The 60,886-nt window shown below is 33.8% G+C and overlaps 4 protein-coding genes across 7 annotated transcripts; 2 read left to right on the forward strand and 2 right to left on the reverse strand.

Moving 5' to 3' along the window:
• Positions 1-6,389: 6,389 nt before the first annotated feature.
• Positions 6,390-7,761, reverse strand: LOC124534794 (mitochondrial inner membrane protein OXA1L-like). Its single transcript, XM_047110809.1, has one exon. It carries the CDS (start codon positions 7,628-7,630, stop codon positions 6,449-6,451), a length of 1,182 nt encoding a protein of 393 aa, XP_046966765.1. The 5' UTR covers positions 7,631-7,761; the 3' UTR covers positions 6,390-6,448.
• Positions 7,762-9,123: 1,362 nt separating this feature from the next.
• LOC124534774 (U3 small nucleolar RNA-associated protein 15 homolog) lies at positions 9,124-11,120 on the forward strand. Its single transcript, XM_047110784.1, has 4 exons — positions 9,124-9,338; positions 9,418-9,516; positions 9,653-9,835; positions 9,916-11,120. The coding sequence occupies exons 1-4, from the start codon at positions 9,237-9,239 to the stop codon at positions 11,101-11,103; spliced, it is 1,572 nt and encodes a 523-aa protein (XP_046966740.1). The 5' UTR covers positions 9,124-9,236; the 3' UTR covers positions 11,104-11,120.
• A 1,989-nt stretch (positions 11,121-13,109) lies between these two features.
• Positions 13,110-56,363, forward strand: LOC124534831 (DENN domain-containing protein Crag). 4 transcript variants are annotated; one of them, XM_047110859.1, is made up of 35 exons: positions 13,110-13,324; positions 13,547-13,698; positions 20,437-20,601; positions 24,225-24,464; positions 25,187-25,274; positions 27,040-27,199; positions 28,518-28,709; positions 29,053-29,154; positions 29,694-29,866; positions 30,168-30,259; positions 30,470-30,591; positions 31,270-31,372; positions 31,767-31,855; positions 31,936-32,100; positions 33,130-33,343; positions 33,900-34,071; positions 34,232-34,418; positions 34,568-34,734; positions 40,138-40,238; positions 40,600-40,704; positions 41,967-42,095; positions 43,348-43,451; positions 43,904-44,018; positions 44,176-44,287; positions 44,790-44,981; positions 45,978-46,061; positions 46,961-47,038; positions 47,292-47,518; positions 48,201-48,322; positions 49,894-50,079; positions 51,274-51,364; positions 51,437-51,622; positions 53,257-53,395; positions 53,833-53,949; positions 54,299-56,363. In XM_047110859.1, exons 2-35 carry the CDS (start codon positions 13,572-13,574, stop codon positions 54,486-54,488), a joined length of 4,836 nt encoding a protein of 1,611 aa, XP_046966815.1. In that variant the 5' UTR covers positions 13,110-13,324; positions 13,547-13,571; the 3' UTR covers positions 54,489-56,363. The 4 variants fall into 4 exon arrangements, with proteins under 4 accessions (XP_046966815.1, XP_046966812.1, XP_046966813.1 ...); XM_047110856.1 differs by lacking the exons at positions 13,110-13,324; positions 13,547-13,698; positions 20,437-20,601; ... (1 more) ...; positions 25,187-25,274; positions 27,040-27,199 and having other exon boundaries at positions 28,573-28,709; positions 49,897-50,079; XM_047110857.1 differs by lacking the exons at positions 13,110-13,324; positions 13,547-13,698; positions 20,437-20,601; ... (1 more) ...; positions 25,187-25,274; positions 27,040-27,199 and having other exon boundaries at positions 28,573-28,709; positions 45,990-46,061.
• Positions 56,364-56,972: 609 nt separating this feature from the next.
• Positions 56,973-58,536, reverse strand: LOC124534833. The gene is made up of 3 exons (XM_047110860.1): positions 58,216-58,536; positions 57,824-58,042; positions 56,973-57,722 (listed from the first exon to the last, which is right to left on the reverse strand). Exons 1-3 carry the CDS (start codon positions 58,417-58,419, stop codon positions 57,033-57,035), a joined length of 1,113 nt encoding a protein of 370 aa, XP_046966816.1. The 5' UTR covers positions 58,420-58,536; the 3' UTR covers positions 56,973-57,032.
• Positions 58,537-60,886: the final 2,350 nt, after the last annotated feature.

A 60,886-nucleotide genomic window follows, 5' to 3' on the forward strand; every position in this document is an offset into this window, starting at 1 on the left:
ACTCAATCAATAAAAGCAATATTCATAATCGCTAAATTACAAAATATATTTGTATTCATTCTTGATCATAAGAATTGGTATTAATATTTCTTTAAAAAATATATTTATTGTTTATGAATACTGTAGACGCTGAAAACAGGAAATTGAATTATATTTTAAAACTGCGAGTCAGGCGGGCGAAATTGAAGTCCCTTCGGAATATTGGAAGCGCAACACTCGAATGATCATTTCAAAATGAAAAATTCCGAACGTTTCGACTATTGGGGAATGTTTAAACGTCACATCACTCCGCTATATTGCATCGTTCGCTTAATTTGTATTCAAGAACACTTCAAGACACATTTGTTCATAACTTGTACACGTTTTAAGGAACCATTCATTCAAATATATTAGCTTTTCAACACCATTACCATTCTTTCAAGAATTTCCTTTTAACTTGAAATATTTTTTTTTAGTCAAAATAAAACAGTATTTAAAAAGATAACATTCTAATTAACAGCATTTCTGTACAGATTAATTATTGCTAGATAAATTACATTGTGATAAAAATCATGTTTTTTTTTTAATATTTTCAAGACAAACATAGATATTTAAATTCATGATATTCATAATCACTGCTTTATCGTACTAACAATGGAATGTATGCTAGTTATTCGTCACTCAATGTACTATTACCTACCCACAGACAGCACTTTCGACTAACAACTCCCCTGAATATAATTTATTTCGACAAACGACTCTTTCAGACAAATTGAGTCGTTTGCGTGTCTCTCGCTGTATCCGACTCATTTCCCCGCCTGAACACCCCATCTACTTAGTTTGAAATGAAAATCAGACGATAATAAGTTCTAATATTAAATGATATATCACATATTGATAACAAAAATGAAACATTATATATTAATATATATAATAATTAGTAGTCTGACTAGTTCCGCGGTTTCGCTCGCTTTTTAGGTTGTTGTTTGTCATGTGTTCAAAAAGTAACCTATGTCCTTTCTTAGAGTTCAAGTTTGCTTCATACCAAATTTCATAAAATTCGATTCAGCGGTTTGTTCCTGAAAGAACCAGACAAGCAGACAGAGTTACTTTCACATTTATAACATTAATATAGATTTATTTAAACTCATAAGTATGTGAAATTAAATATGATCTTTAAAAGAAAATAAATCTCAACTGCTGTCATTCGATTAACGACCCCGAAACAAGTTATTAGCGCAATAAACTGCCAGTGTATCGGAACATCGTCCAATATTCAAGCACATGCCGATAATATCGGGGTTGAATCGTTATTAGAGGGACGAGAACAAATCATATCGTACGTGCCCACAAACCGCAATAGTTATGAAAATATACGCAATTATAACAATGAATGTAACCTTTTCATAGTTTTGGGATTTTTATTATGTTACTAGTGATATGAGAAGGCTTGATTCACTCTATGTAAATGATTTTTCAAAGCTTAGCTAAGTTCCGATAAAATTACTCAATCTGGAGCGCGTAAAAATACCGGGAAAGAAATCTCCACCTCTTAAAGAGAAGAAGTTTTAATTTTTTCCATGAAGCTTATTCAGTACGGGTTTGAGATACATGTAGGATACCTTACGATGTTACTACGATATCACGATATTACTTTCAGTTTCGAATGCGAAATGAACTCTAATCAATAAAACAATAAAAATTCGGAAGTGTATGCCCGAATTTACATTAAACAAAAAATGCCGTTTAGCCGTAAAATGATTTACTATAATGGGTGTAAAGATGGAAATAAAACCATTATATCTCCTTTACTGTCCCCAAGGGCGCTAGAGACGCGACATTTCGACAAATCCCCTGAAAACTTGCGACAATGATCCCTAGTATTAAAGCTGAATAATTAATATTTATTTAGTTGAGTACAAACGTTTATCATTTAATTATGAAGTGTTTATTAATAGGCAATTTGCTTATATTTCTGATTTAGTCTTTTAGAATTCATAAGTACATCGATCATCAAGTAAATTGAAACGGCTTTACAGTTACGACCTACACTCTATGCAATATAAGTTAGGTTTGTAAAAAAAGTAGAAACTTGAGATGCCTACGTCTTGTTTCTACGATTGTAACGTGATATTATGTTCAAAGGATTTCTTTGTGAGTTTAGTTATTTAAACCTCACTAAAGAATTTCTTGTCCAATTCTCCAAGGTACATGTCAGTCAGCAGGTGAAACATATATCACTTGGAGAACAGTAATATTCTTCCGTTCCGCAGATTTGTCGTATAAATCTTTGGGACACGGCAAGCGACCGGTGTCTGGGACGTACTTATCTTCTACTCTTTTATTTTATTCTCGTGAATTATTTGTAAGCAGTATTAAATGAATAAAAGCTGATAAGTTGGCAATCTTCAGATAACACAAAGCAAACACTTTAAAAGTTATCTGATTTTTTTTTAAGTAAAGTAAAACTGAATGTGATGAAACCATTGCCTTAATTCGTTGATAATAAATCTTCTTGGTATTTTTTTTTTCATTTACTTAAAAGACATTTGATTCAATTGAAATTAACTTGAAAAATATTAATAAAAATATTATAATTTTGTAAAACGACGATTCAACAAAACTTTGTAGAGCTCATAAGAACAATTTAATTAAACAACTTGTTCATATAGCTATCTGTGAAGTTCTGCAGAAATAATATAATTAAAACGAAATCAAATTATTATTGCTGTTTTTAAAATGACTTCAAACTCAAACGTCTCAATTAAACTCAAGAAATAAATAAATTATTCTGCTTTTATAATTATAATGTCGGTACTGCTTCATTTATTCTGAGAAAGGCGGATTAAGTTCGAATCCCCGACAGGGAAAGATATATTCCGTAACCTCCTTAAGTACCATTAACAACGCCGTGAAAACCGGCAGATTATATAAGTCAAAATATGGTTAATATATTAATTGCATAAATACCTATATCAGGTACCTGTTTAAATCAGGTAGCTACATCATATATTTAAAACATACAATACTATAACGTTTCCATATGATAAACTAATTCTAATTGTAATTTTAATCAATACCTAATTATAACTTGTTTGGTAATCGGGTAAAAAATATTTATTTCATCCTTTTTTCAACAATTAGGTATTGCTGTGGCCAAGAAAATGTTTAACACTTCAAAAGGAAAAACAGTATATTATTTCAACGGATATCTTTTACTGTCTTTTCACTGATTAGTCGAAAGCAGCTTGACTAATTAATACTTTATTTTATTTAAGTAGGTTTTATTATTCTATTTTTTTTCCACTGAAAACTTCTTTTAACGTACAAAAAAGAGTATTTATTAAACTCTTATATGTAAATATTTTAACGATTTGTTTGAATATTGATAATATTAAGATTATTTACATTACGTTATATTTATAAACTTATGGACGTAAATTATCTTGTTTGATAGCAAATAGTAACGTAGTTCCATAGTTGTATAATACCTAGAATTGCCAGCAGCTTACATTAACGCTTCTTTACCGATTTTCGCCCAGTTCTCGATATATTTAGTTCAGATTGCGGACATTTATAAATCTACTTTCATTCATTCAATTTACGTTAAAGATGAAATTGGTAATTCTGATAAAATTAATAATTTTCTCGTGCTTCTTCAACTTTTGTTTTCTCCCCGAGAGTTCCATTATTTGTATATAATTTTACTTATAGTAAGTTCTAAGACGCGGAAGGGTCGGGAGAGGTTCGACACCTTTTAGGAAAATACTTTATACTTTTACTACCTTCTACGCATTTGTGACTGTTTAATTTGATTATTATTTCATTTTATTGTATCAAATTGCTATCTTAGTTTCTGAAAAAGTCAGCTTTGTTATGAATCACCATTTATTCTATTTCGTGATATCAGCAGTAACATTTCAAAAAAGGTGATGTTGATAAATTTATTGAAGTTTTTACTATTTAAAAATATATCGAATAATTTTTTGGATACTGAAATTTTAATTATATATTTTACAAACAATAATTTTCATATTTTACGTCTCTTACGTCTCAGAAATATGTAATTGCGTCCTAAGCATTCATCCTTTGAGATCTTTGCTTTGTTCGAACAGCAATGGCTTCCCACTTTATTATTATTTCAGTCCAAAACATTCCAACAAACGTGCCGACTCCCAACGCTCCCAGTAACACAATACGTATTATTTTTGGAGCTTTTCCATTTGTATTTCAATATTAAGTAAATTGTTTTTCGCGATGCCATATACGTCGTAAATTAGTATTTGCTTTGTCCTGAAAACTTAAAGATGCCTGACGTATTTTATTGACGATTGAAAAGATTTTACAGTCATTTTATTTTTATCATGTTTTTGATACAATCATACATTTAATTTTCCTTCTTTCTTTCATTACAAACATTTTACAAAGATTTTAGCCCTTACCAAAATTGAAGCATTTTTATTAAAGATCGAATAAATTACTGCTTTTGCTGTAGGCGCTTGTTGCTATTGCCAATAGAAATCTCGATGTCGTGTTTAATATTTGTAGCAAATGGTATAGGATAAATAAACATCATTCATAGTCACTAAAATTTACACCTTTCTTGAATTGTAAGGGTGCGGACGGTGGAAAAATTCAGGAGCTTCGCTAATCATGCAGTCATGGCCATGGCTAGTACGATTAGCTACGTATCCACAGATAATACTCTTATACTACAACGTATCTCTTAAAATCATTTTTGGAGGTAAGAGAAAGATCTAAAATACTGCTTGCAGCCGGCCTCATGTTGTGTTAAAGACAAGGCTCACTCTTAACGAGATAAACTTGGAATAACGTTTACGATTTAAATATGCTTTGTCTTTATAAACGAATTATATTACGATAAAATAAAATCAATATATTTTACTACGTTTTATTGATAATTATATAAAATATATGACATAAAAAAATTACGCCTTTCTAATAAACTTTAAATTATTTTTATTGGGTAGGTATGTGTTGTTAAGTACATATTTATTTAAAGATTATTAGAATTAATGAAGGTTAACAATCAAAACTATACATGTTACTTTAATGTAATAATATAAGCAAATAACATTCATAGGAATAGGAGAATAATATTTAGATACAATCTATATGTATACGCAATATTAATAACTAATCACTTCATACTCGTATTTAGTTTACTGATTAAATTCTACATTTCACCACCGAATGTGCTCGCTCCCGCATTTAAAGATACAAAACGCTGTTTCCTTTAGTTGGCCAGTGATCTGATGCTGATCATCATATCACATCTTGAAAAAGATCATATAATTGATCAATGTCTTAAGAAAGTTTTGTTTCACTTGCTTGAAATTATTTGAAAATATTGAAGATACTACAACAGTTAGAATACAAAAATAGAGAAATCTGTAGCAACAGGCTATTTGACAATGCGAAAAAATAAAATGAATTATTGTAATCAGTGTATAGTATGAGTTTAAAAATGGTTATTTACTAATGAAAGTTGAAAATAATACTTAATTTATTCAAAAATCCATAAATAAAAATGCAAATTTTTCAAATGTTTGTCACGTGATACAAAACGCTCCTGATTGACCGGGCTTATGAGGAAGTCACTTTCTTGTAAACTTTGCTTTTCTACTATTTGTACCACCGATTAAAATACAGGAAAGTGACGTCACCGACCCCGTTGCAGCGCCATATTGTCCAAGTAGCGTTTTTGCGCGCTATTTAAATATGATATTTTTCGGCAAATATGTACTAGAAATAAAAAACACAACTTTTACTGGATTCCTTAACTTCTACTAAATAATATAAAATATATTTTAAAAACCAGTCAAATAGCCTATTATATCTATGATCAATCAGAATAACTTGTACAAAAAAGGCGCCCTAATTAATGTGACAGATCTTTTGACGTTTGAACAAATACACGCATTATTATTTAATATTTAACTACCGCTTCAAATGTTATGTACGATCCATTTCATATGCAATTTGTTTTCTTTCTTATCGTAACATTTAATTCCATGTAATGATATGCATAACAAGAGAGTAAACTTTTAGGAAATGCATATAAATTAACAAAATTAAAAAACAATTAACCTTAGGCCAAGAATCAAACCCGGAACCTCGGAGTGGTGCTCAACCACAGAGGTCAGTTTCTTTGTTTAATAAACTTAAAACAAGTGCACTAGAAATAAACTAACAAACATTTTTAAGACATCATATTTTGCAAGTTATACATAATTGATATTCATTGAATTATTCTTAGTTAATTACTAACAATGAATAATCAAACAATACCATTTCATCAACACAATTTTATTATGCTTTGTCACCTAATTAATTAAATATAGGTATGATTTCCTATAAAATTAAGGTTATAAAAAGAAATAACATGATATAATTAAAACAAGATTTATTACATAACTACAAACTAAAGTTACAATAAGTCTAATAATTATTTTGGTTTGGCTGCTATTTTCGTTGGATCATATTTATAAGTTTTTTGCAAAGGTCCTTTACCAGCTTTGGTAAATATCATTTCATCGATTCGCTGTCTGTCAGCCAGATCCCTTGATAACTTCATATTTGTCCATGAGTCCTTAGCTCCCTCTACAAATCCCTTTTTCTTAATTGGCAAAGTCTCAGGAGTATGTTTGATAAGTTTTGGTATTTTGAAATAATCCCTTATGGCTGGTATCTTCAAGAAAGATACTTGACACAGAGAAATGAAATTTGTTGAACACCAATATACTAAAATTGCCCCGGGAAAGTTAATAGTAAAAGGTATCATGACTACTGGAATTGCTCTGAGGAAGTACCTCATCATGTGCATATTTTGGGAATCAAGGCGTCCTCCGTCTACACCAACTTCAATTGTTGCCCACATTGTCACACTTGTTATAATAGGTAGAATAAAGAATTGATCAGGTACAGTAAGATCTGCAAACCACCATAATCCACCATGCATCATACTTTCGACTGGACAATTCGCCATACCTCTTAACCCCATGAAAAATGAAATAAAGAGTGGAGCTTGAGCTAGAGGAACAAGAAGATTTTTTAAAGGATTTAAACCTTTTTCTTTCATGAAAATCATCATTTCTTGTCCATAGCGAGCTGCTTCTAACTGATTTCCTGTTTGCCTAGCCTCTGTCATTTTCATTTGAAGTAATTGAATTTCTGGTAAATTGTTATTCATAACTGCAGTATTTCTTTGTGCTAGAATTACAAGAGGGAACATGATAACTCGCACAACTATAGTTCCAATCATGATAGCACCCCACCAAGGAACATCAAGTGAGATGTGTAGGAATTCTAAGCAATTTTGAACAATTCCTACTGGGCCCCATCCTCCAAGACCAAGACTGGCAAATGTCGGTTCACCATTAGCAGCCAAAGACTGAACTACTTCTGTGGCATCACTGATAGTTGAAGGATCAGGTATCGGTGGTGGCTCAGGAATATGTTCCACCAACGGCGTAGTTTTACCGACATCACTACCGGTAGAAGCGAAACGCACTGAACTAGCTGAGGAATAGAAGTAATATACTCTAGCTTTTCTAACCTCAATGTTCTTCTCACAGAATAAACTAATTATACCGCTTCGACGTCCATGTCTGCTAAGTAATTTAAACATTTTGTACCTATTTTAAATATACCTAAAGGATTAAAAATAGTTCTGCAATTACAAAATAACCAGAAAACACAAGTTTCTTAAAATGACATTTTTGACAACTAACTTTTTTTTTTCTCTAGTGTGAACAGGCGCAAGGAATGCATCATAAAGCAATGACAACATAAAATGATTGGACTAAATAAATAATCATAATACATTTGGTCAATATCTGGATACTAAGAGCACTACCAAAACGCCTGTGAAGATTTGATTGTACCTACAATATATATATACATATATATATATAATATAAATTTGTATGTACTTATTAACTAAAGTTATAATATTAGAATAATAATTTGGTTAACTTTAAATTGTATTAATAGTACTATGATTAATGCAACGTTTCCTTGAGTGACAAGCAACTTATACAAACTTGTTAGTAGCATATATCAAGAGCACGTCTTATAAATCCAATGCAGCAGTTACTGAAGCAAGTACTGAAAGGCCTCAAATTCTATTTTGAGACTAAAAAGCTATCTGTCGATGGTCTTCAACAACAACAACAACAGCCTGTAAATTTCCACTGCTGGGCTAAAGGCCTCCCTTTGAGGAGAAGGTTTGGAACATATTCCACCACGCTGTTCCAATGCAGGTTGGTAGATTACACATGTGGCAGAATTTCTATGAAATTTGTCACATGCAGGTTTCCTCACGATGTTTTCCTTCACCGCTGAGCACTAGATGAATTATAAAGACAAATTAAGCACATGAATCAGCGGTGCTTGCCTGGGTTTGAACCCGCAATCATCGGTTAAGATGCACGCGTTCTAACCACTGGGCCATCTCGACGATGGTCTTCAGATATGATAAAATAATTAAAGACAGCTACGATACCTACCTACGATGCATATGTATGTATACACGGTACTTATACCAAAATAACATTTTTTACAATTTTTGTCTATCTGTCTGTTTGTTATAGCTAATTTCTGGAATGGTTTAACGATTTTGACGGAACTTGAACTGGCAGATAACTGACAAAATAAGGAGTAACTTAGGCTACAATATATTTGTTTTTATTAAATTCAAACGTGTACAAGCTCGTGGGCACTGCTTGTTTTGTATATAGTTTGTACATTATAACTACTGAGTTAAATGTTATAGTTTTCGTCCAGCGCTTTAGCCTCATGTAAAAGAGGGTTGATAGGTGCTATGTACCTGACGTCCATTTTTGTATAGTTGACAAAAACAAACTCATTTACGCATTAATTATAATGTTAGTAAAGGTGACAACATTAAGTTATATTTAAACAAAAGTAATAAACGTAATAAAAACTTTTTTCATTTTATTTGGTTTCCTTTTAATATCCATAAAAATAAGGCAAATATTTATATACAACCCACCCTCGTAGATGCCTAAGATATGCATATCTGATTAATACTCTTGCCTTTAAAATAAAAATTTAAAACTATAAAAAACCACGTGCTTAGATTGTCAAAGATTTCAGATACCAAAATGTCTCATGTCAATGTCAAATTTTAATAACAATGTGATCGAGTTTGTACACCTAGAAGTTTTGTTGTTTCTTAATTCAAAAGTTCTGTAAAAACAGTGAATATCGAAATGGCGCATATATCATATCCATTTAAAAAAATAAACAAGGCTGTATACCAAAAGCCGGCATCAATTTTAACAGAAGATGCAATCTACTGGAAGAAACTGGGGGTAACAAATTATTTATACATTTCTCATCATAAATACTTGTTACGTTACCCTACCTAATATATATTGATTTATTTTACAGTTGCCTGTTTTGGTAAAAGAATTTGGAGCTATAGACTACATAGATTTTTGCCCAGTGGAACCATATTACTTTGCAGCGACCTGCTCTGTTAGAGTACAGGTAAATTGGAATAAGTCCATTTAATTAAATTAATGTTTTCATTACAATTACATATTTAAGTAAGCAATTACAATTGCTTTCAACTGTAATTATAATAATATTTATTTTTTAAATAATAACCTTATATATATTACAGATATATGATCCAATCACTAAAGTTGTAACTAAAAACATTTCGAAGTTTGCAAAAGCAGCTTATGGTGGTACTTTCAGAAGGGATGGAAGACTTCTAGTCGCTGGTAGTGAAGAATCAGCGGTCAAGTTATTTGATGTACAGTCTAAGAATGTTCTAAGAGTCTTTAATGGTCATACTGGGCCTGTAAGTTGAGTTAATATTATACATTGTATAAAATATCAAATCCATGTGTCCATACTAAATTATTTTTGTATCAATTTTAGGTTCATAGAACATTTTTCTCAAGAGATCAAGTTAAAGTTCTTAGTTTCTCCGATGACAAATCTGTTTGCATGTGGGACATTGCTACTGAAGAGAAGATAGCAAGTTTTTCTGAACATACAGATTATATTAGAACGGGTGCCCCAAGTCCAATTTCACCGGATATAATACTATCCGGTAGCTATGATCATACTGTAAAGCTATATGATTGTAGATCCAATGAAACAATATTAACTGTTAACCACGGTTGTCCTGTTGAGTCAACCCTATTTCTTCCATCTGGAGGAATATTTATTAGTGCCGGAGGTACCGACATTAAGGTGTGGGATATATTCAATGGTGGAAAATTATTGGCAAATATTTCTCAGCACCACAAGACGATAACAACTTTAAAATTAGCCAGTAACAATAGCAGACTTATGTCCGCATCTCTAGATAGACATGTAAAGATATATGATTTAACAACATTTAAAGTAGTACACAATATTGATTTTCCTAATGCAGTACTTAGCATGTCCATATCAGAAAATGATGATGTTTTAGCAGTTGGTATGATTGATGGAGTCATTTCTATAAGAAAAAGAGTACAGCCAGCTTCTCTATCGGAAGAGAAAAAAGGCTTATTTAAATTTAGACCAGATCATGTTGAAACAGCAACAGTGGATATGGTAGTAAATAAACAGAAACCTGTTAAAGGACCAGATTTTGAAAAGTCTTTAAGGAAAATGGATTTTACCAAATCTTTGTCATCTGTACTTAAGCCCTATGTAGCAGTTAAATTTCCAGAGAAAACAATTGCTTTAATACAAGAACTGCTCAGAAGGAAAGTTTTGCACATAGCTATAAGTGGATTGGAAGAAAAGGATATAGGCATGCTATTAAAATTCTTTAGGAGAAACCTTGGTGAAACAAGATTTACAAGGATTATTATTGATGCAGCCAATGTTTTTATTGATGTTTTTGAAGATAAAATAAAATTGTTCTCTGAGCAAAACTTGTGCCTTTACACATCATTACAAGAAGACATAAAAGAAGAAATTGAAGTTTGCAAAAGAGTTAGTGAATTAGAAGGTGCAATAGGACTGCTGTTTTCAGGTGCTCAAGTTTCTACACATTTAGACACTTTAGAAATAAATGATAATTTATTACCATCATCAAAGGCACTAAAAGATATTGTTATTGATGTGTAAATAAAAAATAAGCTTCACTGTGTACATTTTATTTATCCAAATCTTTCCAGCTTATAATGTTATTATAATCCTTTATTTATAACAAATGTTTTTAAATAAATCAATACTGCCAAAAGAATCTACTTCATAAAAAAACTTAGGTATATTAAAAATAAGTATTAACTCCATATATGTGTAATAATGAATGAAATGATCTGAGATGGCCCAGAGGTTAGACCGCGTACATCTTAACCGATGATAGCGTGTTCAAACCTAGGCAAGCACCATACATATTTGCTTAATATGTATTTATAATTCATCTCGAGCTCGACGGTGAAGGAGAACATCGTGAAACCTAGATGTGTCTAATTTCATCGAAATTCTGCCGCATGTGCATTCTATCAACCTGCATCTGAACAGCGTGGTGGAATATGTTCCAAGCCTTCTTCCTTAATGGAAGAGGAGACCTTATCCCAGCAGTGGGAAATTTACAGGTTGTTACATTACTTTATGTGTATTAAAAATTGTTCACATTAACTTATAATAGAACTAATATAATAGCAAGAAATCACCCGAAAACGCATATTTAGTGGTGTCTTGCCTTCGGAACGCATATGAGACGAAAGTAATAAGTCAACTTTCGATTTATCGAGTAAAGAGACAATTATTTTCGAGAATACCTGTGCAAGATTGGACACAGCGGCGACGGTGGGTTATCTCTGCAACTAGGACTGGGACACCTCCAGAATACAGAGAAAATCATGGACCGCGAGGTTGGACGAGGTATTGCCAACACGAATACATGCAGGGAGTTTTCGTGTCATAAAAAAAGGCTTCGACCAGATCCGTGTTGGCGACTGAGCTGGGGAACTCGCGTGCGCGTGCCCTTCATCAAAAAATCTTCAGTGAAAAAGGATAACAACGTGAGGCTAGCGCTGATGTACGCTGTAACGAGTAATAACTTTGGGACCCCAAAAGTATATGTGCTAAGCACATATGGCCGAAACGTGGACAGTAATGGTGGAAGGGTTCTGAACGTAATATTATTATAAAAACTAAAACCATGACACACGAATTATTTTAATAATAATAAAATATTGACTTAGCGTAGCCAAAAACATAAAGTTATAAGCTTACTTCTAATTCGTTTGTTCAATGTTTGTTCAATATATATTATTGATGATTTTTGATTCCATTAAAACTATCGATATTATTGTAAATGATCATTGTTGAAAATAAGCTGCTGTAAGTATTCCTATTTTGTTAAGAAAACGCGAAGGGAGTATTGATCTCTAAGATTATTGTTAAACCGGAAAGTTATCTTTGAAAATTAACATTGTTACATATTTTTGGGTTATATAATGAGCCGATATAATATTTCCTGCATTACTCCAAAGTAATATGCCGTAACTCACAATATTATGGAAATAAGCAAAATATACCAATGGAATTTTAAATCGGTTAGTTATTATGTAGGTAGTTATATAATTATAGTATTTCTATTATTAACAATATGTGAGGATTGCATGTTTGCACAGTTTGGCAGTAGGTTGAAAACTTATTTAGATTACTGTTAAAGCAGATGAGATTGGAAATCGCTATTCGGCAAACGCAGCGTAAACGCTTTGTTGGCCGGTGGACTAACGACTCGGACTAAAATCTGGGCATACACATTAAAGATTGCCCTTGCACCAAGTATAAGCATAAACAGCACAAGTATAATTAATCAAATTTTGGCACTTATGCTATTAGCTGCATTTTATTAAAAATAATAAATTTTGTAGAATACAAATATCTAAAAAATTTAAATCAAACTCATTAGCTAATTGTGTTTTAAAACACAAATAATACATCATACATAGTACTTACTACTACAGTACATTCAGATTCTTAAATATTTTTTTTTGGTTACTTTATTTTCTGTCCACAATATGTCCACCTGTTTTAATCTTTCTACACTCTACTTATTACATTTTATAAGCTGTGAGAGTTGTTTTGGCAGGTGACATTTTTGAATTATAATTTATAGTCTGTGGATAAGTAATGTGATTTGTGATTGTGGATGTGAAGTACGTAACTTGCATAAGATTTAAGTTGTATTTAAAACGTTCAAAGCAACAAAATGACTATTATGCTTTCAGTTTTGATATTTAAATTTGCTTAGACAAAGTGGAGTAACAAATGTAACAGTGATTATGCTCATTTTGTTGGTAATATAATTCGTTATCTGTACCAGTAATTTGTAAGTTGACTTTAAGGGTTTCATGTTTTTCGTTAATTTCTTGTTTATTTTGTAAAAAAAAATGTACATTTGTTCTTGCCAATATGGTGTTTCAATATAATTTTACGTTTTGTGGTAAAAATTGTTTTAAATTCAAATTCTATTAAGTGTTGTTAAAGTAATTCTAAAAGGTTAAATTAATCATATAAAAATTGTATTGTATATTTGGTTTTTATTTTGTAGATTTGCAAGAGTAATATTATTTGCAATGGATGAACGAAGAGTAGCTGATTATTTTGTAGTGGCTGGATTGCCTGAGCAACCAGAAGTACTAGATGATTCTGACTCTGGTCATCTAAAGGGATACAGTACAAAGCCTCCAATTACTGACATAGGTAAGATATTATGTATCTAGTTTGATGAGGATTTTCTTTTTTCTATAAAGCCTAAAGCAATCAACAATAATTAGAAAAAAAACTAAAGTGAATAAAAAAATAAAAAGAGATTACTATTATAAATAAGGAAGGAACTAATTAGCCTGATGGTACATGTTCATAATTTATTTACGAGGTCACAATTGGATGTTTGATTGTGGACCTAGACTGTTTAGTTATTCTGTTCGAGCCATCACATTGTTGTGCATAATAATTGATTAAGGTTGTATAGTACTTTTAACTACCATCATAATGTATTATGGTAATTCAACTTTTTAACAGTAAAATACTTAATAAAATTTTATATATGATATTACATGTATTATAAAATGTAGTGTTAATAGAAATAGTAATTAACGTCGAATTATTTTTGCTTTATATAAATAAAAATATTTTCTATCGAGTGAATAATGCGATGATAAATAATAAATAAAACAATGCTTAAAACAAAGAGTATATACATTACATATGTGTATTTATAAATTTACATATACAAAGTTAGTACTACAAAAGTGTGCATTAAAATGCAGCTAGTAAATAGCTATTTATTACTTATCAATTATTAAACTCTGCTAATCCATCAAAGAGTTTGTAAGTTACAAGTTCTCACTTATACTGGGCTCTATAACCAGTACCATTGACATATATACAATATGTGATGCTAAAAAATATATTTGTATCATTTACTAATGGCAATGGTAATATGATGCTTGACCACAGTCTATATTTCATATTCACTGTTACATGATCACTGGAAGCTGACCACATTCAATTTCATTTATATACATTAATTGAAATAAATTTCTGTTACTGTTTAATTGATTTAAACTTAAACAAAAATTAATACTTGTTCTTGTTTATGTTATATACATTTGTGTAATTTATATCTGGTTAAATTGAAACAACTATGGAAGTGCTGGTTAATTATTTATAAAATATATTAGTAATTTTATGATAGAAGAAATAGTTTTAAACAGTTACTAGTAGTACTAGTTTTATGTAGTTAATCTAATCAAAATATGAATCTATAAACAAATCCATTAACAGACAATACATTGCAACATATTATATACTAAACAACATATTAAATACCTTCTCCTTAGAAATGAAGATTTTACCAAGCAAGGCCATAGCTATTTCCTAAGTAAAAGACATAAAATACTAGCAAACCGCCCCTGTAGTACTGATGAATAGCTTTCTGCCAGTAATTTTAAAAATTATAGAATTGGGTTTGTTAGTTAATGTCAAGATATAACGCTTGACATGCTAACAAACAAAATTCACCCCTTTTTTAGTATTAGTAGAGACAAGGAATTGTCTTTTTAAGTTATTATTAGTCATTTTTAAACTCATATGTCAAAACATTCAACATATTATAGCAGAGAATGAAAATTTTATTTTTTCTTGTACTGTTACTTTGGTAACAAATTGTACCTTATAACTTACATTCAATTTTTATAATAGGAATTAAAAATACATATAAGATATATGACTTACAAACATACAAACTTTATGTACTAATAAATATACCAGCAATAGCATTAATGCTTTTAATATTTACTGTATAGTATAACTGGAACCCTATTCCGTGCGTCCCACTTACTCGTATTTTTATCATATAGACATAAAATTTCACGGTAATTGATAAGATTATTTTCGTTTGAAAATTCGATTAGTCAACATATCCAAAACCATAATCGATATAAATAACCATAATCGTAAGAAAATGATTGATCTCTTTAAATTGATCGCATTTTCATTTTATAACCATATGACCTATATAACTTTTTAAATCTTTTTTTAGGATAAATTTATACATTTTGTAACAACTTTAGATAGGTCTGAAAAATTGTGATCGTTATTTTAATAGCTAGCAGTGTAAAAAAAATAATATAAGGCGTGTACTTTATTGACTGACGGTGGATCTGAAATTTTCTATTAAAGAAACGTAATACAAACGAATAGACATGAAAGCTAAATTAAAGGTAGCGGGATGTCAATTATAAAGTTTTGGGAAAACTTTAAAATTTAATGCAAAAAAAAAACGACTAACACATAGACCGGCACATAAGCGAGAAAATAAAATCCAATATAATGTTCGACGACTTAAGCGATATTGTTGTCTTTAATTGTTTCATTTTCATAATATTACATACAGTTCTCGCCTACGTATTATGGATTGATGAGCTTCAACTGGCTGAACAAATTTCAGATCTGTAGTTCAGTTTGGACCGTAACAGTATAATTGACAGAAATACATTTATAATAGTATTACAGATTTATCTTCGGCCTCCTAATATTTGATTTATATGTATATTATTCGTATGATCGAGATAGTTAATATTGTAAGGTTTCTTAACCGTATACTGTCTGCTGATTTATGCTCAATTATGAAAGAAAAATTCAAAAGGCTGTTTTTATATATAAAAAAAACAAATATGGATTGTATATAAAACGAGGCTCTTTCTATTTTAATGATATAACGTTGAAATGTTAATTAGTAAATATAGCATTGCAGTTTTAGTAATTAACGTTATATTAATTAGATAACGTAAATTGCATTCTTATAATATTTATATTTATAGGTAGTTTGTAATTTATTGATTGATTTTAAGTAGCAAATATATTGTTTAAATGTTTAATGACACAGTGTGTCGTTCAAAATTAATGTATATAGACATCATAAAATTAAATTAAATACATTAAAATATATACTTAAAAGTGAAAAGTTTAGCGTAAATTTGTATCTGAATACTTAAACGAATATTAAAAAAAAACACGACCATTTTAGTGGGTGAAGGTGAAGGTCTCGTAAAACGAACGAAATGTTTTTGCGTCACACTTTAAGTTACTGTTTATTATTTTAGTGAATAAAATGAAATATATATAATTCCTATTTTTGTAATAACGAATTAATGATATTACGGTACCAGCGTCTTCTATGCAATTTATACTTTAAACTAAATTAATTCGCTGCAGTGCTATTCTATAAGTAGAACTTGAAAGAAGACAGAACTCACTTCGTATCTCACTCTAAATGTGTATATATATTTAATGTTTTGATTCGTCGATCATTTAAATGTTCTAATTACTGTATAGTAGTCAATGTCGCTTATCACTTCCGGTCATCGATCGTGTTCTGCGTCAGCTTTCGAGTTTTTTCCTAAAGAATATGTTTACAGCTCATAAAAATAATGTACACAGTGCGAGTATTATCGAAACGACGTCGAGTGGCATCGACTTTAGACTGAGTGTTTGAATTATCTTATATTTTTTTTCTTTATTGCAATTTAATGTAAACATTACGCTCTCTACTGCATTATTTTAGGTGTGATAATGTGAATAGGTTTTTATTTTTCTTCAATTCATTAATTATTAGTTATTGTTTAAAAGTTGGAAAGGTTACATGATAATAAATATAGTCTAGAGATTTATGTCCGGAATTATTAAAGTTTACATAAGGTTATACCTTCGAGACCTGTCTATACATCGGCATACATTACCTTATGAAGCAGAAGTCTAGGACGCGAGGGGACCTTGATTCGCGACAGATGAACCAGACTTGAAAAGATAAAAAAAAAAGTTGCAAGTCCAGTTTACAGTTGTCTGGTTAGACTTTTAGAGCCATTACGCACTATCGAACTTACCAACGTTAACGACCTCAAATCCAATACAGTGATCTCCCGTTCCAGTATAATATAATCTATACAAATATAAATTAATATTTATGTAGGTACTCTCCGCGTTTCTAAACCATTCATCCAAATGTGATCAAAAATTAGCCAGTGTATCCCAGGCCTTAAAAAATTAACAAAAAATTTCTACCCTTTATATTTTATAATTTGGAGGAAATACCAATATATTATAAATTATCGAAAACTTTTGTTTTGATGATGGAGCTTGTAGCAATGTTTACCAGTATACTGAATATAATATGTTATCCGACAGCCTCCGTTAGTCTTGTAGCTTGTTTAGGTTTTACTTTATGTTTCGATTATTAGCTAGTTATTTAAATTATCTGTTGCATATTATGTAGTTATGTTAGGATCTTTTGGAACTGTGGTACATTAATGTGATTATATTTAGTCCATCGACAACAATTCGATTAATTTGATCGGTTAATAAAAATAAAGAGAAATATATGAGATAAGAAATATATGCTAGTTTATTATGATAAAAAATCTGGCCTTAATAGTAGCTCTCTACAAGTCAAAAGATTCGTTTTTCTTTTTCAACTTCCTGCTACCTAAAATTGTGATGCAAATTTTATAATTATGTTCGAGTCGGGCTATTGTTTAAAACTTCGATATCTGCTGAGTTTCTGGAGACATACAAAATGAGAGACATAAGTTCAAATTACAATAACTTTCATAGAAGTTTAAATGTTATTCATCATTGAATATTAATGCAGCCAGGATTAATATTTACAAAAAAATTAACAATATTTATTCTTGAATATTTATATTTTTAATATGTGAAATGCAATTTCAATACCAACAAAAATAAAAATAATGTATGCTTTTTAATAATCTACATATTTTCAATACAATATCAGTATGTAAATGTATTCTAACGCGATAAGTTGGTCACCTAGCTCGTCTTCTATTTCTATTTAATAATCCTATCAACAATGTTACGCAATACATGTAACAGCATTATAAGTTCAACAAAATTACGTTCTATAAGAATTTCCAAGTTGTATAGTATATATCATTAAAATCGCACAACTATTTATAAGGCATAATAATAACAAATGGAAATAGATTATTTAAATACAACGACTACTCGATATCAAGGTTTTACCTGTATTATATTATGTTACTGCTTGTTTCAAAATTGGGTCGGTAGATTCTGAGATTCTCGTTCAAATAAATACATAAATTGGTACAGATTAATAAAGCCGTATGTGTAGTATATACTACAGAGTAAAACAGAGCCACCAAAGTATCTTATTGGCGGGGAATCCAACCTTTGGCAAAAACCTTTTAATAGAAGGGTCGACTTGATAGAAGTCGCTCGTAAAATTTTGTTAATTTTTTTTCTGTTTCGTGCATTTTACACAATGCGCCGACCCCAAATAAAAGGGCAAATGGCGAATGGCATTTCAAATAAGGGCAAGTTATTGACATAACGAGGTATACATTATTTTTAGTCTACGTCTGTGGGGTAAACGAATGATATGCAAGATTGTAAAGTAGAAATGTTGAAAGAACTTGATCTAAAAATAACATTCACAATTGTATATCAGTCAGTCCCAGTGATAAAGTTCAACAAAGGTCGCTATTGATTGACCCTCTCTGATTCATATTTATTATCTTTGATGGGCCTTGAATGAATCTTTGATAACGTAAAGTAACAGGAAACGACTTGTGTTCGATTTTATATTGATGTTTATTTAATAATATTGCACTCTATATAAACCAAATACTCATATATAATCCGGTGTAATGCTCAAAAAAGCAAACAGTTTTAGCGTTTACATATAAAAATTAGATATATTTAATATAATAGTAATTTATTGAAGTTTGACGAGAATGAAGTTTATTACATTCGTAGTTTCTTACGGATAAAAATAAATTTATTAATAATTATATGATATTGTAGTATAAAAATTAACAAGCACTGTCAATAAGAAAGCGACCTGAGGAGAGAGTATTAAATTATTTGTACGTGCCCAAACAAATCAAGACGGGACGAGAGATGCGCTTGCTTCGAGCCTTGTTTTTCTGTAGTTACGTCGTTGCCTCGTTACCTATAAAAAATACGTAAAGTAACAGCCTGTAAATTTCCCACTGATGGGATAAGGCCTCCTCTTCCATTAAGGAGAGAGTTTGGAACATATTCCACCACGCTGTTCCAATGCGGGTTGGTGGAATGCACATGTGGCAGAATTTCGATGAAATTAGACACATGCAGGTTTCCTCACGATGTTTTCCTTCACCACCGAGCCCGAGATGAATTATAAACACAAATTAAGCACATATATATAGTGGTGCTTGCCTGGGTTTGAACCCGCAATCATCGGTTACGATACACGCGTTCAGCCTCAGACCTAAAGCGTTGAATACAGGCAATTGTATCAGCAATAACAAAACCTACAGACTCGGAACACTTATGTAGAATGCATTATTTATTCAAGGTGTATTTCCAGCGACACATAGTACCCGCATGGATGCTATTACCGTCATGTCAATTTTTATATTCTCTTTGTATTTAGAATAGAATATCTGTAAAACGTAGTAATTGTTTTTCAACAACCTTAACGATTGATTTATCTTGAAACTAGCCCTGTACCAGATGGGATATCCATCGCTAAACAATTGATATTTGCCCTTTTATTAAAATACATAATACTTATTTCTATGTTTCTATCTTAAAAAATAACCTATTTTTATACAAACTTTCCTAATTTCAATTCTTTGGGTGTTGAATTTAAAAAAAACATAACAGCTTATTTTACACATAAGGAGAATCTGCAATTCCGATCTCCATGAATCATTAAAATAAAAGGAAAATTTTTCTATCTAACTTTCATCCCAATTTCACCTATTTTGGTGATGAATTTATTTAACAATTTAGCAATAAAAAATAATATGTAACTAACAAATTGTTTAATGAAACATTATTAAAATATATATAAAAACAATTTAAAAAGCTTTTTGTTCAAAGCAAGTTACTTATTAGGATGTTTTGTTGCAGGCGTTATATTCCCAGATCTAGGAGAAACGGTGCCAAATGGATACGAGATGTTAGAACTGACTCCGACAGGGTTACCTGCAGATCTTAATCATGGCTCGATGCGGTCACCGGAATGCTTCCTATGCTTGAGGAGGGGTCGAGACAGGCCGCCCCTTGTGGATATAGGTAATATGGAACTCTAACTTATCTAAGAATATATCTCTTTAGGATGAGTCTGAACTTTCTCCATCATTTCATACACTATTAGCTGTTATCCTATCAATATCATCCAATTGAGCAAATGAACAAGTAATTGAAGTGCTGATATACGCACAAAATGTATGAAGGCTAGTACACCCAGTATTGGTTGCAGCATACGGGCATGTATGCAACTTAATACCTATTAATATAAAATATGATAATTTGTAAAATATTTTTACCGTACACATAAAAAATTTGACGATAAAACAACAATAATTTAACTTAACTAAAATAATATAACTCAATTTAAATCGGTATTAAATAATATGAACTTGAAACTCCTAGTAAATCTCAGAGGAGCAGATAAAACAATAAGTCCTAGAAGGTCAGGCGAACAGATTGTCTACTATATATAGACGCCGTACCAATTAATTCATTATAAACTAACGAAGTTTATCAGCATAGCTAGGGAATTCCTCGTGTAGATTACAAATGTGAGCTAAGTGAGATAAGAATCGTTTTCGAATTAGTTCTAACCGCTTTATTTAAACGTCATTATACGAGCTCCTAAATGTACTGCAATCTATATTTAATATTATAAATGTGAAAGTAACTCTGTCTGTCGGTCTTTCACGACCAAAAAGATGAACCAATTTGATGAAATTTGGTATGATGCAATCTTGAACTCTCCGAGAAAGGACATAGGTAACCTTTTTGCCTAACACATGACAACCAACAACCTAAAACGCGAATGAAGCGTCGAGTGACTACTAGTATGTTACGTTTAAGAGTATTAACTAAAATTAAGTAATAATCTATGTAAAATATTTACAAACATTGCCTCATTATCATGTAAGGTCTATTTTTGGATTATCTAAACGTAAATATATCAGCGTGAGGTAAAAAATATTTACTTGTAGTATAAACAAAATAAGGGTCATGGTTTTCACTATAGCATATGATAACTCTAATATATAATGCCGTAATAACAAAGACAGAGACAATTTTTTTTTACTATTAGTTTGGCGGACGACTAAATAGAACATCTGATCGTTAGTGATCACCATCATCTATAGACACTGGCGTAGTAAGAAGTATTAACCACTCCTTTCATCACCAATGCGCCTCCAACATGGGGAACTAAGATGTTATGTCCCTTGTTTCTGTAGTTACACTGGCATACTCACCTTTCAAACCGAAACAAACACAATATCTGCTAACATATTTGTTTAAAACCTTTATAAGATAAAAAACCTAAAAAAGGTCAATTTTAATGTTATATAAAATCGTCAATATCAATTGACGAACGGCTACAACCAAGAAGATTCGGGTAATTTAATTCTGCGTTCGGATAATTGAGGGTTCGGATAATCGACTTATTTAAAATGTAAATAATAGACATATAGCTCGTGTTATAATAAAGTAAATAGTTTCATTTCGTTTCATCTCTTCTAACGACATAATGATATAGTACTTTTGAAGAAGCGATCGGAATAAACATTACAAAAAGCAAGTTATTGCATAATAATGACTACGCAACCGTACAAAAGTAATGATAGAGTAATTTGGGATGAGATTAATTAAGTTTAGATTTGAACAACAACTAATAATTAGTATTTCTGTAATCACGCTTATTGCAATGCTTCTATTATATATAATAATTTATGTTTATGCTTAGATATATGTATAGATTTATATTACAAAATCGCATTCATTTTCTGACAACCCATATGGTATGTTTTTTATTACCTTCGAGCATTTCGAACACAGGTATAACAATATAACAATTTTCTTAAGGAATCATTGAGGGATATAAAACCTCTCGAAAATATTTTTTTCGACAAAGCTTTATTAGTTAAAGCTTAGTGGGGATTAATGTCGTTTTTCACTTAACCGCAAAGCAGACATTTTGACATTAAGACGGTCTCTGAAGTATACTATAAGGATTCTATTATATCATTGAAAGGTGAAATTAAAAAACAACAAACACCTATTAAAAAAAAAAAAAACAAAATGGTCCTTTGTATACAAATTCACATTACGTATTTTTATATAATAAGTTAAGATATAAATATTCGAATTAACACATGAAAGCGATTAAAACAAAAAGTGAAGCGGCATGCACTCTGAGAAACCTTTTTAGTTATTTTTTTATTACGGATGTTTGTCCACTGACTTTTGCGTCCTTTTGACGATTCGTTTTATTTTGTATTGTATTATAATGATTTTTAATGTTTCTGTTCTTTTTGGGATTTTGTCCCGTATATACCTAGGTGATTTGTGATAGTATTTAAAACCATTTCAACCTAAAAACTTTTTTTTTCCAAATATTGCATATAGATGAGGTAACTACATTGCGGCTAAATTCGATCTTGTCATCGCGGCTGAAGAAGTTTTATTTAAATAATATAATGATGCCACATTTTCCGTGCTATCCAATTTGTATGGATTGAATATAGCACATTATAATTTGTAACTGACTTTCTCGCGTAGCAAATCCCATGTGATGTTACAAACTTGGAAACGCAACGTGATTTTGAAACAGTAATATAACAGCAATCATAATAATATCTTAATATATATGTATGCATTTTGTATTTAAATTATTCCATGTCACTGACCTTTCAGCTATTAATTTTTTTTGGTACTTCTTAATTTTTACCAACGGTACAAAATGCAGCACTATCAGATGCCTGGTATGCAATGCAATGCTTGTTTGAATTTATTTATTAACCAATAACGACAATATTACGGCTTGTCTTAAAAATAGTCTGTGTCTAGTATTAATTATTATCAGCCTTCAGTTGAACAGCACTGTAGTTGAAGTGCTTCAGCGCTAAAGCGGTGAATTACAAAGATATTGATAATAATAATTATCGATCCAAAATAAAATTTTAACGTTAGTAGGGTTTATGTTCATTTATGTATTAAAAATAATTATTGAATTTTAATTCGTAAAATATCGATTATTGAAAGTTCAGACAAGTTTTCAACTCAATAACTATTGAAGGTTAATTTTATTCCTGGTAAGGTTGTTGAGAAGTTGATTAACCCCAAGTGAACATTTGGAGGTTCATTGATAGTGTTCATTCCGTAATTTTGAATTTAGACAAGCAGTGATTTAGAGTTCATGACAGTACTTTTCTTGGTGTCATGGAATAGTCGATAGAATTTAAGCTTTGACGGTCTATATATAGAAATTGTCGAACTGTTTCCTCAGATAAGTTTGCCTTACAATATTTTCAATTACATTTTTCTAAAATATTTTTTCTAAAATGTCTCAAATAGTATACATGAGTTCAGTTAGAGATGGAGTAAGTTAATAACGATTTAAATTAGTTTACGTTTTCAATTTCTCTTTTTATAGCTATCTATAAAAAGAGAAATTAAAAACGTAAACTATCTTCTTTATAGCCGCAGTTCCACTCTGTAACCGGCCAGCGTGTTTTCCCCTTCTCTAAAAATAATCCGTTAAAAAAATCCCTTGTTAAATTGTAACAATTTAGTAAATTTCATTCAAGAATCCTCTTCTCAAATCTCTTCAAAATGGGATCATAATCGTTATAATAATATTTCTTCTAATAATTATATATATTTATTTTTCTTAGGCGTAATGTACGATGGGAGAGAGAGATTGATGGCAGATGCTGAGATGGTTCTGGTGTCCGTCGGGGGTCGACTCGCGAATGTTAACAATTCGACCGCGAAAACATTCATAACGTACAGACGCGCTCACCCCACCGCGCCCTGCAACGCGCTCGTCGTCGTCGACGTTTGCGTCATAGTGGCAAGCAGGGGGGAGACGCCGCCTCATGCCTTTTGTATGATAGCCAAGAATCTTAATAAAGGCAAGTTATTTTTTTTTCGAAATTCTTTTTTTTTATGGTATAGGTTGGCGGACGAGCATATGGGCCACCTGATGGTAAGTGGCGCTGTAAGAAATATTAACTATTCCTTACATCGTCAATGTCCCACCAACAATGGGAACTAAGATTTTATGTCCCTTGTGCCTGTAGTTATACTGGCTCACTCACCCATCAGACCGGAACACCACAATACTGAGTACTGTTATTTGGCGGTAGAATAACTGGTGAGTGGGTGGTACCTACCCAGACGGGCTTGCACAAAGCCCTACCACCAAGTGCTTCTTCAAGATGTCACAATTATCGCATTAATTTGAGTATGGAGGACGTACACGAGATGGGAGGACGACATACAAAAATATCGCAGGAACAAACAGGCTAATAACACCAAAGAGCAGAGACAATTGGAAAGCCTCAGAGGAGGCCTTCATCCGAGAGGAATCCATGTAAACTTAAAATTTCCAAGAAACATCTTACCTTTGAAATCGAATTTATTTTTATGTATTTAAATATTTTCATATTTTTTATTCAAATGCGACAAATGATTATTTACAAATTAAAGGAAAAACTCTATATGTAACGCTCTTGCAAAAACAAAATTAAATAAAATCTATTCTTAATATTTATCCGTAATACTGTCCAACCATGTAATAAACATGCATTTATATAATCTGTGATAAGTGTTGTAAAGTTGTTTTAAATGGCAGGTCTAATGGGAAGTGATGTATTTCTTTGCTACAAGAAGTCAATGAACCGTCCGCCGCTAATAGCCTACAAACCAGAAGTACTATTTAGGTAAGATTAAAAAAAAAACATAAATTGTTTCATAGACATAATAATATATTTAAATAACACGTTTTATAATAGCTATTATGTGTGATGTAGAACGGTAAAGGATCACGTCACTCGTTTCACTTTCTCAGGTACAAACATACATATCATCATTATCATCATTAAATAGTATATAACAAAGTCGCGTACTTCTGTCTGTCCCTATGTATGCTTAGATTTTTAACATTACACAGCGGATTTTGATGCGGTTTTTTAATAGATAGTGTGATTTGAGAGGAAGGTTTTTGTATATAAAACATGGACAATATAGTAAAGAAACACTGATAATTTTAGAAGATTCTAATGTGATGTCTTAAACCTGTGTATTCCATTAACCAGGATCGGAACAGCGTGGTGGAATGTGTTCCAAACCTTCTCCCCAAAGTGGGAAGAAGGTTTGGACAACAACATCAGTGGCTAATTTACAAGCTGTTGTTGTTTTTGTTGTTGTCGTAAATAAGCAAATACTGTAGTATATTTAGTATCAGTATTGCACACGCGTGAAGCCGGGACGGGTCGCTAGTAAAATACAAAGATAGAAAACGATACGGGTATATTCTGTACGCTTTAAACGCAATCAAGTTTGATAAACGCCTCAGGCCTCATAACTCCACTAAGGAAATCGTAGACCTTTGAGAGTACAAAGCTCAATTAACGCTAGGATTTCTCGTTGAAATGGACACCTCGTGTCGACAGTATAACACTGTATCAATGAAAACGGAGAGTGCTGAATGAAACGGTGTTACATTTAAAACAAAACGCTAATTGAAATAACTTTCACAGAGTGCGTTAGTAATTAACGCCTCACGTTGCTAAAAGGTTCTGTTTAATGAACTTAGGCACACTGCCGAGTTTAACGCAGTGTTTTAATTGCATTAAAAAGCATATTTCAATTGCTAAAGGCACTTTTTAGCGCTTTTATAAAGTGCTAAATTTTATAAAGTTGTTTTGTACAGCGCTTTAAGATCATAGTTTTGATTTCGTTTCAATTTAATGAGCTAGTTTAACAATTTTATGTTTAGGTTCGATATTTAAAAAATATAGTTTACAAGCGTCTCGCTCCGGCTTCGCGCGTGTGCAATACTGATACTAAATGGACTACAGAATGTAGTTAATTACGACATCACATTAGAAACTTCTAAAATGACCAGTGTTTCTTTACTATATTTTTAACTTTTATACAGATATTTTTAACTTAACCGTCTCGTAAATTCAAATCGTTTATAATAAATACATTGGTAAAAAAGGCGTATTAATCGATAAAAGATTTTGTAGATGATAAAAAGGCGTGGAATTAATACCTGTTGACTTCCAGGCAGTATATATTAATTTAAATAAGTAATTGTAATAACTAACATGACTTTATTTTTGTAAATGTTGAAAAAGAATAACTACTGAGTTTCTTGCCGGTTCTTCTCGGTAGAAACTACTTTCCGAACCGGTAGTAGAGCTTCACTTAATTGTTAAATGACGATTCAAAAGTGCTTCTAAAAGCCCTCTTGAATAAAGTTAATTTTGATTTTGATTTATATTGTCCATGTATTATATAAAAAAACCTTCTTCTCGTATCACTCTATCTATTCAAAAAAAAAAAACGCATCACAATCCGTTGCGTAATTTTGGCATACATACGGACAGACAGCGATAAGCGACTTTGTTCTATACGATATATAATGATTGAGAAAATAACTACAACATATATTTTGTGACGTTATAAATCTTTTCCCAGATATCCAACAGTCGATCGACGTAGTTTAGTTTTTCCGACGTCGGTGCCATTATTCTGTTTGCCGATGGGCGCTACGTTGGAACTGTGGCCGAATAACGCTGCGTCACCGAAGCCGGTGTTTTCTACCTTCGTGCTGACAGTAGCTGATGCCACAGATAAGGTAATCACATTATATGAATATGAATATGAGACAACATCACATACATTACTCTGATCCCAATGTAAGTAGCTAAAGCACTTGTGTTATGGAAATCAGAAGTAACGATGGTACCACAAACACCCAGACCCAAGACAACATAGAAAACTAATGATAATCTATATCGACTCGACCGGGAATCGAACCCGGGACCTCAGAGTGGCGTATCCATGAAAACCGGTGTACACACCACTCGACCACGGAGGTCGTCAACATTAATGGAGACAAGTTAAAATATCTGTTACTTGTAAAGCTCTGCTTATGAAATAATAAATAAATGTTAATCACTTCTTAATTATAAGTTTACTAAACTAAATACTATTGATGTTAATGAGTTCACACATTTCTAAGCTAAATATTTTTTGACAGCGTCATGTCAATTATATATCATCTTATTACACGAGATTTGTGAGTTAACATTACTGATTAATTTTTAAAAATAGGTATTGAACTCAATCTAGTTTCAATTGCTAGCGGCTGACTACTTCTTTAACGACCTCCGTGGTCGAGTGGTGTGTTTTCATGGGTACGCCACTCTGAGGTCCCGGGTTCGATTCAAGGCCGAGTCGATGTAGATTACCATTAGTTTTCTATGTTGTCTTGGGTCTGTTTGTGTTACCGTCGTTACTTCTGATTATCCATAACACAAGTGCTTCAGCTACTTACATTGGGATCAGAGTAATGTATGTGATGTTGTCTCATATTTATTATTATTATTATATTTGTACTGTCTTTGTATCTGACACAGTGGATAGAAGGATCCAAATTAGGACAGTACTGGTTTTCCTTGTCTTTAATTCTTGTTGACTATCGCTTACTTCCATATACGTATCCATCAACCAGCAGAGTGATTGTCTGAGCTCTACATACTACTTTTACTATACCATACTCCTATGTTGAGGACCATTGGAGTATAGTACGACACAACTTAGATGTCGCATCGGCAAAATTCGTAAAACCGATCACATCCGAATTGAGTACGCTATCCCCAATTATCAATATTTATTTCTCATGCGAATATGATCTTTGCACAAATGTAATAACTTGTAATATCATATGACCTAATATATTCGTCAATTTGACGCGTCGATTTACATGCACTTGCTTTCTCTGACGCGTGAATCTATAGCGACGAATAGCGTCGAATGGCGCGATAGGGAGCTATTTCTATTGGTTGTGTAAATCGGCAGTAATCGGTTTTATTTTCATTCCATTGCATTTTCCGATGCTACATCTAATTTGTGTCGTACTATACGGTATAAAGTAAGCGTGCGGGTTGCAGGTGTACGGGTCGGCGGTGACGTTCTACGAGAGCTACCCGCACGCTCAGCTGAGCGAAACGCAAGCGGAGCGGCTGGGCTGGCGCGCGGGCGCGTCGCACGCAACGCACGCGCTGCACGCAAACAAGTGCATCTGCCTGCTGTCGCGCTGGCCCTTCAGCGACACCTTCGAGCGATGGCTGCTCTACATACTGGTGAGCAGACCACCGTCTGGAGGCCCCCCCGCCACAAAGCAGTGGGGGCCCTAGACAAACAAGCGTGAAAGTAATGTTGTCTTAAATTTTCGCGATTATTACACATTTAAATAAAACTAATTATAACGGATGAATCGCGTATATTAATTGTTTTTAAACATCCCGACGTTTCGAACACTTTGCAGTGTTCGTGGTCACGGGTAGACTAAGATGACTTTTTTCTTCAAATAGACAAATGTCTACTACTAGACTGATGATGATGATGACGATGATAATTTTCTTGATTGTGTAATTTTTTCATGTGATTGATGAACGTGTAGTTTATTGTTTTATTTGTTCACAGGAAATGTCATGGAGTAAAGAACCCTTAAATATACCGATCGAACGTTACATAACACATTTGTTAGAGGAAGTGCCCTTCCCCGAACCGAGAATATTATTGCAGGTAAAAAAATAAAGATATACAATATAAAAATGGTTATTTAAACATATTATTTTTTGGAGCTGAAATAGTAAGCTATGGCATAGTTGTCGTCGTGTAACTTTGTTGCTCTGAAACCAGGATGAAAAATGAGCATGAATTGTGTTTTGTCCTTATCGCTCTTTTCTTAATAATAGACGCTTTCCATCACTCATGCCCCCGCCCCTCAACTCATCAAAATCACAGATTTTGATGGATTCCAAATTCCAATAAGATCCGACGTAGGAGAAATATATAGCATGTTCGCATATAAAGGCAATAGATTTTTTGTTATTCAATTCAATTGTTAATGAAGGAGGTTGATAAATGCGTTATTTATCAAAATTTTTTTTAAAACGGCAAAGTTACATGAGAGAAACAGTAATGTGTCATTTATTATTATTATTTTAGAAAATAATCCAATGAATATAGCATGATATAACTTTGATTGACTATTTAACAAGAATTTAGCTATCATAATATTATGAAGATTATTATTATCTATATATATTATTTCCATTCAGCTGTCACCGACGAACCCCCACGATCGTGTCATCGTGACCTGCCGTGAGGATCAACCCCTGGTCCGCAGCGGGGCCGGCTTCAGACAGCTACTACTGAACCTGGGACCAGACAACTGCCTCCTGCTACTTGCACTGGCCATCACTGAACAGAAGATACTCATACATTCATTGAGGTATCAATATTCAATTATATAAATATATAAATATCTGTAAACCGTTTCGAGTATTCCAGACTGATAAAGGCATAGCTGAGTATTGATACTGTTTTTAAAATTATAATGGTTTCTTATATTTTCTGCTAATATTTATATATTACTATATTGTTATTATGCTCACAGTTGAACTTCCTGCGATTTGTCAATATTAAAATCTACATGAGTGTACTAATTAATTTTTAAAAATTCCTGACATCGATTGTGATCTGTCTGAGTGAGGATATAGATTATTTGCCTAATGAACTCTATATTTTTTCAGGCCAGACACGTTGACTGCTGTATCCGAAGCAGTGTCAAGTCTCCTGTTCCCATTTAAGTGGCAGTGTCCATACATACCTCTTTGCCCTCTAGGTAAAACACAAGTATCAGTATAATTATTGTTAAAGTACATTTTTTAAATATTTTATATATTTTTTTCTTTAATTATGAACTTTGTCGCTAATGCGACTATATCGCCCTGTTATTAAACATTTATATTAATTCAGCTTCTTTCTACACTTTCAATCAATTTGTACAATTTCAAATACTTTATATTAAACGCACTAAAAATATTTTCATTAGGCTTAGCAGAAGTCCTCCATGCGCCGTTGCCGTATCTCATAGGCGTGGATTCGAGGTTCTTTGACCTCTACGAGCCCCCACCGGATGTCACGTGCGTCGATCTCGACACTAATAATATTACTGTAAGTTGTTGTGTATTCATATTTGTATTTGATCCATTAACTAACCACAGCACATTACATAATTTATTTAAGTAATAGGCTATTTGACAATGCGAAAAATAAATTGTGAATTATTGTAATCCGTGTATATTATAAGTTTAACAATGGTTATTTACTAACGAAACTTGAAAATAATACTTAATTTATTCAAAAATCAATAAATAAAAATGCATTTTTTTAAACGTTTGTCACGTGATACAATACGCTCCTGATTGGCCGGGCTTATGATGAAGTCACTTTCTTGTAAACCTTGCTTTTCTACCATATGTACCACAGATTAAAATACAGCAAAGTGACGTCATCGACCCCATTGCAGCGCCATATTATCCAAGTAGCGTTTTGGCGCGATATTTAAATATGGAATTTTTAATATGATATTTGTCGGAAAAATATGTACTAGAAATAAAGAAATCAACTTTTACTGGGTTCCTTAACCTCTACTAAATAATATAAAATGGGTTTTAAACACCAGTCAAATAGCCTATTAAGAAAATTTAGTATTCAAATGAAAGCTGAGTCATACATATAGAATTGTTTTTAAAGTGCTATGAATTATTAATTTGTATGTTAGAAATAAAATTGACTATAATGCGATTAATGACAGTCAACATAATAACGAAATGAATTTGTTATTTTTAGATATGTGAATCCCAACGACATATATCATTAAAAATTCTACCGAAACGACAAGCGAGAACGCTCCGCCAGACGCTTGAACAGCTATTCTCCAGCATACGACCCGGTACGTTGAATGGAAATTTGTGTATTGTGATATTTTTAAGTATTTATCATCTTATTCTTATTATTACTAGTAAAGTAAAGTAAAGTAACAGCCTGTAAATTTCCCACTGCTGAGATAAGGCCTTCTCTTCCATTAAGGAGGGTTTGGAACATATTCCACCACGCTGTTCCAATACGGGTTGGTGGAATGCACATGTGGCAGAATTTCGATGAAATTAGACACATGCAGGTTTCCTCACGATGTTTTCCTTCAACGCCGAGTACGAGATGAATTATATACACAAATTAAGCACATATATATAGTGGTGCTTGCTTGGGTTTGAACCCGCAATCATCGGTTAAGATGCACGCGTTCTAACCACTTATTACTAATTAATTATTTATTATTTTTGTAGCCTCACCTGTCCATTCATCGAACGATAGTAAATATAACGGAGAACCCACAACGAGTTTAGATCGAGATTTTCAGAAAAGAAAGAAAGAGGTGATTTGTTACATAGCACTTTTATTAAACAATAAAATATCATGGAATTTATGGCTTACCTTATCGTATTTATCTTTCAGCAAGCTTTAGAATTGAAGATCCAGGAAGCGTTTCTACGGTTCATGGCGGTGACTCTTCAGGGTTACCGCAGCTACCTCATACCGATCACAAAAGCACCCACCGTTGGTACCACCGATCCGCACGCCTTATTCCACATGGACGCATTCTTGAGATCTAGAGACAAGGTAATTCTTATTCGAGCGGACTGAGGATATTCCTTAATACCATAGAAATTTAGTTATATATAGTTTAGAATCTTTAATATTTTATAGTATTTTAACACTTAACTTCTCTAATTAAATTTATATAATATAGGATTTATATAAATTTAATTGTATTTAATGGACGTTTTTAGCTAAATTTTATCATCTTAAATGTTGGGTAAAAAAAAGCGAGCTATTTTCTCAGATATCTTGGTGTGATTACATTAATCCATTTGGTATATTACTCTACATTTGGTATCGACTCGGCCGGGTATCGAACCCGGGACCTCAGAGTGACGTACCCATGAAAACCGGTGTACACACCACTCGACCATTGAGGTCGTCAAGAGGATAAGAATAATAACTGAGTTTTTGATAGGTCTAGTAAAAGCATACTTGTGTAAGGTATTGACGACCTCCATGGTCGAGTGGTGTTTACACCGGTTTTCATGGGTACGCCACTCTGAGGTCCCGGGTTTGATTCCTGGCCGAGTCGATGTAGATTACAATTAGTTTTCTATGTTGTCTTGGGTCTGGGTGTTTGTGGTACCGTCGTTACTTCTGATTGTCCATAACACAAGTGCTTTAGCTACTTACATTGGGATCAGAGTAATGTATAGTACGGCACAAATTAGATGTAGCATCGGAAAATGCAATGGAATGAAAATAAAACCGATTACTGCCGATTAACACAACCAATAGAAATAGCTCCCTATCGCGCCATTCGACGCTATTCGTCGCTATAGATTCGCGCGTCAGTTTAAGCAAGTGCATGTAAATCGACGCGACAAATTGACGAATATATTAGGTCATATAATACTACAAGTTATTACTTTTGTGTAAAGATCATATTCGCATGAGAAATAAATATTGATAATTTGGGATAGCGTACTTAATTCGGATGTGATCGGTTTTACGAATTTTGCCGATGCGACATCAAAGTTGTGTCGTACTATATGTGATGTTGTCTCATATTTATTTATTTATAGTTTGATTTAACTTTCTCCCCAGACGTACCAGCGGTTCTACGCGCTGATAATGCGCACGCAGATGTTCACGCGCTTCATCGAGGAGCGTTCGTTCGTGTGCGACGTGGACCAGGGTTTAACGTTCTTCGACGAGTGCACGGAGCGCGTGGGCGCAGACGAGCCGCTTCTCGGCCACGACGCAGCCAACGCCTCCGAGCGCACCGTGTTCGTGCTGCCGCCCGACCCGCCCGACCCCGGTACCGATAACATAAAAATACTTCTTTTAACAATGTATCTCGTAAACTTTTAGTGGCACCGTTCGATATATTATTATTAAAAAAACAGAACTCGTAACGCAGTGTATAGACATGTATATTTAGGAGCTTATACTTACAAAATAATGAATAAACAAAGATACATTACTCGGTTAAATCGAAATAAGCTTTTGAAAATGATCTTATCTATAAAGAAACAGAAAATTGTCTTTGTACACACACACACACACACACATGCATGCATGCATTTATTATATTATAGTACATGTAATAAATAAAACATCTTTACAACATTAGTTCGACATATTTTTGTTTTGTGTTATTTTTCTCTTTTTCTCTGTACAGTAATAATAATTGGTACATATTTCAAGCATTAAATTTAAAGTTGAACAGAAACACTGTTTGGAAAGTCACTGATCGTTAAGATACGGGTTCTCCTAGTTTAAGGGTTCAGTCCCTCTTTGAGATGTGTAACTTGATGTAATAACAATAATTTTAAATTGATTTTAATTTTTGACTAATGGCGTGCGTGTCGCAGAGGGGCAGTACACGTACGAGAAGCTGGTGCTGGACGAGCGGCTGGCCACGCGCGGGCGCGAGGGCCGATCGCTGCGCGCCGCGCCGCCCGCCGCGCTCGCCTCCGCCGAGTCGCTGGCCGACGCCTCGCCCATGGCGCGCCGCACCAAGAACGAGATCGTCGCTGCGCAGCGGTACGCCACCACAAACACCCCCCCCCCCAACACCACTCGCTCGCGCACGCGCAATGCATCGCGCAGCGGTACGCACCCCCCCCCCCCCACCACCACCACTCGCCCGCGCACGCGCAATGCATGCGTTCATTTGAAAACCTTAATATGTTCTCGTTTCTAGTTTGGCCCGCAAAGCAAGTCTCTCGCCCGAAGCGTGGGCGAAATGTCTATTGGGCGCGTGTTATTCGCTTTATTTCCTGGCGCTGCCGTGTCGCCTCATACTGTGTCGGGGAAAGGAACACGCAACGCTCCGCAGCGCTTACGAGCTGCTGGAACGTGCAACTAAACTGAGAGTGCCGTGCGATGAGGTTAGTATTATAATTTTTTTTTAAATCTTTACATTTATCTACTTTTATCGGTTAATGAAAATCGGCGTTTCTGATACGTAATATAATTATGCATGTAACTATCTTGAGTGCTATCGCAGGGAACTTCTAATATTTTATATCTTACATAGGTATGCTACAGAGTAATGATGCAGCTATGCGGTATTCACTCCTTGCCAGTACTCGCCGTACAGTTGCTGTTTCTGATGAAGAGAGCTGGACTACAGCCCAACGCCCTCACATACGGTTACTACAACCGGTGCGTGCTCGAAGCTGAGTGGCCGCAAGATATGCCAAGGTACCAAATAAGTAAATTAACTTATCGAAATTTTTATGCGTTAATCCTGTTACTATATTGTAAGGTTTATTTTTATCGAGAGATAATTTAATAAACTGGATTCATACAAAATAATAAAATATATATTGTGTCATGTTATTATTATGATAGATAGATAGATAATTATTAATAAGAGTAGACCGGAAGCTATCACGCCAGATAGTGTTCAATCAAAGTAATTTTTTTTTTCAAAGCATATTTGTTTAATAAATCTTCTTACGGAATCTACTTTGTTTCATAATGTGTAGTAATAACGTATAGCAAAATACAACGGGGTTTTCATTCTGTACACTTACCATTATTATTTTTATTAAATAATAAGCACAAATCCCAAAAATGGTTTAAATGCGGGTAAAAAATTGCGGGTAGGCGTGAAATAAGTAAATGTGTTAACTGTTGCTCCGATTTTAATATTCTTAAAAAATTACAATTTTTGTGTATATTTATATATAAATGTACCTGTGAACTATATTTACCTACCAGCTATTTAAACTATATTTGTGTATAACTGTAAAATCATCATCACATTGTTGGCACTATGGAGTCAATAAAACATACACTGGACGAGCTCACTCAAATTTTTAATGCCAGAATGAATGACTTCCAGCGTGAATTGAAAGGGAGTATCCCTGCTGCGAGCCCCACTTCAAACATAAACTCCCAATTCCACTCCTTTCGTACATTTGTGCTCACTGCCCTAGAAAATCTACACCTTCAAGTGGAATTCCTCTCTAAGCAGCAAGATGATTTGGAGATGCGCACCCGGAAAAAGATTCTTCTACTGCATGGAGTCCCGGAGGATCATAAAGAAGACTCGGCTGCTTGTGTTGCTCAATTGTTAAATAAACACCTCGCTCTTACACAACTTACATCTAGTGACTTTACTCTCTGCCATAGGCTGGGTAATCCGAAAAAGGGCAAGTCGCGAGCAATTCTCATTAAGTTTAAGGAGTTCTCCCTCAGAAACCAGGTGTGGACATCAAAATCTAATTTGAAGGGCACTGGCGTAACTATATCCGAGTTTCTAACGAAAAGACGACATAAGATCTTCGTAGCAGCTCGCCAACGCTTCGGAGTCGCAAAATGCTGGACTCGTGATGGTGTCATTTTTGTCCTGGGCGCGGATGGAACAAGACACCGTTTGTCAAGCATGCCTGATCTAGATGCAGTCCCCAGCTCCAATGCCAGCACTTCCGATGCTTACGTCATGTCTCCGAATGAAGATGTCTCTAAACCTTCGAAGCCAACCATAACGAGAACCAAAAGGACTATGAAGAAATAGCCGACTCCTTTATTTTCCGCCAGGTCGCTTTAATTATTGTATATATTCTTATCACTTTTCTGCGCGTTATTTTGCTGTAGGTATTGTTCTTTTCTATCGAGTCTTTATTATTTTTGATATGGTTTTACCTACTTTTATTTATACCTTGTTATATTTACATTTCTAAGGTAATACTGCTTTCGACTGAATACTGATTATTGACAGTGACGGTTTGACATTATAGTTGCGTTCAGAATTACTTTTTTTTGTGGAGTGAGAGCCTACAGCAAAAAAAGGGGGTCCGAAATTTTAACTGAATAGATATTGTTTTACTTTATTAATTTGTTAGAGTTAATGTTAATTGATAACATATTTTAGTTGTATTATTTTTTAATTAAGCTATCGTTGTTTTTTTTTCTGGTCTATGCAAAATGTATCGTATGTTTAATTTTTGTACAGTACAGCTGGTAGGTAGTCTATGATATATCTATTTTTGATAACTTAATTTAGTTACTATTTTTATTAAGGTTTTTGTTTTGTATTAATTTTTTCTTCACCTTATTTTTTAATTTATTTATTTTTATATCTTCTTTTATATTTGTAATTATATTTAAATATTTATTATGTCGTCTCACAGCAGTATACAAAGTGACCTTTATATGTCTCTGTCGTCGTCTGACGAAATGTCCGGTGAAGAAAGTTTCCACAGTACATCTCCTCCTTCACTTAATGTCACCCTTAGTTCACATTTCTCAGACTGTCCGAAAAATTTTAATGTTATCCATATCAATGCTCAAAGTGTTCCGGCTCATTATCCTGATATGCTTGCTTCTTTTGACTGCCGTAATATTCATGCTATTCTTATTTCCGAATCGTGGTTGAAACCATGTCTTCCTTCGACATCCTATTCATTACCTGGCTTTCAATTAATTCGAAATGACCGTGTCGGCAGGAGGGGTGGTGGAGTTGCGATCTACTTACGCTCATATATTCCTTATAATGTAATCAGTTCGTCTGCTCAACCTCCTCTACCCGATGCGGGTGAATATTTGCTTATTGAAGTCAGTCTTGCTTATTCTAAAATTCTTCTTGGTGTATTCTACAACCCCTCCTCTCTTATTAATTATTACCCTAGTTTTGAAAATTTGCTAGAGAATTTTGTCCCTAATTACAGCCACTCAATTTTAATGGGAGATTTTAATACATGTTTACTTAAAGGTGACGCTAATAGTAAAAAGCTATTAACAATTACCGAATCCTGCAATCTACATGTTTTACCCCTCACAGCTACCCACTTTTCTCCCGGCTGTACCCCCTCGCTCCTTGATCTCATTATGGTCTCATCTCCTGATTTAGTTTCTAAGCATGGTCAGTGTTCTGCCGATGCATTTTCCTACCATGACTTAATTTTTCTCTCTTATAAAATATGTCCTCCCAAAGCAAAATCAAGAACACTTCTGCTACGTAATTTTGGAGGAATGGATGTAAATCGTCTACGCGAGGATGCTTGTCAATTGGATTGGTCTGCGGTTATAGCTGCTGATTCTATTGACAAGAAGGTGGATACCTTCAATAGTTTGCTTGTAGGGTTATACGATGTACATGCACCTATAAGACCAGTTAGAATGAAACATCTCCCTGCACCGTGGTTGACGGAAGATCTAAAGAAGCTCATTGAAAAGAAAAATCGAGCTAAACTGAAATATAAAATTAATAATTCTGACCTCAATCGCGATAAATACAAGAAGGCACGAAATCACTGTAATACATCATGTAGAGATGCTCAACGACGCTATACTCACAGATCTGTCGAAAACGGCGACACCGCAAAAACTTGGAAATTTCTTGAAAAACTTGGAGTTGGTAAATCTCGTAATACCCCGATAAATATAGATACCGAACTCTTGATTAAACATTTCTCTTCCTCTTCTACAACAGCAAATTTTGATAAAGATTCTACGCTGAATTTTCTTTCATCATTACCAACTTCTAACTTCCCTCCGTTTACCTTCTCCTCTTTCACTGAATGTGATGTTAAAAGGAACATACTGTCTGTGTCCTCGAATGCCGTTGGTACTGACTGCATAAGCCGTAACATGATCATACCCATCCTAGATATTATTATCCATATCTTAGTCCATATTCTTAATTACTCCATCACCTGTAATAAATTCCCGGACACATGGAAAAATGCCCTTATTATCCCAGTCCCGAAAAAGTCGAATGCAACCAACTATTGTGATTTCCGACCGATTTCCATCCTACCATTCCTATCTAAAGTCCTTGAAAAGCTAGTATTCCACCAATTAAACCTCTTCCTTAATCAACACTCACTTCTTAATCCTTTACAATCCGGCTTCCGTGCAGGTCATAGTACGGTCTCTGCTCTCATTAAAGTTACTGACGATATTCGGTTAGCCATGGACAACAAACAACTCACTATTTTAACACTTTTAGATTTTAGCAACGCATTCAACTGCGTTGATCACGATGTTTTTCTGAGTTTGTTAAGCTCCTTTAACATATCTCCATCAGTGATTGAGTGGTTTCTGAGTTACCTCAAAGGCCGTCGACAACGTATACGCCTTAATGAGACGTTTTCCTCATGGTGTAATGTCCAGGCAAGGGTACCTCAAGGTGGCGTCTTATCTCCCTTGCTCTTTGCTATTTTCATTAATTCCATTTCTCAATATATTTCTTCCTCCTACCATATGTATGCAGATGATATTCAAATTTATCGCCACACTACGCTTGAAAATCTTCACATTGCGATTGAGGGCATGAATTACGACTTACAGAAAATTCACCAATGGAGTAAACTGTACGGACTTGCTATAAACCCCGGGAAATCACATGTCATCATTATTGGTAGTCCGGGCATGGTCTCTAAGGTTAATTACGCTGATATACCGTCTGTTGAGTACAATGGTACCTGTTTACCTTACTGTTCCGTTGTGAAAAATCTAGGGGTGTATTTAGACCAAACATTATCTTGGTCAGATCACTTGAAAGAACTGAGCAGAAGAACCTACGCTTCACTGAACTCGCTACGACGGCTTCGATCCCTTCTACCAATTCCTACCAAAATTATGTTAGCAAATTCTCTCCTTTTACCTATTCTTGATTATGCCGATGCAAGCTATACTAATCTGACCGAGGACCAACTCAATAAGCTTGAGCGACTTCAAAATCTCGCCATCCGGTTCATATTCTGCCTTCGCAAATATGACCACATTTCTGTATTTCGTTCGAAGCTCAAGTGGCTCCCTATTCGCTTTCGCCGGAACTTGCATATTTTGTCTTTTCTGTACTGTGGGTTATTTAATGTAAGGGCTCCTTCTTATTTAAAGGAGAAGTTTCAATTTCAAGGCGATCCTTCTCTTTTGAGATCTTCCCGGAGTCTTACACTCAAAATACCGGTACATAAAACAAAATTCTACAGTGACTCTTTTACCGTTCAGGCAATTAAGTTGTGGAATAATTTACCATTAAATATAAAAAAATCCAAAACACTATTAATTTTCAAAAATTCCCTAAAGAAGTTTTATCTTGAATCTGCATAGAGACGATTTATATTAGTGCTTATTTATTAGTTTAGTTATAATTATTTATTAGTTTATAATATTGATATGTATATGTTTACATATGTATATGTGTGTGTGTATGTGTATGTATGTGTATGTATATATATGTATGTTTGTGTATGTACATATATGAATGTATGGGTATATGTATGTATATATATATATATTATATGTACATTGTATGAGTATTTACATGTAGATATTTGTATGTAATATATGCATATTACCGACTTAGCACCACCTACCCAACTTTCATACAACCTCTCTCCTTATTGGGTTGTCTGGAAGAAATGGCTACTTAGCCATAAGACCGCCCGTTGTACTCTACAATATTATATATAATATTGTAACATATTATAATGTGTAACATGTGGTGTACAATGAAGTATAAATAAATAAATAAAATAAATAAATGTTTATAGGGAGCCTAGTATCCGTCCCCCAGCTTAGAGGCACTGGAAGTAACACTAAAGGCATTTACTCAATAAGGAAATAAATCAGTAATGTTGTGTTGTGCAGCGGCTCGCAGCTGCTGTGGAACAAGCTGCGCGTGGCGGTGCTGGGCGCCGCGCTGTTCCGCCAGGCTGGGGCGCAGCGGGCCGCGCGCGCCGCGCTCAGCGGTGGGCACGCACACACACACACACACACGCACACACGCACACACACACGCACACACACACCCACACACCCACACACACACACACTCACACACATATATATATATATATATATATATATATACCATTATACACTATTCAATATCTTATTCCTTTACCTTGACTTTGACTTAGCTAACAATTAAAAATAAGTTAAATTAATATTTCTTAAAATAATTTTGTTGGATAGTTAAATTATTGCATTCATATTTTTAGAGATATATAGTGTAATTATTTTACTCACAACTGTTTTTCTATCCTGACATTAAAGTGTAATAAAATTAATGTATAATATAATGTAGTTATTTCCTCCGTTCGCTTCCAGGCTCCGGTACTTTGCCACGAGTGCGTACTGTGGGCGGTGAGGGCGCGGACTTATCGGCACTGGCGTTAGCCGAACCCACTCGTAGCAGGTCTAGTCTCGATTCTGGTTAGTATTTGCTTCTATAAATATTATTAGATCAGCAATTAATGTTTCTTCGCTTCTGTATATTGTATCCAATCAAAAAAATACGACAATTAATCACATATCTAATGTGATGATATGACTGGTAAACCTGATGAAACTTCAAACTTTATAAACATTCAACTGTAAGACAAGAAAAATAAGTAATGTTAAGTTCTATTGCAGTAGCAATAAAACTTCACATTACATTGAGTACAATATATTATAGTAGCGGCACGCTATGATGGCCGTTTTGACGTTTGCCCGCTCATGAAGTTTTTAATAATTACATCAAAGGAGCAAATTGTTGTTCTTTATTGTCAATAGTGACGTGCAGTTAGTAATAAAATTTATCGACTAAAACTACAAATATTAGGGTACCGCGAAGATAACTTTTTTTTTGGGTAAACGTATACGTCACACTCTCACGCAAGACCTCGTAGTCGGTGTTATATTTGTGTTGACAGTAAATATTTTATCTATTTTATAAATTATTTATTTTATTTATATATTTTATTGTACATTGTGAAAATGATAATAGAAATAAAATTAGTATTCAGAACAGGCAACAGATATTTCTTGTATGTAATATGTATGTTTATAAAGTTATTCATTCTAATTCCAATTTTTGATTTAAATTGATTTCGTTCGAATATATTACTTAAACTTATTTTATATTTTTTTTATTAAACCTTTTTTAATCAGATACTACTTGCAACAAAAACTTGAATTAAATTACTTGCAAAAAAAACAAAGATTTGAATATATTATATCGATAATAAATTTACATTTCACATCACTTTTTTAATCTGTCGAAACGGCCATCGTATCTTGACGCTAGAATAGTATAGTACGACACAGCTTAGATGTCGCATCGGCAAAATTCGTAAAACCGATCACATCCGAATTAAGTACGCTATCCCAAATTATCAATATTTATTTCTCACGCGAATATGATCTTTACACAAACGTAATAACTTTTAATATCACATGACCTAATATATTCGTCAATTTGACGCGTCGATTTACATACACTTGTTTTTTCTGACGCGTGAATCTATAGCGACGAATAGCGTCGAATGGCGCGATAGGAGCTATTTCTATTGGTTGTGTAAATCGGCAATAATCGGTTTTATTTTCATTCCATTGCATTTTCCGATGCTACATCTAATTTGTGTCTTACTATACAATTGTATAATACATAATTATGATGATAGTTAATGAAATGTTTGTGGTTGGTTTGTCAGCGAGCGAGGCGGGCGGCGCGGGGGCGAGCGCGTTCGAGGCGCTCGTGCGGCGCGGGAACATCGTGCGCGCCGCCACCGCGCACCCGCGACACCACCAACTGTCCGCGCACGCCGGCATCCTCATCTCCGGTACGCATGCGCCCGGCCTACTCATGCGCTCATTGAAATAAAACTATAGTCTGTTCGCGTTAAGAATGCAGTGAGTCGTCATTGTTTACCGGCCCCTTTGATCAATCAAATCTTTTTAAAAGAAGGGTAAAGGTGTATGTATATTTGTGTTAAAATTGTAATGAATTTAATAAATACACATTAACGTAAAAAATCGAAATTAAGTCATTAATATTTTAATCACTATTACTAGTGTCGTCGTTAGTGTTTATAATAAAATAATTTTCTGCAGCGATTTCCATAACATTATCTAAATCCCACATGGCAATTTCTTTTTGTAAGACGTGGTCGTAGCATTTCTCGCACTTTTATTTTTACAAATTGGTGTGGTATTCATTTTTTTTTAAGTATCAGTTAATAATTAATTAAATCCACAACAATCACGTTCGAACCCTTTACTTGTTTAATGTGAACTTGACTTTGTAATTTGAAAAGATTTGATTGGTCAAAGGGGCCGGTGAACAATGACAACTCACTGCATTCTTAACGCGAACAGACTATAGTTATAACAGATTTGAATCGCGTATATTAATTATTGGGCATCCCGACGTTTCGAGCACTTTACAGCGCTCGTGGTCACGGGTAGACTATATTTTAATAATCAATATACGCGATTCAAATCCCTTATAACTATAGTCTGTTCGCGTTAAGAATGCAGTGAGTTGTCATTGTTTACCGGCTTTACTCCGCCCCCTGACCAATCAAATCTTTTTTAACAGCAGGGTGAAGGTGTATGCATATTTGTGTTAAAATTCCAACAAATTATATTTGTTTTAAAGACTAAGTATAATGAATGTAAAAAATACACATTACAATAAAAAATCGAATCGGGGTGTTTAATCAACAAAATTCTTAACACTATATACAATCGTTTGCGAATCTTGCCATCGCGATGTAGAAATTTACATATTTTGACATAACGTCATCTAGTAGCTATAGGTTACATTAATTATTACGTGTACAGCTTGAAAAAATTAAATGTAAATATGTAAATAAACAAAATTTAAATTATAAAAATAAAAATATCAATTAATAATTAATTAAATGTGAACTTGACTTTGTAATTTGAAAATATTTGATTGGTCAAAGGGGGCGGAGTCAGGCCGGTAAAGAATGACAACTCACTGCATTCTTAACGCGAACAGAGTATAGTTTAATTTCAATGTGTAATCGTGAAAATTTAAGACAAAATCATGCGCTTATGTTCTTACAGGGCTGCCGTCCGATCCCGATCTCACGAGAACCACGCGGCCCAGAAGTAATTCGCTGGGTAACGAGGAAACTCAGCAGTCGCTATCCATCAGCGAGAAGAGACAGGTTTGGTATTTTCACATTATTTTATGTCGAGTTTCTCCCGATATTTCAATATCTTTTCGTATGTTAAATGACATTAGCCCACCTTGTGTTACCTGTTATAACGGGAGCCGGTATGGTCAACAGACAGCCCAATTTTGAGACAGACTTTTATTGTAACTAGATTTTCTCCGTATTTAGTACGAATCAAGTCAATTCAAGTTATAAATCTTATTGTAAATTGAATAATCTTTATTCACTTTCAACCATTTCTATATAAATAATCAATCATAGCTAATATATAAACTTTCAACAAAGGGTACTTCAGAGCGAATAACAGAACACACTTAGCCATACCGGCTCCCGGTATGTCAACAGTTGCGGCCAAAATGTGTTTATACCGGGAGCCGGTGTTTCAACAAACAAGAGGATATAGGAAAAATGATGTTGAATAAAATACATTGTAACTTCCTCAGACGATCCATGTGAGTCCAGATAGTCCGTCTGATCTACGTATCCTCACACGATCCGAGAGTTTCGCAGGAGATGCGCAAATAGTTCAGAACTTACAGAGGCTATCGTTCTCTAGTGGTAAGTAAATTATTGTACAGTACGTAAAATTATAGTGTAAAATATATGTGATCAATTTTTTTGACCAAATCTTTAAATGAAATTAAAATCAATCATTGCTTAAGAAAGCAGGTTTTATTTACTAACGTTGTATGCTTTTGTTATAACTGTTTTGTAGGCACGTCAAATCCTAAGTCCCGGTGTTCAAGAACGCTGAGCTTTCCCGAGGAACCGGAGAAAGAGGCGGCCGCTACTGATCCCTTGGAGCCGACAAAATCATCACCCCTTAAGTGAGTCACGTTCAAAAGCTGTGATATGGTTAACATCTACACTAATATTATAAAGAGGAAAACTTTGTTTGTTTGGTTGTAATGAATAGGCTCAAAAACTACTGGACCGATTTTAAAAATTCTTTCACCATTCGAAAGCTAAATTAATCCCGCATAACATAGGCTAAATTTTATTTTGAAAAAAAATTGGGGTTCCGTAAGATATTTTGGGTTTTTCGGACAAAAAAGAAAAAAATCTACCAAAAAAGTTGATTTTTTGCGTATGATGCCTAAACTATAAAAGATAGAACTATAAATGTTCTAACTCCGGTCCGTAGAGGGCATAATGGCCTCCGACCCTAAGAACCTCATCAGATTCGTGGCTGATGTTGGTCTGGCTGAGGTGTTGTGATCACGAATTTGAGGTTTATATATGACTGATTATGAACCGTTATCTACGCGGGCGAAGCCGCGGGCGACCGCTAGTATGTATATAAGGCCGTGCTCACCGTACCCGGCGCAGGCTGTCGCCGCGCACGCCGGTGCTGGCGGACGACCCGCTGGGCGCGCTGAGCGCGTGCGCGGCGCCGCCCCCCCGCGCGCCCCCCCGCGCGCCCGAGCCCGCGCCGCCCCCGCGCCACGACCTCAGCGTCAGCCCCAAGCTGTTCCACCGACGCAGCGGCTCCTTCCAGGAGGAGACCTCGCCGCTCACTGGGTATTTAACATCCTTTATCGATTCGATCCGAAGTTGTCCCTTCGGGGGTCGCTTTTGCACGAATATTTGATTCGAGCCCCTCCCGCTCTCCCTCCTAGTAGATCAGATTGAGGCGTTTAGTTAAATGGATAAATGCATCTGTCGATTGTCGTGTACATGGAGATATGGTGTGGTAATTACGAATACGCGCTTGTTATGCGTATTGTTATGTTATGTTATTTTTCTTGGTGGTAGGGCTTTGTGCAAGCCCGTCTGGGTAGGTACCACCCACTCATCAGTTATTCTACCGCCAAACAACAGTACTCAGTATTGTTGTGTTCCGGTCTGAAGGGTGAGTGAGCCAGTGTAACTACAGGCACAAGGGACGTAACATCTTAGTTCCCAAGGTTGGTGGCACATTGACGATATAAGGAATAGTTAATAATTCTTACAGCGTTAATGTCTATGGGCGATGGTGACCACTTACCATCAGGTGGCCCATATGCTCGTCCGCCAACCTATACCATAAAAAAAAAATATGCGCTAACGAATTACGTAGTGAGTAATCGTTAAGTGATATTCTCTACACTCGCCTCCGCCCCGAGCCCCACTAACCGTGTCCCCGCTAACGCAGCGCTGGCTAGCGCGCGAGCGGGATGGTATTTAACATCCTTTATCGATTCGATCCGAGGTTGACCCATCGGGGGTCGATTTTTCATGAATATTTGATTCGAGCCCCTCCCGCTCTCTCTCCTAGTAGGTCAGATTGAGGCGTTTAGTTATATGGATAAATGCATCTGTCGTTTGTCGTGTACATGGAGATATGGTAATTACGAGTACGCGCTTGTTATGCGCTAACGAATTACGTTTGCGTATATAGCGAGTATTCGTTAAGTGATATTCTCAACACTTGCCTCGACGACCCGCCTCCGCCCCGAGCCCCACTAACCGTGTCCCCGCTAACGCAGCGCTGGCTAGCGCGCGAGCGGGATGAGCTCGATAGTTTCCTGCCGGCAGGAAACTGCACAGGAGCGAGACGGCGCCCGCCACCGTGTCGTCCGGCCTCGCCAGTATCGGTAACACGCTCAAGATCAGCTTCGGGTGAGTCACACCTAATGGAGGTTATTTCCAATAGATCGTGTTAAAGAAAGCATATATGACCATTTTTTTGTAGGACTGTTATTATGAAAAACATAGATTTATAGAGTAGTTACCTATTTTTTTGTTTACAAATTACACAAGCATATTTAATTTTTCCTAATTGGCTGTTCTAATCTCATATCGTATGATATTTTATTAAAAATAAAACAATTGAGCGTATAAATTTTATAAAAGGCTCAATTTCGAACCTTTGATTTTCAAATCTTTTATTAACCATTAAACGTTGACCTATGAAGCATTACAATACAATTTTGACTATTCCTACTTTAATTGATAATATTTAGAGAATGAATAAATTTTTCACTTCAAGTGGCTATATTGATCCATTAAAGTTACTTGATATAAAATGTATTTTGTTGCGAATAACTTTGAAATTTTCATTCAATACTTTGAGAATGCAAAACATTAAATTTAATTAATTAGACTATTTCTGTATATAAAAATCATCATACATATACCATTAATTCATAGAAACATAGCATGTAAATGAAAAAATAAAAAATGCATGCTGAAATCCTATTAGGTCTTATTACATGAATATCATTTAAGAAGGAATTTTTTTCAGATATAGTTACATTAGCTGCTAATCTAATTTATAAACACATAGCATGCTAGTTTACGATGACATATCAAATTTTATTTTGTTTTAATCACCATTATGCTTTATTATTTTCTATTCCAATTTCTTCATTATCAATATTCAATAGTAATGACTAACACAGTGATAGATTTACTAAAAAATAAGGAATATATTGAATAGTAATGTGATGAAATTGGTATATTATTTGATTTCACATTTTTATTCGCACCGTACGCCAGCTAGCTGTTTATTTTCTTAGACGCTTTTCGCCTGCAAGGCTGTCGTTGCGCAAGGAAAACATGAATATCGGCAAAGCAATGATCGAGAACTACCTCAGGTAAGCACCTAACTGATATTGCTGAAAGACATTATGTGTCATTTTCTGGGGGATTTTCGTCATTACCATGTCTATATATAATCACTGGCTGCCATATTTTTTTGCTTCTTTTTTTAGCTCACATTCAAAATGTTGTATTTTGTATCATGTTAATTTTCAATAGTTTAAGAGCCTTGTAAAAATATCAATTATAAAACCAATTCGTATATTTATTAAAGTATTTGTTTATAATTTTTATTCACAAAACCATTAGCCCAACAAGTATAGCGGGTAAGAAGTCAAACGAGCTACTTCAAAGCGGTCTCAGTAGTCTCAAGTCCGCGGCGACCAGTATGGCGAAGAAGTTTGACGAAATGAAAGAGGTCATATCAGCGAACTCGACTCCGGTTAAAGGCGCCATCGGCAACGCTACGAGCGCCCTGACCAGCTTCATGACGGAGGATGATTCAGCGGACGGGTCGTCGGAATTGAATCCAGATGGTAAGGGTTCAATCACATTTTTTTTTATAATAAATAATAAATAAATAAATAGGAGACACCATCACAGCATCAAAAGGAAAATGCAATGGAATGAAAATAAAACCGATTGCTGCCGATTTAAACAACCAATAGAAATAGCTCCCTATCGCGCCAATTGACGCTATTCGTCGCCATAGATTCTCGCGTCAGAGAAAGAAAGTGCATGTATATCGACGCGTCAAATTGACGAATATATTACGTCATATGATATTACAAATTATTACGTTTGTGCAATAATCATATTCGCATGAGAAATAAATATTGATAATTTGGCATAGCGTACTCAATTCGGATGTGATCGGTTTTACGAATTTTGCCGATGCGACATCTAAGTTGTGTCGTACTATACTCTGACCCCAATGTAAATCACTTGTGTTATGGAAAATCAGAAGTAACGACGGTACCACAAACAACCAGACCCAAGAGTACACAGAAAACTAAATGATAATCTACACCGACTCGGCCGGGAATCGAACCTCGGAGTGGCGTACCCAAGAAAACCGGTGTACACACCACTCGACCACGGAAGGTCGTCGAACATTAATATAATAGTACTTCAGGCAATTGCAAACAAAACGCTGCCGATCATGTGGCGTTTTTCTTAGAAGAGTTGTGGTGTCTGAGGAAACGTGTAAATCTCCAGAGTTCACCCTGGGGTCCGGGTTCCGGCGCGCGTCGAGCGACGCGGAGCTGGCGTGCAGCATGGAGCGCGGCTCGCTGGCCACGCTGCTGGCGCACCTGCCAGACAATCTCTACCCGTCCGCCGTGAGTTTATATTAAAATTAGTTTATATTAATTAAGTACTAGCACTTGAGGAGTCATTCTACACAATAGGCTATTTGACAATGCGAAAAATAAAGTGTCAATTATTGTATCAGTATATATTACGAGTTTAAAATGCTTGTTTAGTACCAAAATTGAAAATAATACTCAATTTATTCAAAAATCCGTAAATAAAATTGCATTATTTTAAACGTTTGTCACGTGACCCAAAACGGTCCTGATTGGCCGGGCCGTCATTTGCTTGTTAACCTTGCTTGCCTTCCATATGTACTTACTATACTATGTGTAAATAGATTAAAATACAGGCAAGTGACGTCACCGACCCCATTATAGCGCTATATTGTCCAAGTAGCAAAAACGCTACTTTAATTTGGAATTTTTGTTATGATATTTTTCGGTAAATGTGTACAGAAATAAAATGTCAACTTTTACTGGGTTCCTTAACCTCTATTAAATAATATAAAATGGATTTTAAAAACCAGTCAAATAGCCGATTAGACCTATTAACCGTTCGCATCTTCTCCGGATAATCCATATATTCTTTTCCGTATTCATCTTGCTTTTCGTCTGTTACTACAAGTTTTCATTGCATGCCCAAATTTTTGAACCATTTTTTATTTATATATAACCTCTTTATTTTATTTATTAGTGTACGATTATTTTGTAATAAATGTAGTGCAATAAAATGTTTTAGAATGTGAATAGTTGGAATAGAACAGATCAATTCTTATTACTACCGATTCGTGGTAAGCTATTGAATTCGAAATAGGTAACTAGCTGATAGTAGTTCTTGTTAATATAACATGTTATTATTTTTATATAATACATGAAACAAAAAAAAAACCGCTGAGTTTCTTTCGCCGGTTCTTCTCAGGTCAAGGTATTTTCTTTTCCGAATCGATGGTAGTGTTTCAATTGACCATTAATAAGAAAGTGTAATTTTTTTTTATGGTATAGGTAGGAGGACGAGCATATGGGTCACCTTATGGTAAGTGGTCACCATCACCCATAGACAATAACTCTGTAAGAAATATTAAATATTCCTTACATCGTCAATGCGCCACCAACCTTGGAAACTAAGATGCAATGTCCCTTGTGCCTGTAGTTACACTGGCTCACTCACCCTTCAAACCGGAACACAACAATACTGATTACTGTTGTTTGGCGGTAGAATAACTGATGAGTGGGGGGTACCTACCCAGACGGGCTTGTACAAAGCCCTAACACCAAGAATAATTACATATACTATATACATAATTATATATGAGACAACATCACATACATTACTCTGATCCCAATGTAAGTAGCTAAAGCACTTGTGTTATGGAAAATCAGAAGTAACGAAGGTACCACAAACACCCAGACCCAAGACAACATAGAAAACTTATGGTAATCTACATCGACTCGGCCGGGAATCGAACCCGGGACCTCAGAGTGGCGTGCCCATGAAAACCGGTGTACACACCACTCGACCACGGAGGTCGTCTATACTGTATGTATGTACTTCTATATTGTATAAAGCAATTTGAGTTTGAGTTTTTATGTATTTTCAGCAGGACAATTCGAAGCTGGACAACCCATCGATAGAAGTCCACATAACGTCGTGCTCGCAGTGTCACCAGTGCCTGGCGTACCTCTACGATGAAGACATAATGGCTGGCTGGGCGGCCGACGACTCCAACCTCAACACGCGCTGTACTGCCTGCGGCCGACACACCGTACCCCTTCTATCAATACAAGTAAGCTATACATATAACTGTATATTTAAAATTCTTGTTGATTTAGTGTTCGAGGCAGGCGGTATTCGAGAATTTAGGGTCTATCTAATCCTATATATTAATAACGTGAGTCAATTTGTGCCCTAGTAATTTCAGGTCGAAACCTAAATATAAAAAATAGATAGATGTGCAATATTGTTACGATTTAAGAAAGAATTAATTTTAGAGAGCGGAAAAAGTTGTACTGGCCGGTTAGAGAGTGGTTCTATGGCTGTTTAAGAAAAAAAAAATGGTTAAAATATAAATAATGTTTTATAATTTTGGCGCCAAATTTAGATAAGTGTTGCAGTTTAAAATGCAATAAAATCAATATAAAATTGTGATTTCGAAAGTCCTAAAAAATCTTATGTATAAACGCGAAGAATCACAGGAGTAGAAATAAATGCAATTGCATTTATTCTGTCTATCCCTGTACATTCTATGTACCTGGAGGTAAAAAGTCGGTAGACTTACACTGCCGAGCTTAAGAAAGTACTTCTGTTCGATGATGACAGATGGTCATCACAACATCCTGATAGCTATAGTAGCGGCACGCTATGATGGCCGTTTTGACGTTTGCCCGCTCATGAAGTTTCGTATTTAATAAATAATTACATCTAATGAGCAAATTGTTGTTCTTTATTGTCAATAGTGACGTGCAGTTAGTCATTAAATTTATCGAATGTGATTTCTAAACTACAAATATTGGGGTACCGCGAAGATAACTTTTTTTTGCGTAAACGTGTACGTCACACTCGACCTCGTAGTCGGTGTTATATTTGGGTTGACAGTAAATATTTTATCTATTTTAATTACAATTTTTTATTTAAATTGATTTCGTTCGAATATATTACTTAAACTTATTTTATATTTTTTTTATTAAACCTTTTTAATCAGATACTACTTGCAACAAAAACTTGAATTAAAGTACTTGCAAAAAAAAAGATTTGAATATATTATATCGATAATAAATTTACATTTCACATCACTTTTTATATGTGTCAAAACGGCCATCGTATCTTGCCGCTAGTATAGTGTAATAAGTACACTTGTGTTTGATGTTATGTTGAAAACCCTTATAACGTAGTTACCATTAGACATTGACAGATGTAATTGAGATGAAGTCAGAAGCATATCACTATCATAAGTATAAATTTAATGTTTTATATTTTTCAGGTGATTCGAATAGGACAAACGCAAGCAGAAACATTGAGCGTGCCTTATTTAAATCCATTGGTTCTGAGGAAAGAGTTCGAATCTATTTTAGGTAAGGTATAGTATAGTAGAAAATATTTTAACTTACAGTACAGTAGTTAAGACATTTGTTTTTTGTTTATAGGTAGGGAAGGCGATTCCTGTTTGGCTGAACCGGAATTCGTAGAATCGCATCCTATAGTGTATTGGAATTTGGTTTGGTTCTTGGAACGTGCGAATATTGAGAATCACCTCCCGGATTTGTTAAGTCCCGATTACTCTGCGAAGTATCAGAGTTCCGATCCCTTGCCGGATGTAGACAAACCTACTGGTAAGAAATATACTTTATAAATTTATAATAAATATTACCTTACTAATGTTATATTAACGAAAGTTAGGGTATTGTTTCCTAGCAAAGACGGTCACACTCCATTAATATTCCTTTAACAAGTTGACGAGGTGCGAAGGATTTGTCTTTAAGATCAGTCATATCTTTGTAAACATACAAATAATGTTCATGGAGTTTTGTAACACTATGTCAATTAAAAGGGATGAGAAAATCGGAGAGAAATAAATAAAGTTAGTATTTTTTATAATTTACTTAAGCTCCTATAAATGGAACATAGAGGCTGATTATTATGTTTATTAGTTTTTTTTTTATTATTTAGTTATTTATATATGATATATAATAATTTAAAGCTTAATTGACACACCCAAGAGAGATAACAAGTCGTTAAATTATATCTTAATTATCAATCTCTGTTCCGAGCCCTCAGCTTTAGCTTGTTTAAAAATTTGGCACATGTAATATTTCTTACGATTCAAACTCAAACTCCTTTATTCAATATAGAGCATTAAAGTTAGTCATTGATACTCAAATTAAACAGTACCACTGGATCCGAAATAGGAACGCCCTGACCTGAGGAGAACCAGCGAAAGAAAGTCGGCGGGTCTTGTTTTGTCAAACTAATTAAATACACGCATCGAATATGAAAATTTATTATTTTGTCGCAGTTTTTTTTTTATTCCAAAATGCACTTTTATTTATAGAGTTGTGCTAATAAGTATTACTTATCGTATTAGCTTCAAATAGAAATATTTAAGTCACTTTGAATGTGACTGCCAAATTATAAGTATTTGATACGTGTCAAAGTATACGGTTATGTAATACGCTATTTGACTGGTTTTTAAAATCCATTTTATATTATTTAGTAGAGGTTAAGGAACCCAGTAAAAGTAGATTTTTTTATTTCTAGTACATATTTGCCGAAAAAATCATATTAAAAATTCCATATTTAAATAACGCGCGAAAACGCTACTTGGACAATATAGCGCTGCAATGGGGTCGGTGACGTCACTTGCTGTATTTTAATCTGTGGTACATATAGTAGAAAAGCAAGATTCACAAGAAAGTGACTTCATCATAAGCCCGGCCAATTAGGAGCGTTTTGTGTCACGTGACAAACGTTTGAAAAAAATGCATTTTTATCAATTGATTTTTGAATAAATTAAGTATTATTTTCAAGTTTCGTTAGTAAATAACCATTTTTAAACTCATAATATACACTGATTACAATAATTCACAATTTATTTTTCGCATTGTCAATATGAGATGGCCCAGTGGTTAGAACGCGTGCATCTTAACCGATGATTGCGGGTTCAAACCCAGGCAAGCACCACTATATACATGTGCTTAATTGTGTTTATAATTCATCTCGTGCTCGGCGGTGAAGGAAAACATCGTGAGGAAACCTGCATGTGTCTAATTTCATCGAAATTCTGTCACATGTGCATTCCACCAAACCCGCATTGGAACAGCGTGGTGGAATATGTTCCAATCTCTCTCCTTAATGGAAGAAGAGGCCTTATCTCAGCAGTGGGAAATTTACAGGCTGTTACTTTACTTTACTTTTTTTACTTTAAATAGCCTATTGTATGTATATATAGTACCCGTCGTGTCCGCAGGCGTGGCGGTGGTGTGCGCGTGGGAGGGCGAGGGCGAAGCGCCGGCGCTGCACCGCGCGTGGCGCGGCCGCCTGCAGCCGCGCTCGCGCACGCTGCGCGCGCTACTACTCACCGACCACGACTGCACCAAGCACTACTCGTGAGTACCGGAGCCTTCGCACAAACTTGCATTATAGTATGAATGAATGAATGAATGGAATATACTTTATTGTACACCAAGGAAAGTACATACAATTTTAAAACAGAAAAAAAGACAATGTTATAGAGTATACAATCGGCGGCCTTATCGCTAGAAGAGCGATCTCTTCCAGCCAACCGGTAGTATACAGATTTCTAGATACGGCAAAATTATAATAACATTACTAATTACGATTTTATGATATTCGTTACTGACCAAAATGTAGTTGTGCAAATTATTTGTTAAAATAATAATTAAGAGCCTCCACTCCTTTGTGACCCCAGGATGTCTAGATCTTTAATACCGGCTCTGATTCAAAACAAATGCTCGCACTAATATTGCATTACTAGTCCCTATTGTAATTTCAAAAGTAATCAAAAAGATTTTTTTTTACACAGAGTCGTTCTGGCCGTGTTGGACGGTCTCCTGAGTAATGATCTCTCCGACGCGATAAGGAAATTGGCCTCATGGCGAGAATCCACTTGCGGAAATAAACGCTACTATTCGTACTACAGGTGAGTATTTTTTTGTAAATTATGGTTATGGACCATATTCTTCCAAAACACGTTAATGAAAAAAATCATTAACAGATTAAAAAACTAAGATTTTTACCGTCTTTGTGCACGTATTCGATTAACATTTATAATATTGTTAGCAAAGTATTGGTGTACTTTGAAGGAGACGAGAAGAAAATCTTAGTTTTTCTTTTTCAATAAAATAATAAATATATTTTATTTTGGAGTTTACAGTGACAGTTATAAATAAACTATTGTTGAATTGACAGTTGCTGGGCAAAATTCTTCATAAATACGAAATTGAACGCTGAGTAGATTTTGTTCAATTTAAAATTTAATAATATTTTAGGGATATCCTCTTCCTGGCAATGGCGGCTTTGGGCGAACAGAACATTGACTTCGTGGCTTTGCAGAACGAGTACACTCGCGCCCTCGACCAACTCGGCACAGAGGCCAGGCCCCAGGACCTACCGCCTTCGCCGACGGCCATATGCTGCAGACATTACTTCAAGAGATTGCGTTTGACTGTACACGAATAAATTTAAAAAAAAAAAAGTACGAAAACAATTTCATTCAAATGTTGTAATTAAATGCATTCTTGTGGAATATTCTAGAATTTAAATATTAATTATGATATTCTGTACATTTAAACGTGACTAGAATTTTATTCTGTGCGGTCCAAGTATCAATACGCCTTATTAGTTTCATTTTATGGTTGTAAAGGTACAAGGTTTAAAATAAATGCGTAACGCTTACGTTTTATTTCTTAATTGTTCGTTAAAATAATGAAATGGTTTCAATTTATGATCACATATCATCAAGATATACTGACATATTTTGTCTTGATCAATAATAGGAACCTTCCAAACTGTTTGTTTTTTTAATCTGCGATTCAGAATGTGGGACTAGTTATCAGAAAAAAAAATCTTTACATTAGGTCACAAAGACCATTAAAATGCGTTCATTGAAATGTAACATATAATATAATTATTATGAATTAATCGTCGTGTACATAAATATTGAAAATTAGTTTTTGAAATGAAATTCTAACTATGAGTACGTAATTAAACATATTATTCGAGTATTACATAACAGTACGTGCGTTCGCCGTCCAGTATTTTTAAGTTCCAGCTTATTACTGCGTGATGTTTACTTTATTAAAATATTCTAGAAAATTCCCGTCCTTTCTGGGGATCAATATGGCGTTAACGGTTAGTTCTAGAACAAATCGAAGACTAATAAACTAATCTTCGTGTGAAGTACATCAAAGTTGCTAATAAAATTGACGTAAATCAATTAACTGGTTGTTTACGGTAGTTATTTAAGAATTATTGCCCCAATTATTCATTTTAAATATTAAACGAGGACTCATTTGAAGAAATCTCAATCATTTATACAAAATTCCAAAATCATTTGAAAATCTAAAGCAGTGGTTCCTAACCTTTTAAATGTCACTACCCCTGTGAACAAGTATGGGAATTGAATTTACCCCCTAGCTTATTTAAAATAATTAAAACCACACAAATTCGAACGAAAATATGTTTATTGAGATGCAAAGCGATTTCAATCTTCACACTTACTACTATTATGTTGCTATTTTAATACTATTTCGTGCCATCCCGTGTTACCTACCCCCTTGAATCTCCGTTTTACACCTGCAGGGGTAATTACCCCCAGGTTAGGAACCACTGATCTAAAAGCCTAATTTAATTGAAAATAAAATTATTATTGTTTATACATTTTGAGTATTATATAACGGGACAAGGCGTTTTTATTTGACGTGTGATAGTTGTATTAAATATTTTCCCGAATTGAAAAAAGATTATAATCTCGTCATATACCTAATGTTTTATTTTTATCGTAATCACGTGTTTGAATCACAAATAACACCCCGCACTAGTGAAGCAATGTCGAAAATGTGTTGAAAACTAAATAAATTAATTATTAGATTTTATGTATATATAATGCTACTGGATTTAAAAGGTTTTATTTTCGGCATATATATTAGTATAGGATCGCGGGTGCTAATGCGAAATAATTTGGAATCGTTATAATATAATTAAATGAATGTACATACATATGTATATGTAAAAAAATAAGAATAAAATTTAAATGATCATGACATAGTTTACCCGACTATTTGATGAAGTGGTTGGTACACAATTGTTTGCAAATGTTTGTCTAAGTATATTTACACGAGATTTATTATTTTGTCGCAGTTTTTTTTTTTTCATTCCAAAAGGCACTGTTTTGTATAGTTGTGCTAATAAGTATTACTTATCGTATTAGCTTCAAATAGAAATATTTAAGTCACTTTAAATGTGACTGCCAAATTATAAGTATTTGATACGTGTCAAAGTATACGGTTATATAATTGTATCGTTAAAGCAATTGTGTGTAAACTACCCACAAAATAAATTAGAATCATCACATAAACAGACGGCCTAATAACAAAGAGCTACTTATTATATATTTGATTGAATTCGAAAATATCAATATTATGATGTGAAATATACAAATACTCATGATTTTACTAATATTGAATTGTTTTGTATGCGAAAGTTGCTTGAGATCGACTTGTTATTTATTAAACTGTAGCTTTAGCAAATGAAATATATCGAGGCAATTATAAAAAATGAAAAAGTTGTATACGCTTGATTTCAAATTAATTGCAATTATATATATATGGTGTGTTGTATACATTATATAATCACTAATCGGTTTTATGTTATCATTTATATAACTCGATTATTGTTTTTTTTTGCCTCTGGTGATGTTAAAAGCCATATTTTAAGTTCCATTCTATGTACAATATTGATAGTCAATCAAATGTATTTTTATAATAAAGTAGATATTATATTGTTATTTTTAATAATTATCTTATTGAACAAGGTAATCGAAAAGACATGCAATAATATTATATGTGAACATTATTTTCCATAATTATTTCAAATTTATTTCATGTAATGGACAACTATTTTATTAAAATGGTAATAATTTTTATAAAAAAAAAAATATAAGGCTTCATTTCATTTTGATTGTTTTATTTTATTTACAAACTAATTATTACAGTAATAACTTATTTAATTATTATCCATGCCTATTACTCGGTACAAGAATCTGCCATCATCATCATAGAAACAGTCATTCATTTTATAAGTTGCACCTTTTTTATATGCCTTCTTGGGAATCCTTATTCTTTCTGGATAATTAACTCCTAAAGTAACATCTTTATCATTTTCTTTAAATTCTGTTAAACCTGTTTCTTCGTTGGTTTCATGAATTAATTCAATTTCTTTACTTATATCTGGATTGGTCTCAGATTCATCAGTATTTTTTGTAATAGAATCTATGATTATCCTATCTGGTACATTTATATTTTGACCATGAGCTAAACGAGTCTTAATTTTAGTAGTTAATTCATCTAATGTTACTCTTTTAAAGTCTGTATTGAGTTTAGTTTTTGTCTCTTCTGTTGTATTTGTTGCATGGCTTTCATGGTTTTGATAATTATCCTCTTTTTTTTCACTACTAGCATGTTTCCTAATAATTTGTTCAAATTCTCCCATTTGTTCCTGAGAAATATCAATTTTAATTGATTTTCTATTAAGTGGTGGTATTGTTCTACTTGAGAATTTAAGAAAATGTTCTCTTAATTTTTCAGAAATGGGTAGGGACCCCTCCTTGAGTTCTCGCCAGTTTCTCATCGCTGATGCATCATGTCGGGCAATACGTTGTTCTGTTGCTGGTTTCCATGGATATTTTAATAGTTTCTGAAAAAAATAGTTTTTTAAAGTAAACACTTAAAAGCATATTGTGTTTGTATTACATTCAGTTGAACATGAAAAAAAATAAATAGTCACAAAATATATACCTTAACAACTTGCTCAGTTACGGGGAAACTCTCGGCAATTTTCTGAGGTGTCCATTCTTGAGGCTGGGATGTGGCCAAGTGACGGATTTGTTCCTTTTCACTCCATGTTAGAAGATTTGGCAAATTTTCTTTAAAATATTTTTCTTTCACGATTTGCTTCCGCAAATCATGTTTCCCAATTAATGTCTCATATAAATGTTCATCGTAAACTTCATCGACCTGTAATAGTATTAAACGTTTATATTGCGAATATGAACAAGTAATTATTGTGAGAAATCTAAATTCAGAACGCAAATTTTTTAATCACTTCATATAAAATTAAACACTTTGTTATTGCATGGCGTAAAAGATACGTCGAAAATAGGCCATATGTGACGACCAATAAAACATACATTTTCGAAATTGCTTTCTGACTGTTCGATAAATTCTTCAACATCATCTTGCTGAACCTTGATACCCTCATTGCGAAATGCCCTTAATCTATTATCAATACCAGGATTTCGCCGGGGAATTTCCAATTTTGTACTACTTATAAAATTACGTGATATAATTTTGTCACAGACGTAGAAAATACGTTTAGCATTTAATCCAAACATATTTATTAATTACATGAACACTATTCCAATATATAAAATATTATGCTTTGTACTAAGATTCAAAATATAACCTTAAAACTTTAAAAATACAAACTAAATTGACAACTCAGTACTGACATTGACATAAGACCCAACAACTCCATAAGGCAATAAAATATAAAAATTAAATGGCTGATCTTATAAGTTGACGACGGAGGATCAATAAAAGGGTAACCTCCGATCAACAAAACCAGTATTACTAATCGTAGAGGGTTAAAACGAATAATGTTTTATTTTTTTATCGAATAACTAAAGTGAACTATTTTTCAGTTATATATTTTATAATACGAATTTTTTCAAGCTTCCTAAATTTAAATTTTAAATCTATATTAAGCTATATCAACTGTCCCTTAATTGTTATTCATCGAATTAAAAAGAAATCGCTCCAACTGAAGACAACTAAGCTGCCATTGAAGCAATTTATATTTGACTTTTTTTAACTTATTTTCGTCCTGGGGCAGGGTAAATCTGTTTTTTTTTTTTAATATTAAAATAGCCCTTTTTTACTCAATGCATATGTATTCATACACGGTACATATACCAAAATATTTTTTTTTTACAAAATTTGTCGGTCTGTCTGTCTGTCTGTTTGTTCCGGCTAATCTCTGGAGAGGCTGGGCCGATTTTGACGGGACTTGCACTAGCAGATAACTTATATAATAGGGAGTAACTTAGGCTACAATAATATTTTTTTGTTAAATTCAAGTTTTGTACAAGGTCGTGGGCACAGTAGTATGATATAATATAACAGAGCTTTGTAGGACAGAGGACTGGGAGTCAAATACCGAAATTTTGAGAATGTTGCTAATATGCAAATAAAAAAAAATTTATTAAATAGAAAAAATCTCCCATCGAATCACTCTATATATTAAAAAAAAATCATCAAAAGCCGTTGGGTAATTTCAATGATCTAAGTATACATAGGGACAGACAACGGTAAGCGACTTTGTTTTATACTAATGATGCAATAAAGATAACAAAACAGTGAGTGACTCCTATTAATTTAAATACGTTTTCACGTTTACGGATAGTCAGATCACTGTGTAATTACATCTACGAGAATGGTCTCAGATGAGTACGTAAGTAGCGTTTCGATACCTGTCAAGTGGGCTTTTACAAGCAATTTTGAATCGTCATATTCATATTTTACATCATATTTTACAACGATACACTCGAATGTGTAAGTAATGTACCTATAACCTTAATGCTCACCTTTTACTCTCTCCGACATTTAATTTTTATTGCAGCCTTATTATTTTATGCGATATATGTAACATGCATTTCAATATTGACATAATTATATTATTATTCGTGTATTAAATTACTTTAGTATTTTACTAATAAATAGAAACCTTAACAATGTATCCGTAATCCATGTATCTTACTATAAAGTTCCTATATACACATATATCAAAAATATATCTATACTAATACTACAATTATAAGTGTATGTCTATCTATTACTCTTTTCAAAATCATTGAACTTAATTTTATGAAATTTGGTATGAAGCCATGAAGTTGAAAAATCAAAATATACTCAAAGCTGGATATCTATGCTAGCTTATTATGTCGCTTTTAAGTATTTGCTTTGTTCGTTTTTACAATTTTTGTTTTGGTACAAACTTTCAATCTCAATTTCACCCTCACAGCTAATGAATTTTCAAAAACTTGGTCTATTTTACCAGATAGCAAAAGCCAGATTTTTATTAAACTATTCTTCAAAAATGATGATTTTCCCTACAAAATTAATTAATTTTATTTATATTAAATTTATTTATATATATTTAGAGTTTCAATGTTTTTTTCTGATGGGTGGGTGGTACCTACCCAGGCGGGCTTGTACAAAGCTTTACCACCAAGTCAATGTGATGATTGCTTATAAACAAAACAAGACTAAACACCGATTCTCATATTTCCAATATAAGAAATGACTCTCTTATCCCTCGTTTAACTCTCTAGTTAATGAGTTTTGAAAAATCCTTATCGTATGTTTTATTAGGAGTTCCTGTTTTAGTCAGTCACTTCAAAATTTTATAATAATCTTCAAAATATTGAAAATTGTTTGAATAACGTGAAACTATCCCTTATAAACTTATCCCCGACTATATTACTTCTTTGGAAACCAAGATTAGTAAGTTAACCGTGAAATTTATATAATTGAGTAATTTCCAATAGTCGTGAACGAAAAATTTAAAAAGCTCATTTTATGTATTTTGTAATTGGTTGTAATTACTGGTTCTTTCAAAATCCTTACAAATTGTAGCTGTATCGCATGTCTGTTCAGTATACGATACTGACATGCAAATGCGTATAATGTATAATATATAAAAACATAGTTAGGCTGTTGGTCTACTGCATACGATAATATTATGTTACAATTTCTAGTCTCGATTTTGGTGTCATCAAGTTCAATAAAGTTTTTTTATAA

Source organism: Vanessa cardui, chromosome 13, assembly GCF_905220365.1.
Source record: "Vanessa cardui chromosome 13, ilVanCard2.1, whole genome shotgun sequence".
Classification (NCBI taxonomy): Eukaryota; Metazoa; Arthropoda; class Insecta; order Lepidoptera; family Nymphalidae; genus Vanessa; species Vanessa cardui.

Excerpts from the sequence above, each read along its gene's own strand:
- LOC124534794 (XM_047110809.1), bottom strand. The coding sequence starts at position 7,630 with ATGTTTAAATTACTTAGCAGACATGGACGTCGAAGCGGTATAATTAGT.
- LOC124534774 (XM_047110784.1), top strand. The coding sequence starts at position 9,237 with ATGGCGCATATATCATATCCATTTAAAAAAATAAACAAGGCTGTATAC. Across the intron at positions 9,339-9,417 it reads TCTACTGGAAGAAACTGGGG|TTGCCTGTTTTGGTAAAAGA; the intron begins GTAACAAATTAT and ends TTTATTTTACAG. Across the intron at positions 9,517-9,652 it reads CCTGCTCTGTTAGAGTACAG|ATATATGATCCAATCACTAA; the intron begins GTAAATTGGAAT and ends TATATATTACAG.
- LOC124534831 (XM_047110859.1), top strand. The coding sequence starts at position 13,572 with ATGGATGAACGAAGAGTAGCTGATTATTTTGTAGTGGCTGGATTGCCT. Across the intron at positions 29,867-30,167 it reads ATACTCATACATTCATTGAG|GCCAGACACGTTGACTGCTG; the intron begins GTATCAATATTC and ends ATATTTTTTCAG. Across the intron at positions 32,101-33,129 it reads TCTTGAGATCTAGAGACAAG|ACGTACCAGCGGTTCTACGC; the intron begins GTAATTCTTATT and ends CTTTCTCCCCAG.
- LOC124534833 (XM_047110860.1), bottom strand. The coding sequence starts at position 58,419 with ATGTTTGGATTAAATGCTAAACGTATTTTCTACGTCTGTGACAAAATT. Across the intron at positions 58,043-58,215 it reads CAGAAAGCAATTTCGAAAAT|GTCGATGAAGTTTACGATGA; the intron begins GTATGTTTTATT and ends ATACTATTACAG. Across the intron at positions 57,723-57,823 it reads TAACTGAGCAAGTTGTTAAG|AAACTATTAAAATATCCATG; the intron begins GTATATATTTTG and ends TATTTTTTTCAG.